This window comes from Eupeodes corollae, chromosome 1 (genome assembly GCF_945859685.1).
Source record: "Eupeodes corollae chromosome 1, idEupCoro1.1, whole genome shotgun sequence".
In the NCBI taxonomy this organism is placed as follows: Eukaryota; Metazoa; Arthropoda; class Insecta; order Diptera; family Syrphidae; genus Eupeodes; species Eupeodes corollae.
In genome coordinates, this window is record NC_079147.1 from 298085930 (window position 1) to 298158018 (window position 72089).

At 40.6% G+C, this 72089-nt stretch overlaps 6 protein-coding genes across 6 annotated transcripts; 3 read left to right on the forward strand and 3 right to left on the reverse strand.

The window, feature by feature from the left end:
- Positions 1-11437: 11437 nt before the first annotated feature.
- On the reverse strand, positions 11438-12888 carry LOC129941222 (uncharacterized). The gene is made up of 2 exons (XM_056049808.1): positions 12722-12888; positions 11438-12649 (listed from the first exon to the last, which is right to left on the reverse strand). The coding sequence occupies exons 1-2, from the start codon at positions 12854-12856 to the stop codon at positions 11507-11509; spliced, it is 1278 nt and encodes a 425-aa protein (XP_055905783.1). The 5' UTR covers positions 12857-12888; the 3' UTR covers positions 11438-11506.
- Positions 12889-16443: 3555 nt separating this feature from the next.
- Positions 16444-40477, forward strand: LOC129951747 (mucin-16-like). Its single transcript, XM_056064068.1, has 3 exons — positions 16444-16635; positions 16732-38131; positions 38192-40477. Exons 1-3 carry the CDS (start codon positions 16444-16446, stop codon positions 40321-40323), a joined length of 23724 nt encoding a protein of 7907 aa, XP_055920043.1. The 3' UTR covers positions 40324-40477.
- Positions 40478-45586: 5109 nt separating this feature from the next.
- LOC129941880 (mucin-2-like) lies at positions 45587-47128 on the reverse strand. Its single transcript, XM_056050646.1, has one exon. The coding sequence runs from the start codon at positions 47093-47095 to the stop codon at positions 45620-45622; it is 1476 nt and encodes a 491-aa protein (XP_055906621.1). The 5' UTR covers positions 47096-47128; the 3' UTR covers positions 45587-45619.
- A 1350-nt stretch (positions 47129-48478) lies between these two features.
- Positions 48479-54581, forward strand: LOC129951754 (serine-rich adhesin for platelets-like). Its single transcript, XM_056064078.1, has 3 exons — positions 48479-53231; positions 53293-53623; positions 53682-54581. The coding sequence occupies exons 1-3, from the start codon at positions 48502-48504 to the stop codon at positions 54579-54581; spliced, it is 5961 nt and encodes a 1986-aa protein (XP_055920053.1). The 5' UTR covers positions 48479-48501.
- A 4465-nt stretch (positions 54582-59046) lies between these two features.
- On the forward strand, positions 59047-60785 carry LOC129943203 (alpha-amylase-related protein-like). Its single transcript, XM_056052487.1, has 3 exons — positions 59047-59432; positions 59496-59826; positions 59889-60785. The coding sequence occupies exons 1-3, from the start codon at positions 59077-59079 to the stop codon at positions 60708-60710; spliced, it is 1509 nt and encodes a 502-aa protein (XP_055908462.1). The 5' UTR covers positions 59047-59076; the 3' UTR covers positions 60711-60785.
- Positions 60786-66771: 5986 nt separating this feature from the next.
- LOC129942307 (allatotropins-like) lies at positions 66772-67499 on the reverse strand. The gene is made up of 2 exons (XM_056051176.1): positions 67292-67499; positions 66772-67230 (listed from the first exon to the last, which is right to left on the reverse strand). The coding sequence occupies exons 1-2, from the start codon at positions 67432-67434 to the stop codon at positions 67077-67079; spliced, it is 297 nt and encodes a 98-aa protein (XP_055907151.1). The 5' UTR covers positions 67435-67499; the 3' UTR covers positions 66772-67076.
- Positions 67500-72089: the final 4590 nt, after the last annotated feature.

The window sequence follows — 72089 nt, forward strand, 5'->3', positions numbered from 1 at the left end:
TTACTACCTGATGGCAAGCTGCCGAAAAATCCAATTCCAATCAATGAAAGTTCACTTAAAAGTCAGTCAAGTAAAAATCTCCCTTACTGTCAAGAGTGTCAAGTCAAGCCTACTTATGTCAAAATGTCAGCTGATCATGTTTTTTTTTTCATTTAACTTAAAGCTGAACTTTATAACACTGTGAGTTATTTGTTAAGGGCACAATTTTATTTAAACTTTAAAATGAAAGGCTTCCTTGTCATATTAGAAGAGGAATAAGGACTTTTCCTTTACAATAAGAAAACAAAACTTATGACTTACTTGCAATCTATAAATAGTGAAGTAAGATTCCAAACGAATGACATTTGAAAAATCAACTTTGGTCGTATTTTATATTCAAATTATGCAGTTGACTGCAAATGAAGTGGCCTATGTTTTCTAAACATTCCAACTTTCAATGGGATGCAAGTCTGGAAAGTTTCTGTCTATTTCAAAACATACAGACTATTCTCCCACAAAAAGGCTTACACTCTTTTGCCAAACCCATAGTCACCGTTTGAAAACCATTGCGCAGTTACTAGTAAAGTTCTCAGAACTTAAATACTGTTTCTTTAAAAATAAATAAATTATAGATGTAGTCGACCTACAGTTTTAAGCTTTATTTGAACGGCTAATTTGAGAAAGCACTTTTCATGCAAAGAATTACTCTTTGAGGATTTGTCAACTTAAGACATCTGGCATGGCAGACCCACGCACTAGCCATCACACCGCGGGTACCGCTGTTTCTTTAAAAAAATGAAAAAAATGAATAATTTGATGGCACAGTTATTTTATTATAATCAGATTAATTAGTGAATAAAAATAAAAATCTCTTTTTGTTATGGCATAATAATTTGACAGTTTTATTTTAACTTAAAAAAACACAATTTAAAGAACTTAAAACTGAATTATTGATAAATTAGTAGAAAATGTAGCCTCCTTTAGCAGATATGACTTTTTTAAGTCGTCTTGGAACTGATTCTACAAGTTTCTGGAGCATTTCTTGAGGTATCTCTTCCCAAAGAGTTGTCACCTCAAAAAAAGTCTCATCCCTCCTGCGACTTAGTGATGAATTCCTCTTTCCTTTTATAAAAGCCCATACATTTTGTATGACATTTAAGTCAAGGATTTGAGGTGGCTAGTTGAGGGTTTCCAACCCAATGTCATTCAGAAACTTGGTGGTCATTTTGCTTTTGTGGCAAGGGGCACTATCTTGTTGAAAAATGGAAGAGTTTCCTATAAGTCTATCGCCAGATAGAAATGCGTTCTCATTTAACACATATTTGCTTTGGTTCATGGAGCCATCGATTGGGACTAGGTCCCCAGGACCGCTTTCAATAATGCATCGCCAAAACATTACTGATCCACCACCATGGGACATGGTCTGCAAGACTGGAGAAAACTTTGTATGCATTTCTTTCCCCATTCGAACAGATTTCTTCTTAGGTGATCCATGAAACTCAAAGGAACTTTCATCAGTCCATAAAACTTTGTTTCAGAAGCTAAGAGGCTTTTTTACATATTCCCTTGCGAATTTCAATCTTTTTAATTTGTTCTTAGGAGTTACAAATGGTATCTTTCTTACGGTGTACCTCCCAAGATTATATTCTTTGAGACGTCTGCGAATTGTTCTTTCACTAACGGAACTTTTTTGGAGGGATTTAACTTCAAGCTCCAAGATTTTAGGGGTTAATGATGGATATTTGGTGAATTCTCTCAAAATGTGACTGTCTTCTTTTAGAGTAGTTTTTCGTTTTCTACCCTTCCGTGGTAGATTTTGTACAGAATTCGTTCTTTTATGTTTATTTATTTGGTAGTACGCGGAGCCTTAATAAATTCAACTTTTTGATATTGATTTTGAAATTTGTAAACAAAATTATTTAAACTTACCAAGCATACAGAAGAACATCCGTCAAAATAGTTTTGTCACTCAGAAAATATCACTTTAAATACAAAAAGAGCAGCCTTGCAGCAGAACACCATACAAATGACTGAGTTTGACCATCACGTGATCTATTTTATAACATACTCATTATCGATTTGCTCTCTTCAAACTTTAACCGTTATAAATTATTATCACAAGAGCGAGAGATGTACACCTGTCAAAATAGTTATGCCAACCACTGTAAGTTTTTAGTATTTAGACGCATTGTTCAGTTTAGGCCTCAATCGATTTATGTTGAAATATCAAACTAAATTATGTATCACTTGACAGCTAACAAAATGACCGCTACTTGAAAAAGTGTTGCCAACTTAAGGTTAGCTTACAATATACCATAGTTATTTGTTATGAAAGCGACAAAATATATTCTATTATTGTTTTGGTCCAAGAAAAGTTAAATTTACACGAAAATCCATAAAGTTAACAGTTTCCTTATTATTTTAAAGATTATATGGTGTTGAGGCTTAGGTAAAGTAAAGGGTGATTTTTTTGAGGTTAGGATTTTAATGCATTAGTATTTGACAGATCACGCGGGATTTCAGACATGGTGTCAAAGAGAAAGATGCTCAGTATGCTTTGACATTTCATCATGAATAGACTTACTAATGAGCAACGCTTGCAAATCATTGAATTTTATTACCAAAATCAGTGTTTGGTTCGAAATGTGTTTCGCGCTTTACGTCCGATTTATGGTCTACATAATCGACCAAGTGAGGAAACAATTAATGCGATTGTGACCAAGTTTCGCACTCAGTTTACTTTATTGGACATTAAACCAAATACACGAATGCGTACAGTGCGTACAGAAGAGAATATTGCGTCTGTTTCTGAGAGTGTTGCTGAAGACCGTGAAATGTTGATTCGTCGCCGTTCGCAGCAATTGGGTTTGTGTTATTCGACCACATGGAAGATTTTACGCAAAGATCTTGGTGTAAAACCGTATAAAATACAGCTCGTGCAAGAACTGAAGCCGAACGATCTGCCACAACGTCGAATTTTCAGTGAATGGGCCCTAGAAAAGTTGGCAGAAAATCCGCTTTTTTATCGACAAATTTTGTTCAGCAGTTCAAGAACTGCCAATGCATCCCGAAAAATGCACTGTTTGGTGTGGTTTGTACGCTGGTGGAATCATTGGACCGTATTTTTTCAAAGATGCTGTTGGACGCAACGTTACGGTGAATAGCGTTCGCTATCGTTCAATGCTAACAAGTTTTTTGTTGCCAAAAATGGAAGAACTGAACTTGGTTGACATGTGATTTCAACAAGATGGCGCTACATGCCACACAGCTCGCGATTCTATGGCCATTTTGAGGGAAAACTTCGGAGAACAATTCATCTCAAGGAATGGACCGGTAAGTTGGCCACCAAGATCATGCGATTTGACGCCCTTAGACTATTTTTTGTGGGGCTACGTCAAGTCTAAAGTCTACACAAATAAGCCAGCAACTATTCCAGCTTTGGAAGACAACATTTCGGAAGAAATTCGGGCTATTCCGGCCGAAATGCTCGAAAAAGTTACCCAAAATTGGACTTTCCGAATGGACCACCTAAGAGGCAGCCGAGGTCAACATTTAAATGAAATTATCTTCAAAAATAATAATAATAAATATGTGATTAAACAGATTGGAAAGATTCTGTGCTAAAGAATGTACCAAACTCAAGTCCACAGACAGGCAAACAGATTATAACTTAATTTTATGTTTAAAGAATTTGATTGCGAGAAAAGGAGATGAGGCTTGGGCGAAGAGCGTTATCCTAAGAAAAGTGACAATTAAAAAATATTTTTTTTTTAAATATTTTGAAAATCGTGTGGGAATTCAGAAATTATTGCGTTTGAAGAAAATAAATATGATATAACTTAATTTATTTACTTAATATCAGTTAATTTATGAAAAAGTACTTAATTATTTTAGCAGACTAAATTATGACGTTTGACTTAAGTATCGTAAATGTTAACAGACATACAGAAAGAAAAGAATTAAGGCAAAAAATACTACAATATCCCAAAGGTAGTAAAAAAGTCTGGTCATTTGTAAAAAACGTACGAAACACCACGTCATCCTCGGTTCCAACGCTCGTCCACAATGACACTCCCTATGTAAGCTCGATTGATAAAGCCAATTTGCTTGCAGCACAGTTTGCTGTTAATTCGACGCTACCGGAAAGTGTCAGGAGTCCTTCCATCTTTTCTTCTCTACAGGTCTCTTTTCGAGCGGATGGAAAACTGCATTTGTCCAGCCCATCCCCAAAAAAGGCGAATCTTCCTCACCCTCTAATTACTGACCGATTGCACTTACGTCCCTTCTTTCCAAGGTCATGGTAACGCTGATTAATTATCATATCTTGATGATCGAAAGCTTCTTAATGACCGGCAGTACGGCTTCCGAATCAATAGGTCCACTGTTGATCTCATAGTTCATCTCACCGAACAGTCTAGCAAATCTTTACATCGTTTTGGAGAAAGTAAGATTATTGCACTTGATATTTCAAAAGCATTTAATAGGGTTCGGTATAAGGCTCTCTTATCGAAAATACGTGCTTTAGGTTTGAACGAATCCCTGCTTCATTGAATTAGTAATCACCTTTCGGATCGTTAAATACAAATAGTATTGGATGGATTCAAGTCTGAAAACCATATAATAAATGCTGGTGTGCCCCAGGGCTCTCTTCTATCTCCAACACTCTTTTTCGTTTTTATTAATGATCTCCTGTCTGCATTAGCTAATCCAATACATTGTATCGATGACGATAGTGCTCTTAGCTTTTCATATTCGTTTTCAGACTGAAATCCCTCTTCTTCGGATGTGGAACGGCAACGACAAAATATTAAAAACTCATTAAATTCCGACCTTAACAGCATTGCTCAATGGATATTAAAAAAACCGCGTGGAATTTAATGCTTCGAAAACACATTGTTGTCTTGTATCCTTAAAGCGAGATATACACCCCTTGACATTATCCATGGATGGCTCTTGCATTGAGGAGAATAAACATCTCGATATTCTCGGTATGTGTATCACTAACCACCTCTTGTAGAACGATTACATACGCGATGTCGCCAAAAATGCTGCAAGATGTTTAGGTTTCCTTAATCGATGCAAGAAATGTTTCACACCTTCTGATCTGGCTGTTATTTACAAGACTAATATACGTCCGAAGCTTGAGTATAACTCCCTTCTCTGAGGTGGTGCTCCTGCAACTTACTCAAGCCTTTTGGATAGTATTGAACGTAGAACTTAAATTAATAGGTGATAATGTCATCATAAGTTCCTTTACTTCGCTGGAACATCGTCTTTTGTTTGACCCTTTTTTACCGTTATTTTAACGGATTATGCTCTAGTGAAATAGCCAGTTGCATTCCTCCCCTTAAACAGTTCAACCATAATACTCGCGCTTCTAAGAATGCTCATCAGTATACCCTCGAGCCAATTTCGTCAAATACAAAGATTCGTTCTTTAGCCGTACAACGCGAATGTGGAATGCCTTACCATACTCTGTCGTTTGTAGTCATTGCAATATTCAGGAATTCAAAACCGACATCTTCTTTTAAACCCTCTCTCCTCTTCCAAGTGCTCACACTGTGCTTCTGCATAATAAGGGTAGTAATATCCCCGTGCTTATTATAAAAATAGAAAAAAAAATTAAACCAAAATGGTTGCGTTAGTTGAAAAAATATTTAATTTTACGTCTTGAATGTTTTTCTTTATCACTTTATTAACTTCAATTAATTTTTTAATTCAGAAACAGTTAATCTGTGACAAACAGAATTAAAAATAAGATTCTTCGAAAAATTAAAATTTAGTCTGGTCACACTAAATCAAAATAAGTTAAATTTCAGTACATTTTCTGCAATGAATATTTTTCATTCGAATCTCGTTCTTAGCACTTGAATATAGTTTTCTTTAAAAACAATTGTTTTACATTTGTCCGCGCTTTATTTGCAACAGAAATTAAAAATCTGTACCGCTTATTTCGTGTTTCGGACAGATTCATGAATTTCAAAATAAGTTTTCAGAATTTGGTAGCATTGTTCAGTTCAGGCCTCAATCGATTTATGTTGAAATGTCAAACTAAATTATATATCACTTGACAGCTGACAAAATGGCCGCCACTTAAAATAGTATTGCCAACTTAAGGTTCTATTCCTCTAAAGGCACTATTAAATTAAAATATAACATAATTATTTGAAATTTTTTAATATATTCTATTTTTGTTTTGGTTATCCTGGATTGAAATGTTCTGCTGGCTTGTCCCCAAGAAAAGTCTTACTTCCGAAAAATCTAATCTAATCTAAAATCTAGGAGCACGAAAGCTCCTTAAAGTTATAGTTTCTGATATAAATGTTTTATAAGACGTTATTCTGACATTTGACTCGAGAATTGAATAATTTAACAAGCATACAGAAGTCTCCATTTAATTTAACGTTCCAAACATATTTCTGATGGAAATATATTGACAGGTGGCGAATCCAAAACAAGCATTAAAAAATAAATTTAATTTATCTCTCTAACTTCAAAAATTGTGCAAGTGTTTTTGAAGTTTGTGTAGAAAAAACAATTATTTTACCCATAAAATTAAATTTTTCGCAATATGCTTGCTAGACCTAAAAGTTAACTTTTTCAACATTACTTAAATGTTTAATAAGCATAACTTTATTGACACTTGAAAGTCGAGTCTTAATAAACAATAAAATTCCTATTGTTTATGCTTAGACAAAGAATAATTTCGCAAAAATAAAATGTTGCCAAATGTGCGTGAAGTTAAGTTAAATAATGGCGTAATGATTAATCAATTAATACATACATAGGTAGTCTTGTATTTCTTTTTGCATTTGTTCAATTTGAAAAAAAAGTGGTGAACATATGTTTTTATGACGTTCATTACTTTGTTTGATTAATGAGAATAATCAAACACGCTTATGGTCGGTAAATGATCAATAGAATTAAAGAAACAAAAAAAGCGTAAATATATAAAATTTGTTCATATTCAATGACGTTAATGTAAGGTCTACCTTAGTAACCAGCAAAATGAGATCAAATTAAGTTTAAACTTTCTCAAAACGTTGACAATAATAGTATAATTATTATAGGCACAGTTTTGAATAGGACCTTGAGAAGCATCTGTCATATAGAGCTTCAAATGGTCCATCGGTGTCTATTCCTACTCGTAATAAATAAATTAACAATGACAATGCGATGATTAGTAAAAGGGTGCGTTCACCATTTGAATTTAAAGCTGAAAGGTTCCTATTACAAAACCCGATAGAACAACTTAACGGGGATAGGATTAAGGTGTAAAAATTGAACGAATTATTTGATCTGTCTCACAAACAAAACAGTACCTTTTTTAAAGGCGAAGTTTTCTGAATTCGAGTTTCGACTCATTATTTTTTATCACATCAGGTTTGTAAAGTATGAGTTTTTCAAAATGTTAAAGGCAATCAAAAACGTTGTTTTTTTTAGGGCTAATGTAAGACACAACATTAAATTGTACGATGATTCTGCAAATTACAAATCTTTTTCTTCTTAGTTTCTGAAAATCCATATGAGCTTTCATTTTCAATTCGACTCTCTATGAAGTTTTTAAGAACCTTGAATTCAATAATCTTATGGTCTTGAAAACAATAGGTTTTGAAACCGAACTTTGATTTTAACTATTTGTTCAAATTCTAAAAATACTTGTTTATAACATTATTTTCATAAAATATTTCAACAACTTAATGTTATAGCCTTATTTGAAGAAAACTGGTATGATCTGAGAGTTGAATTAAGGCTATTAACGTTGATGATTAAGGACATATTACTTACCTACTTACTTAAGGTGGCGCTACAGTCTGGGGCGGACTTGGGCCTCAGCCAACAGACGCCAACAGTCCGCTCGGTCCCTAGCTAGCTGTCTCCAGTTTCGCACGCCAAGTTGGTTGAGGTCTTCACCCACCTGAGTGCGCCACCTCTGTCATGCTCTTCCTCCACTGCGCCGCCGTCCCTCAGGATTGGTTTCGAAGATCTACCGGATTGCAGAGTTGATGTCCATCCGCTCTACATGACCTAGCCATCTAAGCCGTTGGACGTTAATTCTGTTAACTAGGTGAGTGTCGCTGTACAGCCCGTGCAATTCGTCGTTATATCTTCTCCTCCATTCTCTATCTATGCATACGGGACCACAAATCACCCAAAGAATTTTTTTCTCGAAGCATCCTAAACTCTCTTATCTTTCTTTGACAGGATCCAGGCCTTAGCGCCATAAATGAGAACCAGGATGATGCGTGTCTTATAGATGGTGATTTAAGATACCCGAGAGAGGACTTTACTTTTCATTTGCCTTCTAAGTCCAAAGAAACAGCGACTTGCAAGAGTTAATCTTCGTTTGATTTCAGCGCTGGTGTCGTTGTAGGTCTTTATAGCGGTGCATAGGTCCTTTTTGATGACAGCATATACTTGGTCTTCCGCTCATTGACCACTAAACCCATCTTCTTCCTTCGCAATGCTCAAAAACCCTCTACTGACATCACGCTTTGATCTTCCAATTATGTTAATATCATCTGAGTATCCGAGTAATTGGATGGACCTTTGTAAGATTGTGCCTCTAGTGTTGACGTTTGAGTTTTGCACAATTCTTTAAAGAACGATGTTGTAACTTTTTTGACATCAAATGCATCGGTGAGATCTTTTCCGATCTTCATAGAGCAGTGTGCATTCTCCATCGTCATTCTGCCCAAACGGACAGGGATGCCAAAACTAGAGATTGCTCTGTAGTACTCTTCCCTATGGAAGCTGTCATACGCGTCTTGAAAATCGATGAAGAGATGATATGTATCGATTTGAAGCTCCTGGATTTTTTTCCAAGATCTGCCGTAGTGTGAATATTTGGTCTATAGTGGACTTTCCTGGTCTGAAGCCACACTGATAAGGACCTATCAAGTTGTTGACGAACGACTTTAGACGTTCACATAATACGGCAGAGAGGATCTTATACTCAATGTCAAGGAGACTAATGCCTTTGTAGTTGGCGCAATTAAGAGGCTCTTCTTTTTTATGTATTGGGCAAACTATACTGAGATTCCACTTAACGGGCATTGTATGCTTTCTTTCGACCATATTTTGCAGATGAGTTGGTGCATGACCCTACCAAGTCCTACCAGCTGCTTTAAATAGTTCGACAGCGATGTCATCAGCTTCAGCAGCTTTGTTTGACTTCAGTCTAGATATTTCTACCTTCACTTCGTCGCAGTCGGGTAGGCGGAATTGTTGATCTGCGACGCCGAGGTTGAATGGTTCTATCTTCCTTAAAGCCGAATTTGGTTCGTCATCGCCGTTATATAATTTGGAGAAGTGGTCTTTCCATATTCGCAACATAGACTGCGAATCTACTACGATGTTCTCCTGATCGTCTTTGCAGGCTCCGGATCGTGGCATCCCTCTATCTCCTCGATCGCGCGCTTCTAGTGCTCTCTTTTTTTTCATCTTAGAAGCCGGTGTTTCTCTCTCTCTTTTTCTGCTCGTAGAGCTCGCGAACAGCTCTGGTCATTTTGTGCAGCGCCGTTTTGTATGCTTCTTGTTTCGCTGCGTGCGCTTGCCGGCATTCGTCGTCAAACCAGGGGTTACACTATTGTGGCCGTGTGAAATCTAGCACTTCAGAGGCGGCATATCTGATGGCTGCAAGGCAATGTTGCCACTGGTTTTCAATGCTTAATGCAGAAAGCATAGGACTCCTTAAGAGGTTATTAGAGATTCGATCGGAAAAGAACATGGCAGTCTCTTGCGATTGTAGCCGTCTAACGTCGAATCTTTTCACAGTAGTCCCTTGTTTTGGCTTGGACCGGGATATCCGTAGCCGTACCTTATCTACAACGAGGTAGTGGTCTGTGTCAATGTAGGCTCCTCGGAAAGTTCGGATATCTTGTATACTGGAGAAGTGTCGTGCGTCGATCGCAATGTGGTCAATCTGGTTGACTGTTGATTGATCAGGAGATTCCCGTGTCCCCTTCTAGATATTAAGACGTGTGAACTGCGTACTAGCTACCAGAACGTCTCTCCAACCAGCGAAATCGACCAGCCTGAATCCGTTGTCGTAGGTGGTGTCGTGCAGACTGTATCTCCCGATTGTCCCTCCAAAGATGTCTTCTCTTCATAGCTTGGCGTTAAGATCTGCTAAGATAATTTTACTGTCATAGCTAGGGCTCTTTTAATAAGTCTTGTCCAAGAGGTCGAAGAATATGTCTTTGGTGTCTTCATCTTTCTCCTGGGGCATGTGCACATATTAAGCTTATGTTGGCGAATTTAGCCTTGATGCGGATTGTCGTGATGCGCTCGCTTACACTGTTGAAACTCAAGACTTTTTGCCGCAGTAAACATCGCAGTCTTTAAGTTTTCGTTTGTCCGGTCCATGCCATCGCACTTCTTGGATGGCGGTAAAATGTCCCTTGTAGCAGTTTAGGGCTTCCGCTAATTGTTCGGCTGCACGTGGTCTGTTAAGGGACCTAACATTCCACGTACAGATCACCTCTCTCTATTGCTGCCCCCAACAACTTTCCACTACCCAATCTCCAGTTGAGGTCTAGCCACCCGATGTTCACCGCGGGGAGGTGAGAGTAGGAGTTGATAGACAGAGATGGGTTTTGAGAAAAACCTCTGGACGGTTGTGTCCTCTTGAATGCACATGTCTACCATTTAAAACTTTTTAAAAGCTATTTTAAAGTCCTTAAGACGTCAAATATTGGTAAGTTATTTCAAAAATCTAAAAAAAATTTTTTTTTTTGATAATTTGAGAATGTATTTCAAATACACAAACTTCTTCGAATAAAAAATAAACTAAACATAATTATGCATAAGATTTATTTTCCAGCTGTATATACATAAATACATAAGTTGGGGCACTCATGATAAGCAATATAAAAAAATTGACTGTTGAACCATTAAAAACAGTTTTAATCATAATTAGAGAAAACACATTTGTATGTTCAATAAAAGTCTACATACATACATACATACACATGTATGTATATAAACACAGGTATTTGTTTCAGACAAATTAATTAAAAATTATTTATTCACAACATTTTTGGAAGTATAAGTTGAAAAAAATGGTTCCGATACCAATTTTATTTTTTTAAAACAACCGAATTTTTTTTGCTATTTGAATTCAAAAATTCATAAAAACACTTTCATTTTATTTCAATGAAATTTAGATACCAAATTCATAATTAAGGTTAAAAAGTTTCGAGTTCTATGTGCTGCAAATGTATGCTTGAGCTTTTTAAAAATGTTTCAGGTTTTCTTATATGGATTTGACAACTTAAAGTTAAATTTGTGAACGCACCCTTTCACTATTTGATGAACTGTCATTCTCATATAATTCAGTAAACTCACCAACTTGCGGTTAGTGTGACCTTACTCAAAATACGTTTTATGCGTTTTACCTTTATGTTTTTTCAATTTAAAACTTGATACTGTTTTGATTAAAATTATTCAACATGAGTTTTAAAATTTTCCACTAGCTTTTTATTTCAAAACAAAATTAAAACTTAACATGCAAATTTAATTGTATTCAAAAATGCTTCTTGATCGAATGATTCACGCATCCAGCTTTCCTTGGGACATCACAAATCTTAGATTTGGCATTGAAGTGCTTACCCTTGGGACATGACTCAACTTCAGCAACACGCCTCGAAAACCAATCCCACTTGCAACGAATATATTTATTACAATGTTTTGGCAATGCCAAGAGTGCTCCAACTGATTGCTCATCACAGAGTCCAGCATATTCCTTAGGATCGATGATTTCTTCAACGTCGGGAAGGACAACCACTGGAGGTACTGGAACAGGGTCAACAACTGGAGGTTTTGGGACACCATCAGGACCTTGTTCGGGTTTTCCTACAACTGGTGGATGGGATGGAAGTTCTTCTTGGGGAAATGGCTGTCCAGGTACTCTGTGTGGTGGCTGTGGGACTTCAGGAACTGCTGGAATTTCCGGCCTCAACCATGGTCTTGGTATTTCATCGCTATCCACAATCACAAAATTATCCTCATTTTGTGGGCAGTAAATACGGGTCCTTGAATCACAATAATGAGTTGCCGAATTAAATTGCATGTGACCACAAGATTTTAAATAACCCTTGCCATTTGCGCACAAATAGAACTTATTGCAGCTACCCGCAACACCGACAGTATAGCCATTCGATCTATTAAGGCACACCTTATGTGATACCAAATAAAGAGGAGTTTTTGAGCTTTCTGTTTCAATTTTTCGTTCGATATAAGTATTATTATTTGACATATCGGAACACCGGGCACGTTGTGGAATATCACACGAAAGTTGTTCAGAGTTGAATTTAAAATAGCTTCCACAACTCTGTCTATGGGCTTTTCCTCCCGAACAAACAATAAAGTTCGAACAGTTGGTTAAATCCGGATAAAGTCCATCCTCTTTGTTGCAACACTCACATTTGACAGAACAATTTGACAGTTTAACATCGATACATGTCAGACCAAAAGTACTGAAATGTTTTTCTCTCATGCAGGTCATTAGTTTTGCTTTTCCTTGTTGGCACTCCAGATATTGCGTGCAACTTCCTTCAATTGGCAAACGCAGACCATTTTGTTTCCCCTGACAGGCATACTTCATATAGAGGGCGTTGTCAACTATTGAAGGCCTCACAGTGGTTGTGGCGATATAGCGATGGGTTTTCTAGAAAATGAAACTTGTCAGAACGAAAAAAAATAACCTTTAGGTTTTTGGTTATCATCGGCGATAGCTTACATTCCCTGGCCTGCTGTATTTTGTAGAGTTCTTGGCTTTTAAGTGAAAGAATTTACTGTCGGCTTCAGCATTTTGAAAAGGCCCAGCCACAACGAGTCCCAGAATTATCGGAAGTATTGTCTTAACCCAAATCATATCGAACTTGGTTTTATTTTTGACTAAATTTACTCCAGTTACATCTTCTTTTATATCACAGTTTGTTTTTTCTTCTTTGTTTTGTTTATAGAAAAAACTAAATAAAAAAGAAAATCAATCAAGATAGAACATTCATTAGGTTAATTAGAATGTTTTTTTTTTCTATTAATCGATATTGATTGAAAGTCACATAAATATTTGGAAAAAAACATTGGAAAGGTTTATCAACCTACGTACCAATGCCTATGATCTAATGCGCAATGGTTTTGGATCTTGTTAACAAAATCAATAACATGCGCGCTGTGTCAAACAGCTGTACTTATCGGCAATAATTTAATGATGGCGGTGACGATTTAGCAGCTCTGTATTTCCGATCTGGCCTTGACAGTATAACCTAACGATTTTTGTTTGCTATAGTTTGAATCAAATAATTCCGACTGAATGTTTGTTCAGAAGGAATGGCGACGAACGACATCGATGAAAACACACAAACAAGAGAAAAATATGGCTTCAAAATGGTTTTAAGTAAAAAGAATATTTTTGATTTGTAATTTATTTAAATAAAATGAACCCATTAAGCTTGTGAAACCTTTGTAAAGGACGCTGCAAGTTAAATTTGTTATTAAAAATGATACAATCAATGGACAGCAGATTCTTAACCAGTTCTGATCCGGGATGAAAAAGGTCCCAGATGCTAAGTTCTAGACATCAAATTTGATGTTAGACTCAGTCAAAGTGAGCATTAATGAAGGACATCACATTGGAGGGCAAAGCTATTAAAGGTAGAGTAAACTGTATTCACAGAAAGGAATGACTTCGAAGAAAGACAAAATCTAATTAAGATCGTAAATTGAACAGACATTTCAAAAATTACTTTACGATCAAGATGAATTGTTCTTTGTTTGAAATGGCAACACTATTTTAACTAGCAGTGGCAGCCATTTTTGTCAGCTGTCATTTCGATTTATTTTAAGGTTGGTTTGACATCTGAACAACGCTTCCAAATTGTAAACACTTATTTTGAAAATTATGGTTCTATTTGAAATACGTAGGTAGGTCGGTAGAAATGGCGATCTCAAGGCAGCCTAGCCTAAGATCCAACTAGCGCTGTAGTGCGCCGTTTTGATACCAAAAACTCGTTTGACCTGTGATTGAAAGGGACAGATTCATAGAGAAGCTTCATAGCGATTATGTTAGAGCCATTTTGTTGCATTGAGAAAAAAGATTAGGTCTCAGATAGCTCATCAAGTTCAAGAATGCTTTACTAAAGTATTTCATTCTAGTGTTTGCCAAAACAGGACATTTGCAGAGAAATTGGATTATCGTTTCACTTTATCTTTGGTCACTACAGCTACGGCAAAAGGTGTTGTAAGAGATACCCAAGTTCTCTACATGAACTCCTATAGGTCAATGTCCGGCATAAACCGCAACAATCCTGTCTATGTCTTGCCTTGGCCTGCATAGAAGATCGTTTGTACGGGTTTTATTATAGGTGGGCCATATCTTCCTAGATATAATGCAGTTGGGTAAATTGCTCCACCTTCGGTTTGATTCAGTTTGCAGATAGAAAAGATTTTACCCTTCATAACCCCAAGAGGAATGTTAACCATTTCAGCAAGTGAGCTATGAAGGGTCGATCTTTGCCTGGCTAGCTCGTCAGCCCGTTCATTTTCCACGAAACCACTATGGCCAGGAACCCAGATCAGGGTGACACCGAGGTTAATATTCAGGTTCGCAAGCTCATCGCGACATTGCTGGACCAATTAAGATGAGGATGTGGCCGAGTTAATGGTTTTGACAGCTGCCTGACTGTCTGTAAAGATAGCCGCATTTCGGTTTTGCTTTGGGCTTTGTTTAAGTATCTTACATGCCTCCCTTATTGCCAGCGGTTCAGCCTGAAAAACGCTAGCAAAGTCATGAAGCCTAAATGATTTGGCTACATTTAGGAACTCAGAAAAGATCCCAGAACCAACTCCGCACTCCATCTTTGAGCCGTCAGTAAAGATGGTTGTGTCGAAACCTATCGACACGATGTCATCCTCCCAATTTTCTCTCGATGGGAAAATAACCTTAAAACCCTTACTAAGGTTCAAAGTAGGAGTGCAGTAGTCAGTGTCTACCGAGATAATATCTGAGGGAATCAATTTTGTTGTGTTCCTGTGACCATAAGGTTTTGATAATTAGCTGTTTGATTCCTTCAGCCTAATAGCGCTGCAGGAAACTATGTATTTAATAAAAAGGTCGATTGGTAGAAGATAGAAATAACGTTTACGCATGGCCCCTGTGGTGCCCACGCAAGCTTTTCTCTAAACCTTCTTCAGCTAAAGATTGGACGTACTACGGCTGTGTACGTCCATAAAATCATCTTCGACTGAAGTCCCCACTTTTTGCCGAAAGTTTTGCTGCAGGCGTAGAAGGCAACACAGGCCTTCCTAACCCGTACTTCAATATTTAGTTTCCAGTTTAGCTTAGGGTCGAGTATAACTCCAAAATATTTTGAACTGGAAGACAATGATAGAATTTGACCGCTGAGTCACGTAACGTGAAGGGCGGTACTCTAGTTTTGGTGGTAAAAAGCAACAGTTCAGTTTTACTTTGGTTAACTCCTAGTCCACAACTCGTGGCCCAGCTGCTAACTTTCTTCAAAGCTGACTCCGTGATTTCAGTAATCACAGAGGTGTACTTTCCTGACACCAATAGCACCAAATCATCCGCGTAGGCTACCGCCTTCACTCCACATCTCTCTACATTAACGAGAATTGTATCCATGACCAGGAGCCATAGAAGAGGCGAAAGAACACCACCCTGGGGTGTTCCCCTACTCACGTGTTTTGTTGCGATTGTATTGCCTAGAGTGGCTCGAATCTTCCTACCACTGATCCTCGAAATAATCCATTCTCGAGTGAAGTCTTCTACACCGAACTTAACGAGCTATTCCTCTATGGATTCGGTAAGGACGTTGTAAAAAGCACCTTCTTAAAAGCACCTTCTTGAAATACGTAGCGAGCGGAATTTATTAAGCAATGATGATCTCTTTTGGTTGAATGGATACGTAAGACTATACATCTGAGCTTGCAGTTCAAGCCGAAATTAAAAATTACCCTGTTAAAACCTTTTTTATGACAATTTTAAACATACCTACAAGCATTTTTAAACCCAGTCGGGACAGTTATGCAATAAAAGACTAACCTTAGTCAAGGTAGGCATTTTTCGAATTGAAAAACATTTTAAACTTTACACTGATATACAGTAAAACGTGTCAAAAACGTTAATATTATATTAAAAAATCGGCTAATCGGGATATGAGTACTTATATTTTGTTCATTAAAGAAATGAAAAATAATAAAAACAACCATCATCTGTTCCAATAAAAAATTCAAATGTAAATATTCAAATGCTAAATAAACAATATCTTAAAAGAAATAAGTCAAAATACATAAGCTCAATTTTGATGGTTTTTGGCACATGATATTTATTCAGATTGTTCAAAGCTAATATTTGGTAAAGTTTTTCGGAGGCAGTTTGGCTTTATAAAGGCTTCACAAGCAGCGATTCAGCATCATTTTTGTTCTAAATCATTTTCGAATATGAGGCTCGCGTTTGTGCAAATTTTTGCACTGAGCGTTGTTGGTCTCCTGGCTAACGTGAGTGCGAAAGTTCCGAAAAATAGAATCGTGAATGAAAATAAAAATAGTGATTTATCGCCGGCACCGATAAATATTAACTCAGTGAATATATTCTTCCCCCAAAGTGATATAAGCTCTTATTTTAAGCAATTGGTATTAGGGGAAAATTCCAGTAGTGCCAAAATAAGTAGAACCAAGAGTTCAAAGTTAAAAAATAAACCGAAACGAAAACCAAAAAAAAAATCTAAGCCAAAACCGATCGCAAAAGTCTTACCGTCGACGCCAGAATTAAGTGTTACAAATTTAGATATTCAGTTATCAAAAGTGCGGTATCCGATCGAAAACCAAAATCTACCGGAACAATACGGCGAAATAAATGAACCCCTTTATAATGCGCAGCCATTAAGAAAACCCTTCAATAACTTCCCACCCTTTAATCAGCCCCTTAGAAATAGTCCCCCTCGTGGATCCTTTCCTGAATCCTTTATTTCTCCCGGTATCAAACAATATCCCTTTAACCAAAAACCCGAATATGGAAACAATCAGTATCCCCCGAATATCCAGCCAATACAGCAGAACCCCCAATATTACATTGAATGGATTATTAACCAAATACAAGAAGGATTATTGCAACCCTCTATTGGGATGCCAGTAGCTCCACCAGAATGGATAACCATAATAATCTCTCAAATCACCGACGGGTTATTGTATCCCGAAAAACCAAGGCCTCGCTGGCCATGGATAAATGATATAATAACAAAAATCCGAGTTAACTTGCTGAGACCAAAATGGTCGCAATCACAAAGTATTTGGATAGTAATACAAAATATTGTCAGTGAAATACTAGATCATGCTCCACAAATACCACCGAGTCCACAAAATCAACTCCCGGAATACGGTTTTCCACCAACATCGCAGAACTACCAAATTACCATCAATTTGATAATTGATCAGATACAAAACGAATTATTGCAACAATTACCTAATAAGCCAGATATTCCGCAACAATGGATTAGCATAATTATAACTCAAATCACAGACGGTTTATTGAACCCCGATGAACCAAGTCCCCGATCTCCATGGATCAATGAAATAATATTCGAAATCAGAGACATTATCCTTAGGCAAAATTGGCTTCAACCACAAGACATCTTTATAATAATAAGACGCATAGTGAATCAAATTTTTGAAAATGCGCCACAGCTTAACCCAAATGAACCTTACCAACAAGGGTGGATGAATCAATATTTTAATTTCTTTCAAAATACGAGACAACCAACTACCCCAAAACCAGAGGATCCACAGGGAATGGAACTGGTTAGTTGGATAACTCAATTATTTAACCCGTCCCAACAAGATAGCCCAATTCCAACGCCCGAAGAAAAAAAACAAGAACCTTCTGATGGTGGGATGCAGATATCCTGGTCAGAATTTCCAAAGGAAGAACAATTACAAACAACATCACCAATACCTTTCGGAAACTCAAAGGAACCAGAAACTCCTTCGCCCTTGGACGAACTTTTGGAAGGTAGTTATGGTGTAAGCTTCTGGCCACAGTCTTCCGGCGATCCAACAAATTTACAAGAACAACCAATACCAGAGGGTAAGCTGCAGGAAAAACCTACGACAATAACACCTTTACCATACGGAGACTTAATGGAACCACCAACCAGTGCGCCCTTGAGAGAATCCGAAAGTAGTTTAAGTGTTAGTTACTGGCCACTGCCTTCAGGCGACCTCCCACAGCAACAACCAACGCCAGAAGGAAAAGTTCAAGAACAACCTACGACAACAACACCTTCACTATATTCAGATCTATTAGCTTCAACAACTCCTTCACCTTTGGGAGAATCTTTCGATGATAGTTTAAGTGTTAGTTACTGGCCACTGCCTTCAGGTGACCAACCACAACCACAGCAACAACCAACGCCAGAAGGAAAACTACAAGAACAACCTACGACAACAACACCTTCACCATACGGAGATTTATTAGCATCGACAACTCCTTCGGCTTTGGGAGAATCTTCCGACCAAAGTTTAAGTGTTAGTTTCTGGCCACAGTATTTAGGCGACCTACCAAATCCACAAGAACAATCAACTCCAGAAGAAAAATTGCAAGAACACCCTACAACAACAACACCTTTACCATTCGGAGACTTAATGCAACCAACAACAAGCGCACCCATTGGAGAATCCGAAAGTAGTTTAAGTGTTAGTTACTGGCCACTGCCTTCAGGCGACCTCCCACAGCAACAACCAACGCCAGAAGGAAAAGTTCAAGAACAACCTACGACAACAACACCTTCACTATATTCAGATCTATTAGCTTCAACAACTCCTTCACCTTTGGGAGAATCTTTCGATGATAGTTTAAGTGTTAGTTACTGGCCACTGCCTTCAGGTGACCTACCACAACCACAAGAACAATCAACGCCAGAAGGAAAACTGCAAGAACAACCTACGACAACAACACCCACACAATATGGAGACTTAGCTGATTTAACAACTCCCTTGCCCTTAGGAGAACCTTACGAACTCAATTTAAGTGTGAGTTACTTTGCACATCCACAAGAACAATCAACGCCAGAAGGAAAACTACAAGAACAACCTACGACAACAACACCTTCACCATACGGTGATTTATTAGCATCAACAACTCCTTTACCTTTGGGAGAATCTTCCGACGAAAGTTTAAGTGTTAGTTTCTGGCCACAGTATTTAGGCGACCTACCAAATCCACAAGAACAATCAACTCCAGAAGAAAAATTGCAAGAACATTCTACAACAACAACACCTTTACCATTCGGAGACTTAATGCAACCAACAACAAGTGCACCCATTGGAGAATACGGAAATAGTTTAAGTGTAAGTTACTTTCCACATCCACAAGAACAATCAACGCCAGAAGGAAAACTACAAGAACAACCTACGACGACAACACCTTTACCATACGGAGGTTTATTAGCATCGACAACTCCTTCGGCTTTGGGAGAATCTTCCGACGAAAGTTTAAGTGTTAGTTTCTGGGCACAGTATTTAGGCGACCCACCAAATTCACAAGAACAATCAACGCCAGAAGAAAAACTGCAAGAAAACCCTACAACAACAACACCTTTACCATTCGGAGACTTAATGCAACCAACAGAAAGTGCACCCATTGGAGAATACGAAGGTAGTTTAAGTTTAAGTTACTGGCCCCTGCCTTCAGGCGACCTACCACAACCACAGCAACAACCAACGCCAGAAGGAAAACTGCAAGAACAACCTACGACAACAACACATACACCATATGGAGACTTAGCTGATTTAACAACTCCCGTGCCATTGGGAGAACCTTCCGAAGACAGTCTTAGTGTAAGTTACTGGCCATTGCCTTCAGGCGACATACCACAACCACAACAACAACCAACGCCAGAAGGAAAACTGCCAGAACAATCTAAAACAACAACACCCACACCATATGGAGACTTAGCTGATTTAACAACTCCCTTGCCCTTAGGAGAACCTTACGAACTCAATTTAAGTGTGAGTTACTTTGCACATCCACAAGAACAATCAACGCCAGAAGGAAAACTACAAGAACAACCTACGACGACAACACCTTCACCATACGGAGATTTATTAGCATCGACAACTCCTTCGGCTTTGGGAGAATCTTCCCACGAAAGTTTAAGTGTTAGTTTCTGGCCACAGTATTTAGGCGACCCACCAAATTCACAAGAACAATCAACGCCAGAAGAAAAACTGCAAGAAAACCCTACAACAACAACACCTTTACCATTCGGAGACTTAATGCAACCAACAGAAAGTGCACCCATTGGAGAATACGAAGGTAGTTTAAGTTTAAGTTACTGGCCCCTGCCTTCAGGCGACGTACCACAACCACAGCAACAACCAACGCCAGAAGGAAAACTACAAGAACAACCTACGACAACAACACATACACCATATGGAGACATGGCTGATTTAACAACTCCCGTGCCATTGGGAGAACCTTCCGAAGACAGTCTTAGTGTAAGTTACTGGCCATTGCCTTCAGGCGACATACCACAACCACAACAACAACCAACGCCAGAAGGAAAACTGCCAGAACAATCTAAAACAACAACACCCACACCATATGGAGACTTAGCTGATTTAACAACTCCCTTGCCCTTAGGAGAACCTTACGAACTCAATTTAAGTGTGAGTTACTTTGCACATCCACAAGAACAATCAACGCCAGAAGGAAAACTACAAGAACAACCTACGACGACAACACCTTCACCATACGGAGATTTATTAGCATCGACAACTCCTTCGGCTTTGGGAGAATCTTCCCACGAAAGTTTAAGTGTTAGTTTCTGGCCACAGTATTTAGGCGACCCACCAAATTCACAAGAACAATCAACGCCAGAAGAAAAACTGCAAGAAAACCCTACAACAACAACACCTTTACCATTCGGAGACTTAATGCAACCAACAGAAAGTGCACCCATTGGAGAATACGAAGGTAGTTTAAGTTTAAGTTACTGGCCCCTGCCTTCAGGCGACGTACCACAACCACAGCAACAACCAACGCCAGAAGGAAAACTACAAGAACAACCTACGACAACAACACATACACCATATGGAGACATGGCTGATTTAACAACTCCCGTGCCATTGGGAGAACCTTCCGAAGACAGTCTAAGTGTAAGTTACTGGCCACTGCCTTCAGGCGACATACCACAACCACAACAACAACCAACGCCAGAAGGAAAACTGCCAGAGCAATCTAAAACCACAACACCCACACCATATGGAGACTTAGCTGATTTAACAACTCCCTTGCCCTTAGGAGAACCTTACGAACTCAATTTAAGTGTGAGTTACTTTGCACATCCACAAGAACAATCAACGCCAGAAGGAAAACTACAAGAACAACCTACGACGACAACACCTTCACCATACGGAGATTTATTAGCATCGACAAATCCTTCGGCTTTGGGAGAATCATCCCACGAAAGTTTAAGTGTTAGTTTCTGGCCACAGTATTTAGGCGATCCACCAAATCCACAAGAACAATCAACGCCAGAAGAAAAACTGCAAGAAAAACCTACAACAACAACACCTTTACCATTCGGAGACTTAATGCAACCAACAGAAAGTGCACCCATTGGAGAATACGATGATAGTTTAAGTGTTAGTTACTGGCCACTGCCTTCAGGTGACCTACCGCAACCACATCAACAACCAACGCCAGAAGGAAAACTACAAGAACAACCTACGACAACAACACTTTCACCATATGAAGACAAAAAAAGATCTACGACCATAAGACCCTATACTTCAGATTATTCTGATAATTGGTTTACAATCTCACAATACCCTAGCGAACAGATTGTTGACGATGAAAATGAAGACTTTGGTGAACTTCCACTCGATACTTCTACAGGTGGTTTCACCATTAATTGGATAGGGCTACCCGAAGGACAAGTCAAACAGCCAAGTGGCGAAGTTTTGTTACAAACTACAACCACAAGCTCTTCAAGTTCTTCAACGACAACACCATCAACTGTGGACTTTGGTGAAGTTCCCCACGAAACTTCTGAAGGTGGTTTCACCATTAAATGGATAGGGCACCCCGAAGGACAAGTGACACATCCAAGTGGCGAAGTTATATTGCAAACTTCGACAACACCATCAACTGTAGGTGAAGTTCCCCAAGAGACTACTCAAGGTGGCTTCACCATTAACTGGACTGGGCTACCCAATGGACAAGTAAACCAGCCAAGTGGCGAAGTTTTGTTACAAACTACAACCACAAGCTCTTTAAGTTCTTCAACGACAACACCATCAACTATAGACTTTGGTGAAGTTCCCCATGAGACTTCTGAAGGTGGATTCACAATTAACTGGATAGGGCACCCCGAAGGACAAGTGAAACATCCAAGTGGCGAAGTTGTATTGCAAACTTCGACAACACCATCAACTGTAGGTGAAGTTCCCCAAGAGACTACTCAAGGTGGTTTCACCATTAACTGGACTGGGCTACCCAATGGACAAGTAAACCAGCCAAGTGGCGAAGTTTTGTTACAAACTACAACCACAAGCTCTTCAAGTTCTTCAACGACAACACCATCAACTATAGACTTTGGTGAAGTTCCCCATGAGACTTCTGAAGGTGGATTCACAATTAACTGGATAGGGCACCCCGAAGGACAAGTGAAACATCCAAGTGGCCAAGTTGTATTGCAAACTTCGACAACACCATCAACTGTAGGTGAAGTTCCCCAAGAGACTACTCAAGGTGGCTTCACCATTAACTGGACTGGGCTACCCAATGGACAAGTGAACGAGCCAAGTGGCGAAGTTTTGTTACAAACTACAACCACAAGCTCTTCAAGTTCTTCAACGACAACACCATCAACTGTGGACTTTGGTGAAGTTCCCCATGAGACTTCTGAAGGTGGATTCACAATTAACTGGATAGGGCACCCCGAAGGACAAGTGAAACATCCAAGTGGCGAAGTTGTATTGCAAACTTCGACAACACCATCAACTGTAGGTGAAGTTCCCCAAGAGACTACTCAAGGTGGTTTCACCATTAACTGGACTGGGCTACCCAATGGACAAGTAAACCAGCCAAGTGGCGAAGCTTTGTTACAAACTACAACCACAACCTCTTCAAGTTCTTCAACGACAACACCATCAACTGTGGACTTTGTTGAAGTTCCACAAGAGACTTCTGAAGGTGGTTTCACCATTAACTGGATAGGGCACCCCGAAGGACAAGTGAAACAGCCAAGTGGCGAAGTTATATTGCAAACTTCGACAACACCGTCAACTGTAGGTGAAGTTCCCCAAGAGACTACTCAAGGTGGTTTCACCATTAACTGGACTGGGCTACCCAATGGACAAGTAAGCCAGCCAAGTGGCGAAGTTTTGTTACAAACTACAACCACAAGCTCTTCAAGTTCTTCAACGACAACACCATCAACTGTGGACTTTGGTGAAGTTCCACAAGAGACTTCTGAAGGTGGTTTCACCATTAACTGGATAGGGCACCCCGAAGGACAAGTGAAACAGCCAAGTGGCGAAGTTATATTGCAAACTTCGACAACACCGTCAACTGTAGGTGAAGTTCCCCAAGAGACTACTCAAGGTGGCTTCACCATTAACTGGACTGGGCTACCCAATGGACAAGTAAACCAGCCAAGTGGCGAAGTTTTGTTACAAACTACAACCACAAGCTCTTTAAGTTCTTCAACGACAACACCATCAACTATGGACTTTGGTGAAGTTCCCCATAAGACTTCTGAAGGTGGATTCACAATTAACTGGATAGGGCACCCCGAAGGACAAGTGAAACATCCAAGTGGCGAAGTTGTATTGCAAACTTCGACAACACCATCAACTGTAGGTGAAGTTCCCCAAGAGACTACTCAAGGTGGTTTCACCATTAACTGGACTGGGCAACCCAATGGACAAGTAAACCAGCCAAGTGGCGAAGTTTTGTTACAAACTACAACCACAAGCTCTTCAAGTTCTTCAACGACAACACCATCAACTGTGGACTTTGGTGAAGTTCCACAAGAGACTTCTGAAGGTGGTTTCACCATTAACTGGATAGGGCACCCCGAAGGACAAGTGAAACAGCCAAGTGGCGAAGTTATATTGCAAACTTCGACAACACCGTCAACTGTAGGTGAAATTCCCCAGGAGACTACTCAAGGTGGCTTCACCATTAACTGGACTGGGCTACCCAATGGACAAGTAAACCAGCCAAGTGGCGAAGTTTTGTTACAAACTACAACCACAAGCTCTTTAAGTTCTTCAACGACAACACCATCAACTATGGACTTTGGTGAAGTTCCCCATAAGACTTCTGAAGGTGGATTCACAATTAACTGGATAGGGCACCCCGAAGGACAAGTGAAACATCCAAGTGGCGAAGTTGTATTGCAAACTTCGACAACACCATCAACTGTAGGTGAAGTTCCCCAAGAGACTACTCAAGGTGGTTTCACCATTAACTGGACTGGGCTACCCAATGGACAAGTAAACGAGCCAAGTGGCGAAGTTTTGTTACAAACTACCACCAGAAGCTCTTTAAGTTCTTCAACCACAACACCATCAACTGTGGACTTTGGTGAAGTTCCCCACGAGACTTCTGAAGGTGGTTTCACCATTAACTGGATAGAGCACCCCGAAGGACCTGTGACACATCCAAGTGGCGAAGTTATATTGCAAACTTCGACAACACCATCAACTGTAGGTGAAGTTCCCCAAGAGACTACTCAAGGTGGTTTCACCATTAACTGGACTGGGCTACCCAATGGACAAGTAAGCCAGCCAAGTGGCGAAGTTTTGTTACAAACTACAACCACAAGCTCTTCAAGTTCTTCAACGACAACACCATCAACTGTGGACTTTGGTGAAGTTCCCCACGAAACTTCTGAAGGTGGTTTCACCATTAACTGGATAGGGCACCCCGAAGGACAAGTGACACATCCAAGTGGCGAAGTTATATTGCAAACTTCGACAACACCATCAACTGTAGGTGAAGTTCCCCAAGAGACTACTCAAGGTGGTTTCACCATTAACTGGACTGGGCTACCCAATGGACAAGTAAACCAGCCAAGTGGCGAAGTTTTGTTACAAACTACAACCACAAGCTCTTTAAGTTCTTCAACGACAACACCATCAACTATGGACTTTGGTGAAGTTCCCCATGAGACTTCTGAAGGTGGATTCACAATTAACTGGATAGGGCACCCCGAAGGACAAGTGAAACATCCAAGTGGCGAAGTTGTATTGCAAACTTCGACAACACCATCAACTGTAGGTGAAGTTCCCCAAGAGACTACTCAAGGTGGTTTCACCATTAACTGGACTGGGCTACCCAATGGACAAGTGAACGAGCCAAGTGGCGAAGTTTTGTTACAAACTACAACCACAAGCTCTTCAAGTTCTTCAACGACAACACCATCAACTGTGGACTTTGGTGAAGTTCCCCACGAAACTTCTGAAGGTGGTTTCACCATTAACTGGATAGGGCACCCCGAAGGACAAGTGACACATCCAAGTGGCGAAGTTACATTGCAAACTTCGACAACACCGTCAACTGTAGGTGAAGTTCCCCAAGAGACTACTCAAGGTGGTTTCACCATTAACTGGACTGGGCTACCCAATGGACAAGTAAGCCAGCCAAGTGGCGAAGTTTTGTTACAAACTACAACCACAAGCTCTTCAAGTTCTTCAACGACAACACCATCAACTGTGGACTTTGGTGAAGTTCCACAAGAGACTTCTGAAGGTGGTTTCACCATTAACTGGATAGAGCACCCCGAAGGACCTGTGACACATCCAAATGGCGAAGTTATATTGCAAACTTCGACAACACCATCAACTGTAGGTGAAGTTCCCCAAGAGACTACTCAAGGTGGTTTCACCATTAACTGGACTGGGCTACCCAATGGACAAGTAAGCCAGCCAAGTGGCGAAGTTTTGTTACAAACTACAACCACAAGCTCTTCAAGTTCTTCAACGACAACACCATCAACTGTGGACTTTGGTGAAGTTCCCCACGAAACTTCTGAAGGTGGTTTCACCATTAACTGGATAGGGCACCCCGAAGGACAAGTGACACATCCAAGTGGCGAAGTTATATTGCAAACTTCGACAACACCATCAACTGTAGGTGAAGTTCCCCAAGAGACTACTCAAGGTGGCTTCACCATTAACTGGACTGGGCTACCCAATGATCAAGTAAACCAGCCAAGTGGCGAAGTTTTGTTACAAACTACAACCACAAGCTCTTTAAGTTCTTCAACGACAACACCATCAACTATGGACTTTGGTGAAGTTCCCCATGAGACTTCTGAAGGTGGATTCACAATTAACTGGATAGGGCACCCCGAAGGACAAGTAAAACATCCAAGTGGCGAAATTGTATTGCAAACTTCGACAACACCATCAACTGTAGGTGAAGTTCCCCAAGAGACTACTCAAGGTGGCTTCACCATTAACTGGACTGGCCTACCCAATGTTCAAGTGAACGAGCCAAGTGGCGAAGTTTTGTTACAAACTACAACCACAAGCTCTTCAAGTTCTTCAACGACAACACCATCAACTGTTGACTTTGGTGAAGTTCCCTACGAGACTTCTGAAGGTGGTTTCACCATTAACTGGATGGGGCACCCCGAAGGACAAGTGACACATCCAAGGGGCGAAGTTATATTGCAAACTTCGACAACACCATCAACTGTAGGTGAAATTCTCCAAGAGACTACTCAAGGTGGTTTCACCATTAACTGGACTGGGCTACCCAATGGACAAGCAAACCAGCCAAGTGGCGAAGTTTTGTTACAAACAACCACCACAAGCTCTTCAAGTTCTTCAACGACAACACCATCAACTGTGGACTTTGGTGAAGTTCCCCACGAGACTTCTGAAGGTGGTTTCACCATTAACTGGATAGGGCACCCCGAAGGACAAGTGACACATCCAAGTGGCGAAGTTATATTGCAAACTTCGACAACACCATCAACTGTAGGTGAAGTTCCCCAAGAGACTACTCAAGGTGGTTTCACCATTAACTGGACTGGGCTACCCAATGGACAAGTAAACCAGCCAAGTGGCGAAGTTTTGTTACAAACTACAACCACAAGCTCTTCAAGTTCTTCAACGACAACACCATCAACTGTGGCCTTTGGTGAAGTTCCCCACGAAACTTCTGAAGGTGGTTTCACCATTAACTGGATAGGGCACCCCGAAGGACAAGTGACACATCCAAGTGGCGAAGTTATATTGCAAACTTCGACAACACCATCAACTGTAGGTGAAATTCTCCAAGAGACTACTCAAGGTGGTTTCACCATTAACTGGACTGGGCTACCCAATGGACAAGCAAACCAGCCAAGTGGCGAAGTTTTGTTACAAACAACCACCACAAGCTCTTCAAGTTCTTCAACGACAACACCATCAACTGTGGCCTTTGGTGAAGTTCCCCACGAAACTTCTGAAGGTGGTTTCACCATTAACTGGATAGGGCACCCCGAAGGACAAGTGACACATCCAAGTGGCGAAGTTACATTGCAAACTTCGACAACACCGTCAACTGTAGGTGAAGTTCCCCAAGAGACTACTCAAGGTGGTTTCACCATTAACTGGACTGGGCTACCCAATGGACAAGTAAGCCAGCCAAGTGGCGAAGTTTTGTTACAAACTACAACCACAAGCTCTTCAAGTTCTTCAACGACAACACCATCAACTGTGGAATTTGGTGAAGTTCCCCACGAAACTTCTGAAGGTGGTTTCACCATTAACTGGATAGGGCACCCCGAAGGACAAGTGACACATCCAAGTGGCGAAGTTATATTGCAAACTTCGACAACACCATCAACTGTAGGTGAAGTTCCCCAAGAGACTACTCAAGGTGGTTTCACCATTAACTGGACTGGGCTACCCAATGGACAAGTAAACCAGCCAAGTGGCGAAGTTTTGTTACAAACTACAACCACAAGCTCTTTAAGTTCTTCAACGACAACACCATCAACTGTGGACTTTGGTGAAGTTCCCCATGAGACTTCTGAAGGTGGATTCACAATTAACTGGATAGGGCACCCCGAAGGACAAGTGAAACATCCAAGTGGCGAAGTTGTATTGCAAACTTCGACAACACCATCAACTGTAGGTGAGGTTCCCCAAGAGACTACTCAAGGTGGTTTCACCATTAACTGGACTGGGCTACCCAATGGACAAGTAAACCAGCCAAGTGGTGAAGTTTTGTTACAAACTACAACCACAACCTCTTCAAGTTCTTCAACGACAACACCATCAACTGTGGACTTTGGTGAAGTTCCCCACACGACTTCTGAAGGTGGTTTCACCATTAACTGGATAGGGCACCCCGAAGGACAAGTGAAACCGCCAAGTGGCGAAGTTATATTGCAAACTTTGACAACACCGTCAACTGTAGGTGAAGTTCCCCAAGAGACTACTCAAGGTGGTTTCACCATTAACTGGACTGGGCTACCCAATGGACAAGTAAGCCAGCCAAGTGGCGAAGTTTTGTTACAAACTACAACCACAAGCTCTTCAAGTTCTTCAACGACAACACCATCAACTGTGGACTTTGGTGAAGTTCCACAAGAGACTTCTGAAGGTGGTTTCACCATTAACTGGATAGGGCACCCCGAAGGACAAGTGAAACAGCCAAGTGGCGAAGTTATATTGCAAACTTCGACAACACCGTCAACTGTAGGTGAATTTCCCCAAGAGACTAATCAAGGTGGTTTCAGTATTAACTGGACTGGGCTACCCAATGGACAAGTAAACCAGCCAAGTGGCGAAGTTTTGTTACAAACTACAACCACAAGCTCTTCAAGTTCTTCAACGACAACACCATCAACTGTGGACTTTGGTGAAGTTCCACAAGAGACTTCTGAAGGTGGTTTCACCATTAACTGGATAGGGTACCCCGAAGGACAAGTGAAACAGCCAAGTGGCGAAGTTGTATTGCAAACTTCGACAACACCGTCAACTGTAGGTGAAGTTCCCCAAGAGACTACTCAAGGTGGTTTCACCATTAACTGGACTGGGCTACCCAATGGACAAGAAAACCAGCCAAGTGGCGAAGTTTTGTTACAAACTACAACCACAAGCTCTTCAAGTTCTTCAACGACAACACCATCAACTGTGGACTTTGGTGAAGTTCCACAAGAGACTTCTGAAGGTGGTTTCACCATTAACTGGATAGGGCACCCCGAAGGACAAGTGACACATCCAAGGGGCGAAGTTATATTGCAAACTTCGACAACACCATCAACTGTAGGTGCAATTCCCCAAGAGACTACTCAAGGTGGTTTCACCATTAACTGGACCGGGCTACCCAATGGACAAGTAAACGAGCCAAGTGGCGAAGTTTTGTTACAGACTACCACCACAAGCTCTTCAAGTTCTTCAACCACAACACCATCAACTGTGGACTTTGGTGAAGTTCCCTACGAGACTTCTGAAGCTGGTTTCACCATTAACTGGATAGAGCACCCCGAAGGACCTGTGACACATCCAAGTGGCGAAGTTATATTGCAAACTTCGACAACACCATCAACTGTAGGTGAAGTTCCCCAAGAGACTACTCAAGGTGGTTTCACCATTAACTGGACTGGGCTACCCAATGGACAAGTAAGCCAGCCAAGTGGCGAAGTTTTGTTACAAACTACAACCACAAGCTCTTCAAGTTCTTCAACGACAACACCATCAACTGTGGACTTTGGTGAAGTTCCCCACGAAACTTCTGAAGGTGGTTTCACCATTAACTGGATAGGGCACCCCGAAGGACAAGTGACACATCCAAGTGGCGAAGTTATATTGCAAACTTCGACAACACCATCAACTGTAGGTGAAGTTCCCCAAGAGACTACTCAAGGTGGTTTCACCATTAACTGGACTGGGCTACCCAATGGACAAGTAAACCAGCCAAGTGGCGAAGTTTTGTTACAAACTACAACCACAAGCTCTTTAAGTTCTTCAACGACAACACCATCAACTATGGACTTTGGTGAAGTTCCCCATAAGACTTCTGAAGGTGGATTCACAATTAACTGGATAGGGCACCCCGAAGGACAAGTGAAACATCCAAGTGGCGAAGTTGTATTGCAAACTTCGACAACACCATCAACTGTAGGTGAAGTTCCCCAAGAGACTACTCAAGGTGGTTTCACCATTAACTGGACTGGGCTACCCAATGGACAAGTGAACGAGCCAAGTGGCGAAGTTTTGTTACAAACTATAACCACAAGCTCTTCAAGTTCTTCAACGACAACACCATCAACTGTGGACTTTGGTGAAGTTCCCCACGAAACTTCTGAAGGTGGTTTCACCATTAACTGGATAGGGCACCCCGAAGGACAAGTGACACATCCAAGTGGCGAAGTTATATTGCAAACTTCGACAACACCATCAACTGTAGGTGAAGTTCCCCAAGAGACTACTCAAGGTGGTTTCACCATTAACTGGACTGGGCTACCCAATGGACAAGTAAACCAGCCAAGTGGCGAAGTTTTGTTACAAACTACAACCACAAGCTCTTTAAGTTCTTCAACGACAACACCATCAACTATGGACTTTGGTGAAGTTCCCCATGAGACTTCTGAAGGTGGATTCACAATTAACTGGATAGGGCACCCCGAAGGACAAGTGAAACATCCAAGTGGCGAAGTTGTATTGCAAACTTCGACAACACAATCAACTGTAGGTGAAGTTCCCCAAGAGACTACTCAAGGTGGTTTCACCATTAACTGGACTGGGCTACCCAATGGACAAGTAAGCCAGCCAAGTGGCGAAGTTTTGTTACAAACTACAACCACAAGCTCTTCAAGTTCTTCAACGACAACACCATCAACTGTGGACTTTGGTGAAGTTCCACAAGAGACTTCTGAAGGTGGTTTCACCATTAACTGGATAGGGCACCCCGAAGGACAAGTGAAACAGCCAAGTGGCGAAGTTATATTGCAAACTTCGACAACACCGTCAACTGTAGGTGAAGTTCCCCAAGAGACTACTCAAGGTGGTTTCACCATTAACTGGACTGGGCTACCCAATGGACAAGTAAACCAGCCAAGTGGCGAGGTTTTGTTACAAACTACAACCACAAGCTCTTCAAGTTCTTCAACGACAACACCATCAACTGTGGACTTTGGTGAAGTTCCACAAGAGACTTCTGAAGGTGGTTTCACCATTAACTGGATAGGGCACCCCGAAGGACAAGTGAAACAGCCAAGTGGCGAAGTTATATTGCAAACTTCGACAACACCGTCAACTGTAGGTGAAGTTCCCCAAGAGACTACTCAAGGTGGTTTCACCATTAACTGGACTGGGCTACCCAATGGACAAGTAAGCCAGCCAAGTGGCGAAGTTTTGTTACAAACTACAACCACAAGCTCTTCAAGTTCTTCAACGACAACACCATCAACTGAGGACTTTAGTGAAGTTCCCCACGAAACTTCTGAAGGTGGTTTCACAATAAACTGGATAGGGCACCCCGAAGGACAAGTGAAACATCCAAGTGGCGAAGTTATATTGCAAACTTCGACAACACCGTCAACTGTAGGTGAAGTTCCCCAAAAGACTACTCAAGGTGGTTTCACCATTAACTGGACTGGGCTACCCAATGGACAAGTAAGCCAACCAAGTGGCGAAGTTTTGTTACAAACTACAACCACAAGCTCTTCAAGTTCTTCAACAACAACACCATCAACTGTGGCCTTTGGTGAAGTTCCCCACGAAACTTCTGAAGGTGGTTTCACCATTAACTGGATAGGGCACCCCGAAGGACAAGTGACACATCCAAGTGGCGAAGTTATATTGCAAACTTCGACAACACCATCAACTGTTGGTGAAGTTCCCCAAGAGACTACTCAAGGTGGTTTCACCATTAACTGGACTGGGCTACCCAATGGACAAGTAAACCAGCCAAGTGGCGAAGTTTTGTTACAAACTACAACCACAAGCTCTTTAAGTTCTTCAACGACAACACCATCAACTGCGGACTTTGGTGAAGTTCCCCACGAGACTTCTGAAGGTGGTTTCACAATTAACTGGATAGGGCACCCCGAAGGACAAGTGAAACATCCAAGTGGCGAAGTTATATTGCAAACTTCGACAACACCATCAACTGTAGGTGAAGTTCCCCAAGAGACTACTCAAGGTGGTTTCACCATTAACTGGACTGGGCTACCTAATGGACAAGTGAACGAGCCAAGTGGCGAAGTTTTGTTACAAACTACAACCACAAGCTCTTTAAGTTCTTCAACGACAACACCATCAACTGTGGACATTGGTGAAGTTCCCCACGAAACTTCTGAAGGTATTTTCACCATTAACTGGATAGGGCATCCCGAAGGACAAGTGAAACATCCAAGTGGCGAAGTTATATTGCAAACTTCAACAACACCATCAACTGTAGGTGAAGTTCCCCAAGAGACTACTCAAGGTGGTTTCACCATTAACTGGACTGGGCTACCCAATGGACAAGGAAACCAGCCAAGTGGCGAATTTTTGTTACAAACTACAACCACAAGCTCTCCAAGTTCTTCAACGACAACACCATCAACTGTGGACTTTGGTGAATTTCCCCACGAGACTTCTGAAGGAGGTTTCACCATTAACTGGATGGGGCACCCCGAAGGACAAGTGAAACAGCCAAGTGGCGAAGTTATATTGCAAACTTCGACAACACCGTCAACTGTAGGTGAAGTTCCCCAAGAGACTACTCAAGGTGGTTTCACCATTAACTGGACTGGGCTACCCAATGGACAAGTGAACGAGCCAAGTGGCGAAGTTTTGTTACAAACTACAACCACAAGCTCTTCAAGTTCTTCAACGACAACACCATCAACTGTGGACTTTGATGAAGTTCCCCACGAAACTTCTGAAGGTGGTTTCACAATAAACTGGATAGGGCACCCCGAAGGACAAGTGAAACAGCCAAGTGGCGAAGTTATATTGCAAACTTCGACAACACCGTCAACTGTAGGTGAAGTTCCCCAAGAGACTACTCAAGGTGGTTTCACCATTAACTGGACTGGGCTACCCAATGCACAAGTAAACCAGCCAAGTGGCGAAGTTTTGTTACAAACTACAACCACAAGCTCTTCAAGTTCTTCAACGACAACACCATCAACTGTGGACTTTGGTGAAGTTCCCCACGAGACTTCTGAAGGTGGTTTCACCATTAACTGGATAGGGCAAGCCGAAGGACAAGTGAAACAGCCAAGTGGCGAAGTCATATTACAAACTTCAACAACACCATCAACTGTAGGTGAAGTTCCCCAAGAGACTACTCAAGGTGGTTTCACCATTAACTGGACTGGGCCACCCAATGGACAGGTGAACGAGCCAAGTGGCGAAGTTTTGTTACAAACTACAACCACAAGCTCTTTAAGTTCTTCAACGACAACACCATCAACTGTGGACATTGGTGATGTTCCCCACGAAACTTCTGAAGGTGGTTTCACCATTAACTGGATAGGGCATCCCGAAGGACAAGTGAAACATCCAAATGGCGAAGTTATATTGCAAACTTCAACAACACCATCAACTGTAGGTGAAGTTCCCCAAGAGACTACTCAAGGTGGTTTCACCATTAACTGGACTGGGCTACCCAATGGACAAGTGAACGAGCCAAGTGGCGAAGTCTTGTTACAAACTACAACCACAAGCTCTTCAAGTTCTTCAACGACAACACCATCAACTGTGGACTTTGGTGAAGTTCTCCATGAAACTTCTGAAGGTGGTTTCACAATAAACTGGATAGGGCACCCCGAAGGACAGGTGAAACATCCAAGTGGTGAAGTTATATTGCAAACTTCGACAACACCATCAACTGTAGGTGAAGTTCCCCAAGAGACTACTCAAGGTGGTTTCACCATTAACTGGACTGGGCTACCCAATGGACAAGTGAACGAGCCAAGTGGCGAAGTTTTGTTACAAACTACAACCACAAGCTCTTCAAGTTCTTCAACGACAACACCATCAACTGTGGACTTTGATGAAGTTCCCCACGAAACTTCTGAAGGTGGTTTCACAATAAACTGGATAGGGCACCCCGAAGGACAAGTGAAACATCCAAGTGGCGAAGTTATATTGCAAACTTCGACAACACCGTCAACTGTAGGTGAAGTTCCCCAGGAGACTACTCAAGGTGGTTTCACCATTAACTGGACTGGGCTACCCAATGGACAAGTAAACCAGCCAAGTGGCGAAGTTTTGTTACAAACTACAACCACAAGCTCTTTAAGTTCTTCAACGACAACACCATCAACTGTGGACTTTGGTGAAGTTCCCCACGAGACTTCTGAAGGTGGTTTCACCATTAACTGGATAGGGCAAGCCGAAGGACAAGTGAAACAGCCAAGTGGCGAAGTCATATTACAAACTTCAACAACACCATCAACTGTAGGTGAAGTTCCCCAAGAGACTACTCAAGGTGGTTTCACCATTAACTGGACTGGGCCACCCAATGGACAGGTGAACGAGCCAAGTGGCGAAGTTTTGTTACAAACTACAACCACAAGCTCTTTAAGTTCTTCAACGACAACACCATCAACTGTGGACATTGGTGATGTTCCCCACGAAACTTCTGAAGGTGGTTTCACCATTAACTGGATAGGGCACCCCGAAGGACAAGTGAAACATCCAAGTGGCGAAGTCATATTACAAACTTCAACAACACCATCAACTGTTGGTGGAAATCCCCAAGAGACTACTCAAGGTGGTTTCGCCATTAACTGGACAGGGCACCCCGAAGGACAATTGAAACATCCAAGTGGCGAAGTTATATTACAAACTTCAACAACACCATCAACTTTAGGTGAAGTTCCCCAAGAGACTACTCAAGGTGGTTTCACCATTAACTGGACTGGGCTACCCAATGGACAAGTAAACCAGCCAAGTGGCGAAGTTTTGTTACAAACTACAACCACAAGCTCTTCAAGTTCTTCAACGACAACACCATCAACTGTGGACTTTGGTGAAGTTCCCCATGAGACTTCTGAAGGTGGTTTCACCATTAACTGGATAGGGCATCCCGAAGGACAAGTGAAACATCCAAGTGGCGAAGTCATATTACAAACTTCAACAACACCATCAACTGTTGGTGGAAATCCCCAAGAGACTACTCAAGGTGGTTTCGCCATTAACTGGACAGGGCACCCCGAAGGACAATTGAAACATCCAAGTGGCGAAGTTATATTACAAACTTCAACAACACCATCAACTTTAGGTGAAGTTCCCCAAGAGACTACTCAAGGTGGTTTCACCATTAACTGGACTGGGCTACCCAATGGACAAGGAAACCAGCCAAGTGGCGAATTTTTGTTACAAACTACAACCACAAGCTCTCCAAGTTCTTCAACGACAACACCATCAACTGTGGACTTTGGTGAAGTTCCCCACGAGACTTCTGAAGGAGGTTTCACCATTAACTGGATGGGGCACCTCGAAGGACAAGTGAAACAGCCAAGTGTCGAAGTTATATTGCAAACTTCGACAACACCGTCAACTGTAGGTGAAGTTCCCCAAGAGACTACTCAAGGCGGTTTCACCATTAACTGGACTGGGCTACCCAATGCACAAGTAAACCAGCCAAGTGGCGAAGTTATACCGCAAACTTCAACAACACCATCAACTGTAGGTGAAGTTCCCCACGAGATATCTGAAGGTGGTTTCACCATTAACTGGATAGGGCACCCCGAAGGACAAGTGAAACATCCAAGTGGCGAAGTTATATTGCAAACTTCGACAACACCATCAACTGTAGGTGAAGTTCCCCAAGAGACTACTCAAGGTGGTTTCACCATTAACTGGACTGGGCTACCCAATGGACAAGTAAACCAGCCAAGTGGCGAAGCTTTGTTACAAACTTCAACAACGCCATCAACTGTAGGTGAAATTCCACAAGAGATTACTCAAGGTGGTTTTACCATTAACTGGACTGGGCTACCCAATGGACAAGGAAACCAGCCAAGTGGCGAATTTTTGTTACAAACTACAACCACAAGCTCTCCAAGTTCTTCAACGACAACACCATCAACTGTGGACTTTGGTGAAGTGCCCCACGAGACTTCTGAAGGTGGTTTCACCATTAACTGGATAGGGCACCCCGAAGGACAAGTGACACAGCCAAGTGGCGAAGTCATATTACAAACTTCAACAACACCATCAACTGTAGGTGGAAATCTCCAAGAGACTACTCAAGGTGGTTTCACCATTAACTGGACTGGGCTACCCAATGCACAAGTAAACCAGCCAAGTGGCGAAGTTATACCGCAAACTTCAACAACACCATCAACTGTAGGTGAAGTTCCCCACGAGATTTCTGAAGGTGGTTTCACCATTAACTGGATAGGGCACCCCGAAGGACAAGTGACACAGCCAAGTGGCGAAGTCATATTACAAACTTCAACAACACCATCAACTGTAGGTGGAAATCTCCAAGAGACTACTCAAGGTGGTTTCACCATTAACTGGACTGGGCTACCCAATGCACAAGTAAACCAGCCAAGTGGCGAAGTTATACCGCAAACTTCAACAACACCATCAACTGTAGGTGAAGTTCCCCAAAAGACTACTCAAAGTGGTTTCACAATTAATTGGACTGGGCTACCCAATGGACAAGATCAGACTACAACTTCTCGTCCTTATGAATCTAATGAATCTATCTCGTATAGTGGAGTTTTTAGTGAAGAGAATATTGAAACACAATCAACAACAGAAGTTCCTGAAGAATCGTTTGAATACAACTCTATTAGTGGGACATATAACGAAGAATATGGTCAGATCAACGCAACAACTGGAAATCCTGAGGAATCAAATGAATCCAGCTTGAGTGAAGAATCTGGGGAATTTGGCTGGATAAGTGGAGCTTTTAATGAAACATCCTCTCAAAACCAGTCAAAGACAGAAGATTCGGATTATTCAGATGAATCTGGTTGGATAAGCGATGCATCGAATGAAGAAGATGGCCAAGGTTTTTCAACCACTGAAGGGCCTGAAGAATCGTATGAATCCGGGTGGATGAGTGGAACATATAATGAACAACAGACTGACATATCATCAACAACAACTGAAAGTCCAGAAGAATCTGATGAATCTGGTTGGATGAGTGGAACATATATTGGGGAACGTATTGAAAATACTTCAACAACAACTGAAAGTCCAGAAGAATCTGATGAATCTCGTTGGATGAGTGGAACATATATTGGGGAACGTATTGAAAATACTTCAACAACAACTGAAAGTCCAGAAGAATCTGATGAATCGGGTTGGATGAGTGGAACATACATTGGGGAACGTATTGAAAATACTTCAACAACTACTGAAAGTCCAGAAGAATCTGATGAATCGGGTTGGATGAGTGGAACATATATTGGGGAACGTATTGAAAATACTTCAACAACAACTGAAAGTCCAGAAGAATCTGATGAATCTGGTTGGATGAGTGGAACATATATTGGGGAACGTATTGAAAATACTTCAACAACAACTGAAAGTCCAGAAGAATCTGATGAATCTGGTTGGATGAGTGGAACATATATTGGGGAACGTATTGAAAATACTTCAACAACAACTAAAAGTCCAGAAGAATCTGATGAATCTGGTTGGATGAGTGGAACATATATTGGGGAACGTATTGAAAATACTTCAACAACAACTGAAAGTCCAGAAGCGGGAACATATAATGCAGAATATACTGAAAATAAGTCAGCAGCTGAACGTCCTGATGAGTCTGATGAATCTGGGTGGATGAGTGGCACATACAGCCAAAACTATGGAAGGGAAACAACAACTGAAATTTCTCCAAGTATGTCAGGTTCGATAAGAGGCGAAATTAATATAGATGAAGACAGTGAATTTGAAGAAAACGTCGTGGAGACAGAAAAAATCATTGAACCATCTGGAGTTGTAGACGATATAACAATAAACGAATCAGATAAAAATACAGTTGTAAGAAACCCCGATGGTAGCATAACTAAGACCTTTAGTGAAACATGGTCCGAAACAATTAAACCAGATTCAAGCGAGGAAAACGTACCTTCGGATGAGCCAGCAAATTCCGATGAGCAAACTGATGAACAAAACCTCACAATTGAAGCAACAACTCCACTCAGCACTGAAATTGGTAATATTTGAATTAAATATTTATATTAAAATAAAACTAATCGATATTCATCACTTTTAGGTAATGCTGGGGAAGTTAAGGGCCACGCACCCAACAGTATTGGTTACCCAAGCAATCCATCAATGGGCTACTTGAATGGCCAGTGGTGGGGCGGACAACAGCAGGGGCATAGTCCAGTTCAAAATCCAACCCAAATCCCAGCACATCCACCAATTAATAACCCGGCTTGGATGAGCGGTTCTTTAACAATCAATGGGATCAGAGGTGGTCACGCACCTGCCTACCAACCTCCACCTCCTCCACAACATCCACAATATAATTATGGATATACCCAGGGTTATGGATATGGCTATGGACCCATGCACGGCCTCCCTCATGGACCTGTGCACGGATCTCTTCATGGATCTCCGCATCTAGGTCCACACGGTTCTACTCAAGGACAACTTCATGTAGGTCCTCAAGGTGCTCTTCAAAAGCCTCCCCACGCATCACCCCATGGACCACCCCAAGGACCTCTACATGGATCTATACATGGAACAATACATGCACCCCCACATGGACCTTCTTATGGAGCTCCTCATGTACCTCCTCATGGATCTCCACATGGACTTCCTCATGCATCTCCTCATGGACTTCCTCATGAATCTCCACATGGACTTCCCCATGGATCTCCACATGGACTTCCCCATGGATCTCCCCACGGATCTCCACATGGACTTCCCCATGGATCTCCACATGGACTTCCCCATGGTTCTCCACATGGACCTTCTTATGGACCTCCTCAAGGACCAATCCACGGGCCTCCTTACGGACCACACACTGGACAAGGACCACTTCAAAGACCTCCTCAAGGACCACTTCAAGGACTTCCTCATGGTCCACATGGAACTATTCAAGGATCTTCGCATGTATCTGCACATGGATCTCTTACCCACGCACCAATACAAAGTTCTCCTCACGGAACAATGAATGCAGCTTCTCATGGATCAATACATGGAGCAATACACGGACCACCTCATGCACCTCCTCATGGCCTTGTTCATGGAGCTGCTTTTGGAATGAATCATGGGCCACAATACAGTCACGGAATGGGACATGGTCCTCAATATGGACCAAGTCACGGTCATGGACATGGATACATGTACGGGCATAATTTGATGCATGGCCATGGGCACGGTCACGGACACATGCATGGACATGATCATGGTCATGGACATGGACACGGACATATGCATGGACATGGTCATATGCGTGGACATGGGCATGGACGAAGACGTGGACATGGACACGGACACGGACATGGACATTTGCATATGCATGGTCATGGACACGGCCATGGACACGGACATCACCATCACCACGATCATCACCACCATGATGATCACCACCACGACCATCATGACCATCACGATGATCATCACCATGATCACCATGATGACCATCACGATGTAAAACCCTCAATAACCTTAACAATTGGTGAACACGATCATGATCATGACCATGATCATTTGGAACCTCAAGTTAATGGTCAATTGCAACTTAACGCAAGCAGTCACATTGTTGCAAAAACTCACCAAAATAATGTCCAAATTCAACTTCCCGTTTCACAAGAACCCTCCAACTCAAATCAACGAACACCTTCAGGAAAGAAGAAACCCAAAACAATGAGCACAATTACGATTAATCTTGACAAGGGAAGAAAACCAAAAAGGCCAATTGGAAGGCCAATTGGAAGGCCACTATCTCCAAAAGCAGTAGATATTAAACCAGTTCAGGGCAGATTACCAATGCTTGGTAGTCCCCCATCTACCGGTAGCATAAATCCTCCAAATTTTAATTCCATGAATATGAATGGAAATACTAACCAATATTCATCAGCGAGCTTCACCTATGGAATGAATGGAGGCCAAGCCCCACTGAATAATTTCAACTACCCACCCCATCAGCAACCACCAAACTTTGGTCATGGTCAAGTCGGTAGCCCTCCACAAATGTATTCACCTATGAATCCTGCTCAAATTCCACCACCACCATTTCCAGCTGGAAATGGATTTCAACAGAGTGGTTTATACGGAGTAAATCAATATTCACCAAATGTTCCAACAGGAGACATTGGAGGAGGAATGTCGATGAATGTAAATTCAAATGGAAACCGAATGAAGAGAAGGGGACAATTTGGACCTAGATTGTAGAATTTGTGATCCACAATTAATAAACTGCTAGCTGTATAAATACTTTATGATTAGTTCCTCCATTATGGAGTGTTATTATAATTTTATGATAAAACGATTCGATGTAATTTATTTTGGTTTTGAAAGAGAAATAAAACGAAACAAAAAATGTTAATTTATATAAATATATTTGAAAATCGATCTCAGAAACGTAAGGACCGATTTGCGTTGATTACGTAAGTAGTGCCATCCTGATGTCTTCGATGTCCATATCATCTAATTGGGTCACAAGAAGCTGGCGATTATCGACCTATATTGATCGTCGTTGACGGTGATGGCCTTGCCAGCACCAATTTCGTAAAACAACGGACCGATGATGGTGAATGTATTTGGATGCATCTTGAATTCTTCGTGGATAAGTGTTGCCCCAAATCCGGGCTTATTGAATAACCCATTCATCCAAAAATTGGCCTCATCGGTATAAAGATGATTTTTCGAAAAAACTAATCTTCCACTGCTTCAAAATCGAACAAGCGAATACTCGAAGCTTCGTATGGTCGTTTGGTTACAACTATTTTAAGTCAGGTTTTTTTGGATGGCTGGAGGTCGAAATTATGATGCAAAATTTACCATGCTTTTATCTATGACAGTCGAAGTTCATGTAAGCAACACGGCGAAGTTTTCGGCAGATCTTGCGTTTGGTTGACGTACGGAAGGTTGTTCAATTAGCCAGTGGACATTTGGTAACCAAACATTGAGAACATTGAAAATAAAGTCGATGTATTGATTTGTTTTTAGTGACTTATTAAAAGAAGACATTTTTAAAGAAAGTAAAAGAAACAATATGGCCGCCGCAAGCTGTCAAAATAAACTCATTAATTTGAGAAAGCACTTCATTAACTTCCCATAGGAAGTTATTGTAATGTGTCCGATTTGACAATTTGAAAATTATGAAATTTCTCAACGTTTCAAGGTCCCTAGAGTCGATATAAAATATTTTTAGAAAAATGTCTGTACGTGTGTACGTACGTCCGTAAGTTCTTCGAACCAGAAGATATACTTGCTTACTCATTTAAGGTGGCGCTACAGTCCAAAGCGGATCTGGGCCTCAACCAACATGCGTCTCCAGCCAGCTCGGTACCTAGCTAGCTGTCTCTAGTTTCACACGACAAGTTGGTTGAGATCCTCTCCCACCTGGGGGCGCCGTCTTCCTCTACTGCGCCGTCCCGCGGGATTTGAAGACACTCCGGGCTGGAGCGTTGATGTTCATTCGCTCTACATGACCTAGCCATCTAAGCCGTTGGACCTTAATTCTGCTAACTAGGTCAGCATCACTGTACAGCCCGTACAGTTCGTCGTTATATCTCCTCCTCCATTCTCCATCTATGCGTACGGGACCAAAAATCCCCCAAAGAATTTTTCCCTCGAAGCATCCTAAGACGCTCTCATATTTCTTTGACAGGGTCCAGGCCTCAGCGCCATAAATGAGAACCGGGATGATGAGTGTCTTATAGATGGTGATTTTAGATGCTCGAGAGAGAACTTTACTTCTTAATTGCCTTCTAAGTCCAAAGAAGCATCGATTTGCAAGAGTTATTCTTCTTTTGATTTCAGTGTGCTGGTGTCGATTTCTGTATTAGTAGCGGTGCCTAGGTGGACAAAGTCCTTAACTACATCAAAGTTATAGCTGTCCATGGTGTCGTTTTGTCCAAGACGTCGTCGTTCAGTGTCCTATTTTGATGACAGCATATACTTGGTCTTGCCCTCATTGACCACTTAACCCATCTTCTTCGCTTCCGTCGCAATGCTCAAAAACGCCCCACTGACATCACGCTATGATCTTCCAATTATGTAAATATCATCTGCGTATCCAAGTAATTGGATGGACCTTTGGAAGATTGTGCCTCTAGTGTTGACGGTTGAGTTTTGCACAATTCCTTCCAGAACGATGTTGAAGAGGTCGTATGACAGTGCATCGCCTTGTCTTAAATCTTTTTTGACATAAAATGCATCGCTGAGATCTTTTCCGGTCTTGACAGAGCAGCTTGCATACTCCATCGTCATTCTGCACAAATGAATAAATTTGACATTGATGCTAAAACTAGACATTTCTCTGTGGAGCTTTTCGCTATAAGCGGCTTTGAAATCGATAAAGAGATGGTGGGTATCGATTTGAAGCTCTTGGTTTTTTTTTTCCAAGATCTGCCGTAGTACTAATATTTTGTAGATAGTAGGCTTTCCTGTTTAGATATAGCTATCTTAACTTCGCCGAGGTCGGGTAGGCGGAATCGTTGATCTGCGTCGCCTAGGTTGAGTCGTTCTATCTCCCTTACAGCGGAATTCGGTTCGTCATCGCCGTTATATAATTTGGAAAAATGGTCTTTCCATATTCGCAACATAGACTGCGGTTCCACTACGATGTTCCCCTGATTGTCCTTAGAGGCTTCGGTTCGTGGCTTGTACCCTTGGAAGGTTTTTTTACCTCTTGGTCAAATATACGCGCCTCATTCCTGTTGTGACATCCCTCTATCTTCTTGATCAAGCTCTTCTCATGCTCTCTGTTTTTCCATCTGAGTTGCCGGATTTGCTCTCTTCTCTTCTGCTCGTAGAGCTCGTGAGCAGCTCAAGTATTCCTGTGCAGTGCCGTTTTGTATGCTTGTTGTTTTGCTGCGTGCGCTTGCTGGCATTCGTCGTCAAACCAGGGGTTTCGCTGTGGTGGCCGTGTAAGACCTAGAACTTTAGATGGCTGCAAGGCAATGTTGCCACTGGTTTTCAATGCTTAATGTAGGCTGCATAGGACTCCTTAAGTGGTAATTGGCTGGGACCGGGATAACCGTAGTCGTATACCTTGGCTTAAGCGAGGTAGTGGTCGGAGTCAATCTTGGCCCCTCGGAATTTTCGGACATCCTGTATACTGGAGAAGTGTCGTGCGTCGATCGCAATGTGGTCAATCTGGTTGACTGTTGATTGATCATGAGATTTCCATGTCCCCTTGTAGATTGATTATGTGTGAACTGTGTACTAGCTACCAGAACGTCTGGCCCCGCAGCGAAATCAATCAGCCTGAATCCGTTGTCGGAGGTGGTGTCGTGCAGGCTTTATCTCCCGATTGTCCCACCAAAGATGTCATATCTTCCTAGCTTGGCGTTAAAATCTCTCACGATAATTTTAATGTCACAGCCAGGGCGCTGTTCATAAGTCTGGTCCAAGAGCTCGAAGAATATGTCTTTGGTGTCTTCATCTTTCTCCCCTGTTGGGGCATGTGCGCATATTAGGCTAATGTTGGCGAATTTAGCCTTGATGCGGATTGGTGTGATGCGCTCGCTTACACTGTTGAAACTCAAGACTTTTTGCCTGAGTCTAGTTCCAAAAACAAATCTCGGTAGCAGTTGCCGTAGTAACCAGAAGATATATCGACTACAAATAAATTTTGTTATACAGATAATAAGGCAGAAAGATGCAGAAAGGGCTTTCAAGAAAATTGAGTGGTTTAAAGAGGTTAAAAGATTTGTTAACCCTAAATATCTGATGAACAAAAAACGATAGAGAATTGAATTAAATTGTATTAAATATATTGTAACGTTATACCAAACAAATCTATTTTTTGAAAAAAATCCAATTAATGGCTGAATCACAAACACGCTTCAGCTTCGGCATCGTATGCGTTACAGTGGGCCTGCTTAGAAGTTGCTTTGAATGACATTTATATTATTTCATCCCTCCGATGAGCAAAGACATTTGTTTACAGCTGTTGAGCTGTCAGACAAAGCAATTGTTCACATAATTGAACTAGAGCTTCGTTTGGAGTCACATTACGTTCTTTTCTTTACGATTGTCAAACGAAACGTGAGGTCGAAGGTCCATTGTGATAGCATGCATTGAATTCCTATGGCTGAACTCGTAAGCGTCAGGTGAAGCCGAAGCTGAAGCGTGCTTGTGATTCAGCCATAACGGTCATTTTTATAAATCAAAACAAAATTATCAATATTATGTCAAAGCTACCTGCTTGTAGTTGCCCATGTTCAGAGCTACATAGCTATATTGAATTAATTAGAGATCTTTTGATTCCTTATAGGCTTTGCACACCAAACCTTTAATCGGTTTACTATAAACTATCGTTTTTGACCGAATACCCACGTACATCAAAAATTTATACTACATAAGTTACAAGTTTTCGTAAATAACCAGATTTATATAAAATATACTGAAACTAGTAGCAATTTAAATATGAACTAAACAAACAAACCTTTCGAAGCATTCAGCACTCAATTAAATGTAAACAAAACAGCTGATGGTTGCTGTCAAATCAATTATTTTACTTTGATATTTTGAAATTTTGTTCAAAACCAAGGTTTCTCTCATAATAATTAAAAAATATAATATATTTTGAAGTGCTTCTTTTTTGAACATTGAAAATGTGTTCAGCTTTCTTTTTATATACTAAAATCAATTTGAACACTCGGTCTTTTGTTTGGCCTATTAAGAATAATTTAAGGGTACAGAAAACAGAAATGTCAGAAATTATTCTCGAGCTGTCATAATATTTTTCATTTATCGTTTTGACAATCAATACTTTTAAAATTTCAAATTGTATCGAAGTTTTTCAATTAACCAAGCAAAACAAATGATCATCTAAAAAATACAGTGATGTGTAACAAATGTCAACCTGCTTTTCCAGGTACTAAAAGTTTTGTATCCGAACCTGGCCAGTTTATTAATAGATTCAAAAGTTTCTCCGATAGAATATTAAACTCTGCTTCTAGCTATTATGTACTTGATATTTGTAATGGACCTACTCAAAAGCTCACTCAATTGATATTTTGGCCATATCTGACAACTGTGGGTGTTTCTTTTTAGATAAGGAACAGTTGTCAAAACAAACAATTCTAAAGTTCTAAGAAAATCTTAAATTCTGCTTCCTTCTTTATTAATTTGTGTTCTCTATTGTGTAATAAGTTTGAAAATGGACTTAAACTAATGTTAACGCATTATTAAAATAATTGTCAAAAATATTGGATGGATGCCATGCTGATTTGACAAGTCTATTTGAAAATATGAACGCGTTCTTGGAAATCCTGAAAGAAGAGAAAGATTTCGAGAACAGAACATTAAGATAAAATTTATATTGTAGACTTCTGATAGATGAGATGAATTACAACTTTCTGTCAGAATTTTGATATATGGAAACAAAATACCAGTATTTTTCTAACACTTCTATCTGTCATTTCACGTTGACAGATGACTCTCTGCTTTTAGCCTAACGATTAATACAAACAAACACAAATACTGCAAGATTATGTTTTCATTTTAATCTCAATTATTGTTGACAACAAAATGGCCAGAAAGTAATGTAAATATATGAGAAGATTGGATAACCACATGGGGGAGGTGAAGATGGCTTTGACGTTGTTGATTCTGTTACTCCTGTTGGTTGAACGCCCTCTGTTGTCGATCGCTGTGTACTACTATTGGTCTGTGTTGTTTCCGTGGATTGCTGACTTTCACTAGATATTGGGTCCTCCGTGGATGGTTGTTGTGCTTCTGTGGTTACTTTTTGGGTGGTTGAGCTTTGGCTTTCAGTAGGAGTTGATTTTTCCGTCGTTGATGGTGATGGTTCATTTTCCACTGTTATTGATTCAGACGTTTCTGGTTCTTCGGTCGATGTTGGTTGCTGCTCTTCACTTTCGGTTGATGGTACATTTTCTGATGTAGATGCTTCTGACGTTGGCTCTGAAGCTGTTGTTGATTCTTGCTCTTCCGTTGATTCATCATTTCCAGTGGTTTTTGAATCTTCAGTTACTTCCTGGCTTTCAGTAGTTTCAGGTTCTGTTGTTTCCTCAGTCGTAGGCTCTTCACTCGTTATTTCTGTTTCTGTTGTACTCTCAGAAGTGTTTGGCTCGTCTGCTGACGGTGTTTCCGTATCCTGCGCTTCTGTTGTAGAGATTTCTGTAGATTCATTTTCTGCAGTTGTTACTGGGGTATCTTCAGTAGTAAGACATGGTGTAGTTGAGCTAGGTATTACGGAAGTAGTTGAAACCGGTTGAACGCTTGATGTTGCTGGTTTTGCAGTACTTGGTGTTGGTCCAATTGGTGGTGGATTAGGTTTAACTGTCGGATTTTTTGTAGTTGTTGTAATTGGTCCTGAAGTAATTGGTGGTTTCTTGGTTGTCGTTTTTATGGTCGGTTTTGGCTTAGTAGTTGGTCCAGTAGTAGTTGGTTTTGGCTTAAGCGTTGTAGTTGCAGGCCTTGATGTGGTTGTTGTTTTCTTGGGAGTCGTTCCAATGGTAGGCTTTGGTCTAGAAGTAGTTGGTTTTGGTTTAGGTGTTGTAGTTGGGGGCCTTGAAGTGGTTGTTGTTTTCTTGGGAGTTGGTTTTATAGTCGGCTTGGGTCTTGCGGTAGTTGGTTTCGGCTTATGCGTTGTGGGTTTCGGTTTTGATGTTGTTGCTGGTTTTTTCGGGGTTGTCCTGGTCGGTTTTGGCTTAGCAGTTGTAGGTTTAGGCTTAGTCGTTGTAGTTTTTCGCTTTGTAGTCTTAGGTTTACGTGTTGTAGTTGTTGTCCATATTGGTAATGGAGGTCTTGGCCAAAATGGTGGCGGAATTATTGGCGGACGATATGGAGGAAGAATTGGTCTATGGGGCAATACAGGTCTCAAAATATGCCTCTTCTCACGAATATTTCCATTTAATGTTCTAATAAGTTCTGGCAAGGAGTTTGAATTTCCAAACTCGGGCGATTGATTTGCTTCAGCATCAATAAAGCTCAACAGCAGGATAACTGCCGCAACCAACTTCATTTTGTGAACTTTAAGACAAAACTATAATATAAATGTCCACTGCCTTAATTTATATGTTTCAGCAGTAGTCAGAGAATCACTATTTACTAACCTGAAATGTGTTGCTTATTATTATTTTTACAGACCACAGAAAATGGTAAATATTTGACTTGTGTCAGACTGGACTGTCGTGCATTTTTTATTGGTAACACTTGTATTTACAATTAACATGCGCAGAGATGAATGATTATTAAATGTTTAACAAAATACAAATCTACCACACTATCTGTAAATGAGGGTGGTTCAATTAGATGAGCGTACCTGTTTAACTTTTTTTTAAATCTAGAGGGCCAATATTGTCCTCCAAGTAGTCAATTGTTGCGGCTTATCAGTACGGCGGAGACTAGTGACTTAACAGATCTCTGCAGAAAATAGTCAAGCTGCGCTTTTTTATACAAAATTGGGTCATCGGTAATATTATTTTGTGACCGTTTACCGAAAATGAACGTCGCTATTCTGCAATAAATTAGTTGACAGCTGACATTTAAAATAGTGTTACCATCCTAAATTCCATACCTCTAAAAAGACACCCTATTCATAAAGTTTTGTGCTTATAAAAATGATAAAATATATATTTTTTTATTTTACCCAGTCTTATGATGGCAAACATTTTTATAACACACAATAGAGAAGTACATAATATAACACACGTTGATCTTACGTAAGCTTTCAATTCTGGTGTTTTGACTTACAATGAATTGATATAAAGGTGTCTTATCCGCTTTAGTTGTTAAACCTTTTCTTATGAACTTTCATAGACTGTGCGGATTATGAACAGTCTATAACTATTTTTCAAAAGTATCTTCTTAAAAATATGGTGTGGTAACATTACGTGTTTGTTAGTACTCCACTCCATTTGTCAGTTGGTACGACACCTAAGAGATTTGTTCTTCTTTTATGAATTTCATACATTCAATCTCATTTCCTTCGCCATCTTAAACCTCTTAACCTAATTAGACATGAGATACAAGATCAGGCATAGTTCGGTGCATATCATTGATCTAATTTATTTTGACAGAAACTCGTAATTAGCCTTTACCTTCACATTGGTTATGAAAACTAAATGCTAATAGACACATTATCTTCGAAAGTTGGTATTACGTAAAGAAATAGATAAACGATCATGATCTGTAAGCTATTGTAGCAAAAACAGAACAGGATGTACGTCAATAGTATACATCAACTGCGCAAATTATGAGTGCAAAAATAACAGCTGTGTTGAAACAGACTTGAATTATTACAAACAAAAGCAAACACAATATTGTTATGTCAATATTAGATAAAGTTCTAAGAATAAATATACATGAATGTCAATAAGTAGGGTCATTTATAAGAAGCTGCATTTCGAATGCACTTTCCAGTTAAGAATGGACCGATTGGTTGTGAGTATTCTGACAGTGATTGGCTTAGGGCCACCTCCACCAGGACTTCCGGGTAATGGAATATACGTATTCCCACCATGTGGACAGTTGCCTCCACTTTGTAATGGATCATTACCGATGATTCCACCGTGGAAACCTGGATGCAATGGAACGATTCCATTTCCACCACCATGGATACCAAAGCCACCTTGTCAACCACCCTATCCAAGACCACCACCATGTAATACGAGTACGGACACAACAACAGAGTTAACTCCAACGACATCATCTCTTCCAAACACAACTTTGTCACCAACAACAGGTTCAAGTGACTCGACGACCATTTCGCAATCGACAACAGTGGTTGATTCAACTACAATCGACTCCACAGGTCCAACAGCAAACGAAACAACAGAGAGACCAGGAGACAATGAAACAACCACTGAAGAAAATTCAACGGCAACAGTTGTTACAAATGGGGATGAAACTTCCATTTCTTCTGATTCATCTTCAGGACCGCAAGAAGAATCAACAACAAACGAATCATCAAGCTCGCAATCTAGTGAGACAACTGAAGGAACAGTGATGACTGAAACAACCACTGAAGGTGGTTCAGCAACAACAGTTTCAACAAATGAAAGTGAATCTTCAACAATATCAGAAGGTTCTACCACTAATGATTCATCAGCTAATGAGACAACTGAGGGACCAGCGGAGAATGCAACAACCGCTGAAGATAGTTCAACAGAAATAGGTGTGACAAATGAAGAAGAAACCTCAACGTCTACTGATTCATCCTCAACCACAGCAGGAGATTCCACAAGTTCACCAACAAGTGATGCAACTGAGAGACCAGCAGAGAATGAAACAACCATTGAAGATAGTTCAACAGAAACAAGTGTGACAAATGGGGAAGAAACCTCAACGCCTCCTGATTCGTCCTCAACAGCTGGAGATTCTACGACAAACGATTCATCAAGTTCGCCAGGAAGTGATACAACTGAGAGACCAGCGGAGAATGAAACAACCATTGAAGATAGTTCAACAGAAACAGGTGTGACAAACGGGGAAGAAACCTCAACGTCTATTGATACATCTTCAACAGCAGTGAATGAAACAACCATTGAAGATAGTTCAACGGAAACAAGTGTGACAAATGGGGAAGAAACCTCAACGCCTGCTGATTCGTCCTCAACAGCTGTAGATTCTACAACAAACGATTCAGCAAGTTCAACAACTATTGAAGATAATTCAACAGAATCAGTTGTGACAAATGGGGAAGAAACCTCAACGTCCACTGATTTATCCTCAACCACAGCAGGAGATTCCACAAGTTCACCAACAAGTGATACAACTGAGATGCCAGCGGAGAATGAAACAACCATTGATGATAGTTCAACAGAAACAGGTGAGACAAACGGGGAAGAAACCTCAACGTCTATTGATTCATCTTCAACAACAGTAGGAGATTCTACAACAAGCGATTCAGCAAGTTCACCAGTAAGTGGTACAACTGAGGGACCAGCGGAGAACGGAACAACCACTGAAGATAGTTCAACAGAAATAGGTGTGACAAATGGAGAAGAAACCTCAACGCCTGTTGATTCGTCCTCAAATGCAGCTGGAGATTTTACAACAAACGATTCAACAAGTTCAACAACTACTGAAGATAATTCAACAGAAACAAGTGTGACAAATGGGGAAGAAACCTCAACGTCTACTGATTCATCCTCGACCACAGCAAGAGATTCCACAAGTTCACCAACAAGTGATGCAACTGAGAGACCAGCGGAGAATGAAACAACCATTGAAGATAGTTCAACAGAAACAAGTGTGACAAATGGGGAAGAAACCTCAACGTCTAGTGATTCATCTTCAACAACAGCAGGAGATTCCACAAGTTCACCAACTAGTGATACAACTGAGAGACCAGCGGAGAATGAAACAACAACTGAAGATAATTCAACGGAAACAAGTGTGACAAATGTTGAAGGAACCTCAACGTCTATTGATTCATCTTCAACAACAGAAGGAGATTCTACAACAAACGATTCAGCAAGCTCACCAGTAAGTGGTACAACTGAGGGACCAGCGGAGAACGGAACAACCGCTGAAGATAGTTCAACAGAAACAGGTGTGACAAACGGGCAAGAAATCTCAACGTCTCCTGATTCATCTTCAACAACAGTAGGAGATTCTACAACAAACGATTCAGAAAGTTCACCAGCAAGTGGTATAACTGGGGGACCAGAGGAGAATAAAACAACTACTGATGACAATTCAACAGAAACAGGTGTGACAAACGGGGAAGAAACCTCAACATCTATTGATTCATCTTCAACAATAGCAGGAGATTCCACAAGTTCAACAACAAGTGATACAACTGAGAGACCAGCGGAGAATGAAACAACCATTGAAGATAGTTCAACAGAAACAAGTGTAACAAATGGGGAAGAAATCTCAACGCCTGCTGATTCATCTTCAACAACAGTAGAAGATTCTACAACCGGCGATTCAGAAAGTTCACCAGCGAGTGGTATAACTGGGGGACCAGAGGAGAATGAAACAACTACTGATGCCAATTCAACAGAAACAGGTGTGACAAATGGGGAAGAAATCTCAACGCCTGCTGATTCACCTTCAACCACAGATGGAGATTCCACAAGTCCACCAACAAGTGATACAACTGAGAGACCAGCAGAGAATGAAACAACCATTGAAGATAGTTCAACAGAAACAGGTGTGACAAACGGGGAAGAAACCTCAACGTCTATTGATTTATCTTCAACAACAGCAGGAGATTCCACAAGTTCACCAACAACCATTGAAGATAGTTCAACGGAAACAGGGGTGACAAACGGGGAAGAAACCTTAACGTCTATTGATTCATCTTCAACAACAGTAGGAGATTCTACAACAAACGATTCAGCAAGTGGTATAACTGGGGGACCAGAGGAAAATGAAACAACTACTGAAGACAATTCAACAGAAACAAGTGTGACAAACGAAGAAGGTACCTCAACGTCTATTGATTCATCTCCAACAACAGCAGGAGATTCCACAAGTTCACCAACAACCGTTGAAGATAGTTCAACGGAAACAGGGGTGACAAACGGGGAAGAAACCTCAACGTCTATTGATTCATCTTCAACAATAGCAGGAGATTCCTCAAGTTCAACAACAAGTGATACAACTGAGAGACCAGCGGAGAATGAAACAACCATTGAAGATATTTCAACAGAAACAGGTGTGTCAAACGGGGAAGAAACCTCAACGTCTATTGATTCATCTTCAACAACAGCAGGAGATTCCACAAGTTCACCAACAAGTGATACAACTGAGAGACCAGTGGAAAATGAAACAACCATTGAAGATAGTTCAACAGAAACAGGTGTGACAAACGGGGAAGAAACCTCAACGTCTATGGAGAATGAAACAACCATTGAAGATAGTTCAACAGAAACAGGTGTGTCAAACGGGGAAGAAACCTCAACGTCTATTGATTCATCTTCAACAACAGTACGAGATTCTACGACAAACGATTCAGCAAGTTCAACAACTACTGAAGATAATTCAACAGAAACAAGTGTGACAAATGTTGAAGACACCTCAACGTCTATTGATTTATCCTCAACCACAGCAGGAGAGACTACGACAAGCGATTCAGGAAGTTCACCAACAAGTGATACAACTGAGAGACCAGCGGAGAATGAAACAACCATTGAAGATAGTTCAACAGAAACAAGTGTGACAAACGAAGAAGGTACCTCAACGTCTATTGATTCATCTCCAACAACAGCAGGAGATTCCACAAGTTCACCAACCAGTGATACAACTGAGAGACCAGCGGAGAATGAAACAACAACTGAAGATTATTCAACGGAAACAAGTGTGACAAATGTTGAAGGAACCTCAACGTCTATTGATTCATCTTCAACAACAGCAGGAGATTCTACAACAAACGATTCAGCAAGCTCACCAGTAAGTGGTACAACTGAGGGACCAGCGGAGAACGGAACAACAGCTGAAGATAGTTCAACAGAAACAGGTGTAACAAACGGGGAAGAAACCTCAACGTCTACTGATTCATCTTCAACAACAGTAGGAGATTCTACAACAAACGATTCAGAAAGTTCACCAGCAAGTGGTTCAACTGAGGGACCAGCGGAGAACGGAACAACAGCTGAAGATAGTTCAACAGAAACAGGTGTGACAAACGGGGAAGAAACCTCAACGTCTTTTGATTCATCCTCAACCACAGCAGAAGATTCAACCACAAACGATTCAACAAGTACACCAGTTAGTGATACAACAGAGGGATCTGGAGATAGTGAAACAACCACTAAAATTGATTCAACTACAACAGATGAGACAAGTGAAGAAGCTTCCAGCAGTACTTCAACATCAACTACAACAACAGTTCCATCGACAACTCCTGAATTCGAAGGCAATGCGGATAGTCTGCCCTTTGACAATCCACATTTCGTGTCCCAACGAAGTGGTATTGTACAATTGCAAGAATGGAAGTTCCTTGATATTGCCAAAGAATGTGAAGACTACCTGGGTCCAAATGGCTTTGCTGCTGTTCAAACGTCTCCTGTCAACGAAAACCTCATCATTAAAGGCCGGCCATGGTACGAACGTTACCAACCGCTTTCGTACGAAGTGCGAACACGTTCGGGAGATGCCAAAGATTTCCTTGAAATGACACGCAGATGTCGGAAAGTTGGAGTAATGTATGTATATATCTTAATCATACCCTACATTGTTCTTGATTATCACAATCTTCCTTAACAGAGTTTATGTTGATGTGGTTACTAATCACATGACAACCAATGCCCCAGTTCCAGCTATGGGAACCGCTGGTTCAGTTGCTTATCCAAGCGCATTTTTCTACCCAGTTGTTCCCTACAATGTGACACATTTCCATCAGCCAACTTGTCAAATTAAAGACAATACCAATCCTATTGAGGCTCGCATCTGTGAACTCAATACTATGCACGATCTCAATCAAAGTAATTTACATGTCCAGGTAACTATTTCAAACTTCTTGAACTATTTAACGGCTATCGGTGCCGCTGGATTCAGAATTGATTCAGCCAAATACATCTACCCTAAGGATTTGAAGGTAAGATCAGTTATGTAAGATCTTGTAGAACTTACTAATTTTCCAATCGAACTTTTAGAAAATATACAGTCGTCTAAATCCACTGTCCTCTATGTTTGGATTTCCCGATAATTCCTTCCCATACATCTATCAAGAAGTCAATGACAGCTGGAAGTTCAACTACACCCACCTGGGAGCAGTCACAGAATTTTCACACGCCGCAAATATGGCAGACTTCTTCCAAAACAAACTAAAGCCATCAAGCCTTAAGAACTATGGTGCAGCAAGTATGGGAATGTTGCCCAGTAAGAGCGCACTAACCTTTTTAGACAACCCACAATTACAACGTTCAAATCAGAACACCTTATCCATCAATTCAGCCCGGGAACTTCGAGCAGCATACGTCTTCACCTTGGCTCATCCGTATGGTGTTCCACGGATAATGAGTTCCTTTGAGTTCAAATCGAATGAAGACGGGCCCCCTAAGGATAAATCTGAGAACATTGTCAGTCCAAGGTTTGATTCGAGTGGACAGTGCAGAAAGGGTTGGTCCTGTGAACATCGTTGGCCAGTAATTTCAAATATGATAGCCTTCAGTAACGTAGTAGATGGCACCGAATTGACCAACTTCAAGGCCGATGACACCAAGGGAATCGTTTCGTTCTGCCGAGGCAAGAAGGGTTTCGTTATAATAAGTTCAGGCATCAAGGACTTTAACGAAAGAGTCGCTACATGCCTCCCAGCAGGAACCTACTGTAATGCCGTAACACAAAGACGAGTTTCGAATGCTTGCGAAAAGGCAGCAAGAGTTGTTGTACGTTACGATGGAACTGCATTGATTAAGTTGACCAAGAAAGGCTCCGAGCTGGCTGTAGCTTTGCATATTGGAAATCTAGAAGCTGAAATTAGGGAAACAGAAACGACAACACCCAAGAGTTCAGGATTACTTGATCCACTTTGGGATCTGCTGGGAAAATAAATAAACCTGCATATTGAACATAATGTTAGATGATAATAAAACTAAGTAATTTATGTCTTATAACTTAATTATTCAATTTCGAAAGTGTAATGTCAGCTTAATAAATGTATTTTATATAAACAATAGATTAAAAAACAACAATTGTTTTATGGTGATATTGTTCACTCAAAGTTGAACTTAGCTTTGGAATTTTTCTTATCAACTTTAGAATTTATTTTTGTTCAGTCAAAGTCTTAGTTGTCAACTTTCAGTTTTCAACTTTAGAGTTAATCAAATTTAGGTTTTCTCAACTTCCAAAAATAGTAGAAGTTGGGTCCCAACAACTTGGATTTTTCTCTAGTTTGTGTATTTTTGGAAAGATTGGTGGTGTTCTAGTAACGAAGAAGAAGAATAAAATTATATACATAGGTACATGTTCAGAGATGCGTCTTGACTTAAAAAATGAGACGACCAAGATTTTGTCTACCCTTTCGTCTCTCAAAACGAACGACGATTACTAAGTTCTCGAAGAAATACAAAATTTATTGCCTTACGACCAGAGGAGGTAATGATTCGAATTTGATGCAGATATGCAAACGTGTTTCCTCAACTTTTTAAAGAACTATTTATCGTGCTTCGGTGATGTTCAAATGGTAGACATGTGCATTCGAGAAGACACAAGCGTCCACAGGTTTTTCTCAAAACCCACCTCTGTCTATCAACTCTTACTTTCACCTTCCTGTGGTGAACAGTACCCCAACTGGAGATTGACTTCTAACCCCAGTGGAAAGTTGTTGGGGCAGCAAACAAGAGAGGGGGGAGATGTGTTTAAACTAAGGCACCTCTCTTTATCCAGACGGCAGCGGAGAAATTCCCGAGATGGAATCAACGGTCGATGGCATCTACAGTTCCAGTAAGATTGAACAACTTAGTAAACACCTTATAGGGCACCTACTACTTATTCGGAGGCCAGGCCTATAAGGTAGCGGTTTTATCCGGATCCCCGTCCTTGGAGTTATACGAAGGATCTGGCCCTCCAGGTTGGGAGTGTGTTGTTATGGTGACTTCCTGACAACTTAAAAAATACATTAGTTGCGAAGCACCAACAAGCCTCGGATAAGGACGGATTAACGGTTGACAACCAAAGCAAACGGTATAAGGACAACGCACTTCGGATCTGTACGTGGAATGTTAGGTTCCTTAACAGAACACGTACAGTGCACACGAACAATTAGCGGAAGCCCTAAACAGCTGCAAGGGAGATATAACCGCCATCCAAGAAATGCGATGGCATGGACCGGGTAAACGCAAACTTAAAGACTGCGATGTAACCTACGGCGACCCCTCCCGAGAACAAAGACAGCGTCTATTTTGGGTGTTGGAACTAGACCCAGCCAAAAAGTCTTGAGTTTCAACAGTGTAAGCGAGCGCATCACGACCATCCGCATCAAAGCCAAATTCACCAACATTAGCCTAATATGCGCGCTTGCCCTAACAGGGGAGAAAGATGAAGACACCAAAGACATATTCTTCGAGCTCTTGGACAAGACTTATGAGCAGTGCCCTGCCTATGACATTAAAATTATCTTAGAAGATTTAAACACTAAGCTAGGAAGAGAAGACATCTTTGGTGGGACAATCGGGAGATACAGCCTGCACGGCACCACCTCCAACAACGGCTTCAGGATGATCGACTTCGCTGCGGGGAGAGACGTTCTAGTAGCTAGTACGCAGTTCACACATCTCAATATCCACAAGGGAACATGGAAATCTCCTGATCAATCAACCGTTAACCAGATTGACCACATTGCGATCGATGCACGACCCTTCTCCAGTATACAGCATATTCGAACATTCCGACCTTACAACATTGACTCGGACCACTACCTCGTTGTAGCCAAGGTACGGCTACGGATATCCCGGTCCAAGCTTAAACAAGGAAGTACTGTGAGTGGTTTCGACTTTAGACGGCTACAATCGCAAGAGACTGCCATATCCTTTTCCGATCGAGTCTCTAATAACCTCTTAAGTAGTCCTATGCTTCCTGCATTAAGCATTGAAAACCAGTGGCAACATTGCCTTGCAGCCATCAGAGATGCCGCCTCTGAAGTGTAGGTTTCACACGGCCACCACAGCGAAACCCCTGGTTTGACGACGAATGCCGGCAAGCGCACGCAGCGAAACAAAAGGCATACAAAACGGCGCTGCACAAAAGGACTAGAGCTGCTCGCGAGCTCTACGAGCAGAAGAGGAGAGAGGAACACCGGCCTCTTAGGTGGAAAAAAAGAGAGCATGAGAAGCGAGCGATCGAGGAGATAGAAGGATGTCACAACAGGAATGAGGTTCGTAAATTTTAATGAGGTTCGTAAATTTTACCGAAAGGTAAAAAAACCTCCCAAGGGTACCACCCACGAACCGAAGCCTGTAAGGACGATCAGGGGAACATCGTAGTAGAACCACAGTCGATGCTGAGAATATGGAAAGATCACTTCTCCAAATTATATAACGGCGATGAAGAACCGAATTCCGCTTTAAGGGAGATAGAACCACTCAACCTTGGCGACGCAGATCAACAATTCCGCCTACCCGACCTTGACGAAGTGAAGATAGCTATATCTAAACTTAAGTCGAACAAAGCTGCTGGAGCTGACGGCATCGCTGCGGAACTATTCAAAGCAGCAGGCTATGACTTGGTAGAGACCATGCACCAACTCATCTGCAAAATATGGTCGGACGAAAGCATGCCATACCCGTTGAGTGGAATCTCAGCATAGTTTGCCCGATACATAAGAAAAGAGACCCTCTAAACTGCGCCAACTACAGAGGCATCAGTCTCCTTAACATTGCGTATAAGATCCTCTCTGCCGTATTATGTGAACATCTGAAGCCATTCGTCAACAACCTGGTTGGTCCTTATCAGTGTGGCTTCAGACCAGGAAAGTCCACTATCGACCAAATATTCACACTACGGCAGATCTTGGAAAAAACCCAGGAGATTCAAATCGATACCCACCATCTCTTTATCGATTTTAAAGCAACGTATGACAGCATCTATAGGGAAGAGCTCTACCGAGCAATGTTTATTTTTGGCATCCCTGTCAAACTTATCCGTTTGTGCAGAATGACGATGGAGAATGCACGCTGCTCTATCAAGGTCGGAAAAGATCTTACCGATGCATTTGATGTCAAAAAAGGTTTTAGACAAGGCGATGCACTGTCATGCCACTTCTTCAACATCGTTCTGGAAAGAATTGTGCAAAACTCAACCGTCAACACTAGAGGCACAATCTTCCAAAAATCCATCCAATTACTCGGATACGCAGATGATATTGACATAATTGGAAGATCAAAGCGTGATGTCAGTGGAGCGTTTTTGAGCATTGCGACGGAAGCGAAGAAGATGGGTTTAGTGGTCAATGAGGGCAAGACCAAGTATATGCTGTCATCAAAAAAGGACACTCAAAGACGACGTCTTGGACAAAACGTCACCATGGACAGCTATAACTTTGAGGTAGTTAAGGACTTTGTCTACCTAGGCACCGCTATTAATGCAGACAACGACACCAGCGCTGAAATCAAACGAAGAATAACTCTTGCAAATCGCTGCTTCTTTGGACTTAGAAGGCAATTGAGAAGTAAAGTCCTCTCTCGAGCATGTAAAATCACCATCTATAAGGCACTCATCATCCCGGTTCTCATTTATGGTGCTGAGGCCTGGACCCTGTCAAAGAAAGATGAGAGCGTCTTAGGATGCTTCGAGAGAAAAATTCTTCGGGTGATTTTTGGTCCCGTACGCATAGATGGAGAATGGAGAAGATATAACGACGAACTGTACGGGCTGTACAGCGACACGGACCAATTTAGCAGAATTAAAGTCCAACGGCTTAGATGGCTAGGTCATGTAGAGCGGGTGGACATCAACGCTCCAGCCCGGAAGGTCTTCGAATCCAATTCCGAGGGACGGCGCAGTAGAGGAAGACCGCGACTCAGGTGGCGCACCCAGGTGGGAGAGGACCTCAACCAACTTGGCGTGCGAAACTGGAGACAGCTAGCTAGGAGACGCTTGTTGGTTGAGGCCCAGGTCCGCCCTGGACTGTAGCGCCACCTTAAGTAAGGAAGTAAGTACTTAAATTTTTCAGATCTTAGAAATGTTTATGAGGTGGAAGAGAAATTCTCTAAAATTGTTAAATTTAAAAAATTTAGCAGTAGACTAATGAAGTTTGTAATACCCCATGCATTTACTACACATCCGTCAAAAAAACACGTTTGAAGTCTTCTCAATTGTCACCAATGGAGTGGTCACCAAGGAATTTAAGTTTACATTAGCAGTTACAAAAAAAATATTCATCTAGTTAAATATTTACATTGTCATTATGAAAAGAAGCCTCTAATGAGGTACACCTGTGCAATTTAAAATCCCTCAGTTAACAGATAATTAAGAAAAAATGACAAGATAATGTAAACAAGGGCTAAACTATAAGAAGGCGTCTGGATCTGCAAAAAGCTTTAGTTCATAATGAAACTATCTGCAAGTTTTGTAAGCCTTCTTTTGGTAGCTTTATTGCTACCGGAAAATGTCAAATCGAGTTCGTTGAAACTTCCTCTCGATAAGACTCATTTCCTGCCTAATCGTAGTGGAATTGTACATTTACACGAATGGAAATTCCTTGATATTGCCAAGGAATGTGAAGAATTCTTGGGACCACATGGATATGCAGCTGTCCAGACATCACCAGCAAACGAATACCTGATAATTCCAGGTCGTCCCTGGTATGAACGTTATCAGCCAATATCCTACAGAATTAAGTCAAGATCTGGGGATGCTAGAGACTTCTTAGAAATGACACGTAGGTGTCGCAAGGCCGGAGTATTGTGAGTATAATTTACACACATCTTTTACCGAGCTTTGGCTAAGGCATATCCAAATCTTTGTAGGATTCATGTTGATGTTGTTCCAAATCATATGTCTGGAAATACAAATGGTGTAGCTAGAGGAACAGATGGGACACCTGCTGCTCCACACAATTTCGCCTATCCCGGAGTGCCTTACAATTCTTCTCATTTCAACCACCCAACCTGTGGAATCAACAACTACGATGATCTTAGGGAAGCCCGGGTGTGCGAAATGGTCGGTCTACACGATCTCAATCAAACTATTCCATACGTTCAGGAAAAAATCGCAAAGTTCCTTAATTCCTTGACAGCTATCGGAGCTGCTGGATTTAGAGTCGATGCTGCCAAGCACATGTATCCCGAGGATCTGAAGGTAGATAGAGTTTTTTTTTCGAACCACAACTCTAGGTTTATTTCTTTCCTCTCATAATATAGAAAATCTACAGCCTATTGTATCCATTGTCCAAGGAGCTTGGTCTTGGAGCCAATGCCTACCCTTTCATCTATCAAGAAGTTGGTGATTATTGGAAATTCAAGTACAATTTCTTAGGAGCCGTAACTGAATTCGCCCATCCAACGAACATGGCCAAGTTCTTCAAACATGACTCCCAAGCCAATGCCCTAAAGAACTACGGTGGACCACACATGGGCATGTTACCCCACGAGAGTGCACTTATTTTCGTCGACAACCACGACTTGCAACGTCAGAATTCCTACACTTTGAACTATAAGAGTCCACGTGAATTCACAGCAGCATATGTCTTCACTCTGGCCCATCCCTACGGTATTCCACGTGTGATGAGCTCATTCGACTTTAAGTCCGACCAAGATGGTCCACCACATGATGCATCTTTCAATATTGAAAGTCCACAATTCGATTCGAACGATCAATGCCGTAATGGTTGGGTTTGTGAACATCGTTGGCCCGCTATTGCAAATATGATTGCCTTCAGAAATGCAGTTGGCAATAGTCCATTGACCAACTTTAAGGCAGACGATAAGAAGGGTTTGGTTTCATTCTGCCGTGGAAATAAGGGTTTTGTTGCAGTTAGTGCTGGAATCGAGGATATCAATGAAAAAGTAGCAACTTGTCTACCAGCCGGAACCTATTGTGATGCAGTTTCACAGAATCGTGTAAATAAGAAATGTGATCGTTCGGCACAAGTTGTTGTAGGAAATGATGGAACAGCACATATCAGGATTCCTAAAAACGGAAAGCATTTGGCTGTTGCTTTGCATACCGGAAACAAGGCATAGACATATTTAAGCAATTAAGAAGAAATGTTGTATTGCTAACTTTTCCAAAAGTAAAGATAAATTTATTTTAAAGCAGCTCAAAATATTGTATATTTCCCAAGTATAAGTTGGTCCAAAGAGCAAGAGTAGTTTAAATTATATAAAGGGTATTTATTTTAGAGATATGGAACTTTGAAATTTCGTAAAACAAAGATCTTTTTCAAGTGGCATAAGATTTACTTTACTTACTTACTTAAGGTGGCGCTACAGTCCAAGGCGGACCTGGGCCTCAACCAACATGCGTATCCGGCCAGCTCAGCCCCTAGCTAGCTGTCTCCAGTTTCGCACGCCAACTTGGTTGAGGTCTTCACCCCACCTGAGTGCGGCCTTCCTCTACTGCGCCGTCCCTCGGGATTGGATTCGAAGACCTTCCACTGACATCACGCTTTGATCATCCAATTATGTGAATTTCATCTGCGTATCCGAGTAATTGGATGGACCTTTGGAAGATTATGCCTCTAGTGCTGACGGTTGAGTTTTGCACAATTCTTCCAAGAACGATATTAAAGAAGTCGCATGACAGTGCGACATCAAATGCATCGGAGTGATCTTTTCCGACCTTGATAGAGCAGCGTGCATTCTCCATCGTCATTCTGCTCAAACGGATAAGTTTGACAGGGATGCCAAAACTAGACATTGCTCTGTAGAGCTCTTCCATATGGATGCTGCCATACGCGGCTTTAAAATCGATAAAGAGATGGTGGGTATCGATTTGAAGCTCCTGGGTTTTTTCCAAGATCTGCCGTAGTGTGAATATTTTGTCGATAGTGAACTTTCCTGGTCTGAAGCCACACTGATAAGGACCTATCAGGTTGTTGACGAACGGCTTCAGACGCTCACATAATACGGCAGAGAGGATCTTATATGCAATGTAAGGGGGCTGATGCCTCTGTAGTTGGCGCAGTTACGAGGATCTCCTTTTTTATGTTCCGAGCAAACTATGCTAAGATTCCACTCAACGGGTATGGCATGCTTTCGTCCGACCATATTTTGCAGATGAGTTGGTGCATGGTCTCTACCAAGTCATAGCCTGCTGCTTTGAATAGTTCCGCAGCGATGCCGTCAGCTCCAGCAGCTTTGTTTGACTTCAGTTTAGATATAGCTACCTTCACTTCGTCGAGGTCAGGTAGTCGGAATTGTTGATCTGCGTCGCCTAGGTTGATTGGTTCTATCTTCCATACAGCAGAATTCGGTTCGTCATCGCCATTATATAATTTTGGGAAGTGGCCTTTCCATATTCTCCACATAGACTTTGGTTCTACTACGATGTTCTTTTGATCGTCTTTACAGGCTTAGGATCGTTGCTGGTACCCTTGGGAAGTTTATTTTTACCTTTTGGAAAAACGTGCGCACCTCATTGCTGTTGTGACATCCATTCATCTTCTTTTCTTTTTTCCATCTGAGAAGACGGACTTCCTCTCCTCTTTTCTCTTCTGCTCGTAGAGCTTGCGACCTACTCTGGTTCTTCTGTGCAAAGCCGTTTTGTATGCTTCTTGATTCGCTGCGTGCGCTTGCCGGCATTCGTCGTCAAACCAGGGGTTTCGCTGTTGTAGCCGTGTGAAACCTAGAACTTCAGATCACTGATGGCTGCGAGGCAATGTTGACACTGGTTTTCAATACTTAATGGAGGCAGCGTAGGACTTCTTAAGAGGTTATCAGAGACTCGATCGGAAAAGGATATGGCAGTCTCTTGCGATTGTAGCCGTCTAACTTCGAATCTTCTCACAGTACTTCCTTGTTTTGGCTTGGATCGGGATATCCGTAGCCGTACCTTGGCTACAACGAGGTAGTGGTCCGAGTCAATGTTGGCCTCTCGGAATGTTCGGATATCCTGGATACTGGAGAAGTGTCGTGCGTCGATCGCAATGTGGTCAATCTGGTTGACGGTTGATTGATCAGGAGATTTCCATGTCCCCTTGTGGATATTGAGATGCGTGAGGTAGTTGCTGGCGTTGTAAAGAATCAAGATATTCGGGGGTGGAATCGGCTAAGGTGATAGTTGACTATCATTTTTTTGATAGTCAAATTGGGATGAGAGTGATGATGCAGCACGAAGTAAGATTGGTCTGTCGGTCTGTCTGTCGAAGACGACCAACTTCCTCACTTTCGTTCTACGAAAACTGCAAAAGATACTTGGGATGCCCTCAGGACATATCACGAAAAGAACACCCTTGCGAACAAAGTGTATCTGATGCGATCAATTTGTTCACTTAAGCTTGAAGAAGGTGTCGATGCTAAAGCACATATCAATTGCATGCAAGATTTGTTCACGAAACTGAGAGATATTGGGGAAGAGACTTTGACCGACAGCTGGAGCTCTGCGATGTTGTTGAGCAGTCTACCAGAAAGTTATGGCACGTTGATAACTGCTTTAAAGTCGCGTAAGGAGGAAGAAATAACATTTGCTTTAGTACAGCAGCGTGTTATTGCGGAATACGAGCGGCGTAACCATGTGATTGGAGTATCTAACGATACTATTTTGTTGACGAGTTCAGGAAATGTTACTTGTTTCTTCTGCACAAACTGACAAATGCATCTATCAATGGCATAAGAGGATGGGTCATCGTCATCCAAGCGTAATCCGTCAAATGCTTGCAGAAAATCTGACTGAAGATTTAGAGCTCATCGATTGTGGGATAAAAAAGTCGTGTGAAGCATGTATGAAAGGAAAAATGACCAGAATTCCTTTCCCAAAGCAATCTAACAGCGTATCATTTGCTCCGCTGGAATTAATTCATACTGATGTATGCGGTCCGATGCAAACCAGGACACCAGGTGGTAAAAGATATTTTGTATCGTATATTGATGACTACTCCAGATTCAAAATATTTGTTTCATGAGACTTTGATGCAGTTCATCGAGTTTTGTAAAAATAGATTTGGTACGAATCCAAAGACAATACGCTCAGATCGTGGAGGTGAATATACTGGGAAAGATATCAGCTGTTTTCTCAAGAACGAAGGAATAGAAGTTCAACTCACCGCGGCCTATAGTCCAGAGCAGAACGGCACTGCAAAGCGAAAGAATCGCACGTTAATGGAAATGATATGCTCGTCGATGCTAATTTGCCAAATTCTTTTTGGGGTGAGGCAGTCACCACAGCAAATTATGTCCAAAATCGTGTTGTAACCAGAGCAACGAATACAACCCCTTATGAACGATGGTACGGTCGCAAGCCAAGTGCAGAAGCGTTTCATATATTCGGATCCAAATATTTCGTTCATGTTCCAGTTGAGAAAAGAAGAAAGTTAGACAATACAGCACTTGAAATGATATTTTTGGGATACGATGAAAAATCAAAAGCATATTGTTGCTACGATCCAAATACAAAACGAGTTGTGATTAGTCGTGATGTCAGGTTTACTGAATTTAAAGGCAAAGGCGATAATGAAAGCACAATCAAAGTGGATTATTCTGAGAGCAACAAGGGTCCTAAGGAATCATCGACATCTAAGGATGGGGGGGAAGTTTTTCAGGAGGAGATTTCCAAAGGGAATAATGTGAAGAAGATTGCAAAAATACACAGGCGTATAAATAAGGGATTGCCACCAAGACGTCTGATTGGAGAAATATTTGTTGCACAAGAGTGTACCGAACCTAAGAAATATGCCGAAGCTATAACTTGTGATGAAAGGGAAAATTGGTTATGTGCTATGCAAGATAAGATCGAATCGTTACGGAAAAATAAGACCTGGAATTTAGTTGACCTGATGCCTGAAGGAAAAACGGCAATCGGAGGCAAATGGGTTTTCAAAGTAAAAACTAATGCAGATGGTGGAGTTCAAAGGTATAAAGGAAGACTCGTGGCACAAGGTTTCTTACAAAAATATGGTACGGACTACAATGAAGTTTTTGCACCCGTTGTACTTCAAACCACCTTCAGGACGTTATTGTCAGTTATTGCAGCTCGTAAGATTTTAGTTCATCATTTTGATGCAAAAACCGTATTTCTGAATGCAGGGTTAAAAGAGACCATTTATATGAAGCAGCCTCCAGGTTATGACACTGGGAATGAAAACAAGGTTTGTTTGCTCAATAAAAACTTATATGGCTTGAAACAAGCTGCTAAATCGTGGAACGTAGCTTTCATGATGTACTTACTAAGGCCGGTTTTGAGCGAAGTTACAACGATCCATGTCTTTATTCAGGAAAACTTAAAAATATTTTCTGTTACATAGTAATTTACGTCGACGACATAGTCGTGGCTTGTCCTACAACTAGTATGGGGAAAGAAATTGAAACATTACTGTCAACAAATTTTGAAATCAAAGACCTTGGACCAATCAAACACTACCTAGGTATGCAAGTGACACAGGACGAGAACGGTTACTATGAGTTGTGCCAGGAGACGTATATAATGAAGACTGCATTGGATTTCGGCTAACAGGATGCAAAATCAGCAAAAACTCCAATGGATGTCAACTATGGTAGAACAAATTCTTTAGATACCTTGGAAAACAACATAAAGTACAAGCAGTTAATTGGATGCTTACTATATCTATCCGTGAACACAAAACCTGATATCTCTGCCTGTGTTAGTATATTGGCTCAAAAGGTATCAGGGCCAACAAACGAAGATTTAATTCAATTAAAGCGAGTCGTAAAGTACCTTAAGGGTACGTCAAAAATGAAATTAAAATTAAGTAACCTACAACAGCAAGATTCATCATTAATTGGGTATGTAGATGCAACGTGGGAGGACGAGAGAATTGAAAGGAAGTCGAACAGGGGACGAATATTTTTTCTTAATGGAGGAACTATTAGTTGGACCTGTCATAAGCAGAATCTAGTGGCATCTTCTTCGTGTGAAGAGGAGTTTATGTCATTGGCTGAAGCAGCAACAGAGGCGGCATGGTTGCGGCAGTTACTAAATGATCTTCATGTTAAAATCGATGAACCAACAGTGATTTTTGAGGATAACCAAAGTTATTTGAAGATGGTGAGTGACGAAAACTTTTCTTATAAGACAAAGCATATCGATATCAAATACAAAATGGTCAAAGATTTGTTCAAGAAGAAAATTATTAAATGCGAATATTGTCCCACCGAGGAAATGATAGCGGACTTATTGACGAAGCCTCTAACACCGGTAAAGCACCATATTCTTCGAAAACAATCCAATGTTGATTGATGAGTGATCGAGGAGGAGTATTGAATACGCAAATAACTAGAACGCTCACACATCAAACTAATTTGGCAGCACCAAACAAAAAGTATCTACATCTAAATCTTTATCTTTTTGTTGTACTTGAATTCATTCGTCCTGTATCTATCTTTCTAGAAAGTTCTCTTGTAATTCAACAAGCGAACTTAATAATCAATTTGGTGACAACTTTGTTTCCAGAAGAGGTGTCCTTAACTAGACCCTAGAAGTTGAATGGACAATGTAACTCGTAGCCGGAAATCATATTCAAAAAATAAATACCATGAAATTATCATGGTACCATATTACCAGATAAATTTGATTCCGCAATATTTCTCAATCCATATTTCTATTTAAAGTTCTCAAGCTCTAAGAAAAACAACCGTTATCCATTTTAAAAACTTGAGAGCATAGTGGCGTTTAGTAAGGTTCGGCTTTAAGGCCAGTGCTTTTTATCATCATTAAGTTATTGTTCAAATAGGGTTGCCAATTGTTTCGATGATTTGCAAAGTGTACCAAGAAAGCTAACTTTTTGATTTAGATTAGAATTGATCTTGGTTCATATAATTTTTCTAATTCAATTTCTCGATCTTGCGTTAGACAAAAGCATCATTTGTTTAGCTATTTCTAAGACACTTTATTTTATAATCTAATAATAAATATACAATTTGTGCCAGTTCATTTGTTTTCGAATTTTACAAAATCTTTTCAATATCATTTCGTGTGAAGTATTTTTTTTTATTTAATTGTGTCATTTTCTTTTTGGTTCTATAAATAATTCCATTATTTAAGTATTAAAAACATATTTTGTTTAGTTTTAATAATTTTTACAATTCTATTCTCTGATAGTTAATTATAATACACATAATTTTTATTTAGAGGCTTTTTTCTTATAAAAACAAATTTTATAAACTTTTTAAGATGAAGATGAAAAACTTTGTTTTTGTTCATAGAAATTAAAAAAAAGTAAATGTTGCCATTAAAAATATTCTTCCAGCCTTAAATAGAATATTTTTAGTGGTTTAATTTCTGTCTTTGGTTTTTAAAGCATATTTTGTTTTTGAGTTATTAAGTAGGATTGTAAAATCATTTCGGAGGCCTTTGTTAATATAGATTTTTCTGTTTTTATAGATTTTTGTTAAGAATTATTTACTTATTTGTCTTATTTCATTTTTTGTTTTTATTTAGTAAATTTCAGTAGCGCCATCTTGTGAATTTCCTAGTAACTCCCTTGCACTTATTGCACCATCACGATTGACATCAACAAATCTATGCAAAAGCAGGCGAATTAGAGCTGGATTCGCTGTCAATTCATGAGCCATCCATTCAATTGGAATACTATTAAATACAAAAAGAAGAAAATGAATTTCAATTTTTAATAAATATAAACATTAGTTACCTTTCATCCTCTAAATCTTCCAAACCACTGTTTGACATCTTATCTCGACTTATAGGTGAATCTCTCTTTCCATAACCTCGAGCAACCATTATTTCTGGGTTTTTAAATGGTGCACGAATTTGCCGTCCATTACGTACTGACATTGGGAATGTCAATGTAAAGGGGCCAGCATCGACAAGACTGAGGACCAATAGTATTGAAATTGCAATCAAGAGAATTCTGCTGAATGTTGACATTCTGAAACTAGATAGTGGAATACAAAATGAAAATCGATTTAAAGTTTAACATAGTTTGAGGATTTTTGAAGTTTATTTTTAGTTTGGCATCACTTTTTCTAATGACAGCTGACAGCAAATAATTTTAAATACCTAATAAATGGAAGAAATTTTATCAGCGTAACTAATTCAAACTTAAACTGTAAACATTTGTGCATACTTATGTCAATCTAATAAACATTTGCAGAAACATGAACTGAAGAAAAGACAACCCTACTCACATAATTTGACATTTGAAATTATGCAGAACATGTTTGTCAGATTCGAGGCTTTTCTGTGTTCAGTTATAGACTTTTGCAACATCAACAATAATTTTACTGGCAAAAACTTCATCAAGTCCAATCAAGGAAGGATATTTGTTAAGTTCATTCGATAGAATATAGTAATTAAGACATTACCATCTATAAAGACAAACTATGTATGTATTCCGAATGAGCATTACATCCTTTTACATCCTTGTGTATTTCTTCCTGTATTTATGTAAGTTTACATAGGCAATAAACCTCACTCGTATCCTTTGGATAATGAGTTGGAAAATATTGTTTCCTTTATTAATTAATTAACCTTGTTTACACCAGAGTCTGAATATTCTTCTTTCTGTCCGCTGGCATAGCTTTTTGATGAGATTAAGAAAAATGACAATCACGTTACAGCTGTCAAAACAAATAAAAGTTTAACTTGACTTTTTTCATCGATCTTATGTTGGTCGTTGGGAAAGGTTTAATTTTTATAAACAATCTGTTGTCTGGAAATATGTTTAATCTTATTTATTTGTTCGTTGCTTAAAAACTTTTTTTCAACTAATCAATAATTAGGAATAGAAGAGTAGGAAAAATGAAAGGATTTTAACTTATTTTCTTAATTAACTGAAGAAATCAAAAAAGAATGATATTGTTATTGAAGGTTGAATGATTTTGACACTTTTAATTCGAGATATTACATTCCAATTAGGATTTAAGCTATTAATATGAACTTATTTTTCCAACTTGAAAATTTATAAAGCGAACAGAGCGAAGTTGTCACTTGTAATGTTTGTTCAACATTGTGTTTTTGAAGTTTGCCGAATAATTCAATATTTTAAGGAAAATTTGATATTACAAGAGATCAACTTTTCTTATAAACGTTAAAAAAGCTAACTTGAATCAGTTTTGGCAATATACTCTTACCCCTAGATTCACAGTAAAGGTATAAACTCAAGTTCATTTGAACCTTAAACTGAGTTAATTTTTTTTAGTTTAACTGGTCCGGTTTCACAGTGAAATCTGAACTTCAGCTGTTGAACTTCGTTCAATTAGATTTTATGACAAGTAGCTGGCAGCATTGTTCGTTGTTGTTGCTTAATGTGACGTAACGTGTCCAGATCGTCACATTTATGAAGTTTTTCAACTCTTTCTCCCTCTAAGGTAAAGAGCACAAGAAAAACAACAAATATTTTGTTTTGGTGACGAACTTGAGAGGTTTATTTTATTTTGTGTAATTTTTAAAAAAGAAATAAATTTAAAACAAAAGGCTGTGCCAAAAAAAGAATGAGAAATTTTACTTTTAGATTTGTTGATGGACTTAGTTTTAAAAAGAAAGAATATTCTGGAAAACAATAAAACTCACAAACTACATTGGAAAGAAAAAACCGAGGCAAAGGATTCCATTGCAAATCAGTTCAATTCGAAGAGTGGATCCCATTATCGGACAACGTAAGCGTTAAAAAACAAAACACGACAACTGAAGAAAAAGATCAAGAACAATTTCAGCTTTAGAAAAAAGAAAGACAAATTCAATTTCAAATTGAAATGTCACCGTGGGAAACGCTGAACTGAAGTTTAAACTGCATAATACTTTCGGTTAACTTAAACTGAAAATAAAATTGAATTCAAGTGTTAAACGAAACTGTGAAACCGAATAAAATTCTTGAAGTGAAGTTTAAACCGAAAGTAGAGTTTAAACTGCTACTGTGAAACTGGGGGTTATAGTAGTCCTATACCAATCTCATATTGCCGTGCAACTGTTTTCACATTCGTTCGTTCACATTCGTTTTATGGTTCAAAACTAAAGGGTAGTTTTTAGACTTATGGTTGTCGACTACTTTTTTCTGCATCCGGCCACTTTGAGGCCTTATATGTTTGCAATACCGTGCCGAATATATTCGTCTCATTTGTATCTATGTTCGTAGACAATCGACTTCATCTTCAATCTACACAAGCCCGCAACACTAGATAATGGGCTCACCAAAAGTTTGCTTCAATTTTGGTGATACATTTATTAAATACTAGCGGCCCGTCCCGGCTTCGCACTGGTAGACATAAATACGAGTATGTACAGATATTTAATTTGTAAGCATGATAATTAAAACGACCATGAATCACTTAATTAGAAATAAATTGTTTGCTTATCCTCCTTTTACACTCCCTTTACACTACGTTGGTTGTGGTATTTGTAGGTGCCAACAAAACGTTTTGACTTTCAGAAGATCCTACTCGAAAAACTGCCACATACAATCGCCCGTCGATTCCAACTATGGAAAAAGTTTGTCCCTGGATTTATTTATTGTTAGGCCAAACGATATTTTTAAAGTTAAATGTAACCTTTTAAAAGATATGGGCAAGACAGTTGGTATCATCGGGATCCGAGGAACATGTGCGAGCTGACCGGCCGCAGGACCCATAATGATAGTTGCTTCAATGACATTATTTCTTAAATCGTTGATCAATAGTCTTGTACCATTACACATACATATGTATGTATTGGGAGAGCTAAAATTTCTTAAAAGCATAACAGGCGTACCTATTTTTAATTTTAGTTCATAAGGTGTACCTTCGATATTACCTAGTTCATAATGGTGCACCCCCTTCTCCCGTACTGCCCCTTTCTCATCGAGTTAGTTACTCTATGCGTTGCGTGGCGGCTGCCACCGGCATGTATTTTTATTTAACTTTCATGATACCTTTTGAATGAATTGTCCGATTTCAATAATTGAAAAAGTAATCATCAGGTATTTTGACAGACTTGAATATTAAATTATTTATTTGGGTACAAATTTTATAAATGGTATGGATAACACGGTCTGATTTTGATCGGTATTTCTATCGATTTGTAAAATGTAAGAAATTAGTTATAGTGACGTAACTACAATAATTAGACATATGGTCTCGCGAAGTTCTTTGAAGATATTGATATATTCTATAATATTGTCGAACATTTTTTATCTTATCATTAATACTCTTCGCAGCGTATACGATGAAAGTCATTTTATGGTTATTTTTTTCGCAACTTCGCTTCGGTTGGTTTTAATAGGAATTTCTAAAGATTTCTATAGTAACCTAGTACTAAACATATCCTATGTTATTTAGTGATATTGTAGCTTTCTTATCAAAAAAGAATTATTAAAATCGGTCCAGTACTTATTAAGTTTATTCGTTACTGCCACATTTAAAACCACATGTCTAATCTAACAAGCGTCAGATAGTCCAGCAAACTGTAAGTAGAGTCATGAGAAATCTATTACAATTTAATTTCAAAACGAATTTGACACAAATTTTTTTTAGTTTAAGATTTACAAATATACCAACATAATCATAAAGCACAGTAGTGCCCAGCTAAGTTCTGGCACTATTATTTATTTACAGAAACAATATTAGGCCAAGAACTTCGAATTTGCAACACACGATATGCGCCTTACTAAATTTCAGCTCAATAGGTAAAGTAGTTTCTAGGGTACACCAATTGAGAAATCAAACAAAACCGTAGCGCTTCGAAACGTCGCAGGATCTTGAAATTCACCAAACAAACTTCTCCATCTACCTCGGTCCCTAGCTGGATGTCTACAATATCGCGCTCCAAGTTGGGTGAGGTCACCTTCCACTTGTGCGCTCCACCTGATCTGGGGTCTAACTCTACTGCGCTGTCCTGTGGGTGTGGATTCGAAGACTTTCCGGGTCGGAGTATTGGTTTCCATGCGCTCCTTCGATGCATACGGGACCGTGATCACAAGAAGAACTTGTCTCTCGAAACGACCCAAGGTGTTTTCATCCGCGACACTTTGGTCCCTCGGAAGAAGACTTCACCACTCAATTGCTTTCTTAGCCCAAAGAAACAGCGGTTAGCAAGAGTTATTTTGCGTTTGATCTCAGCACTGGTGTTGTTTTCTGCGTTTACAGCGGAGCCTAGGTAGACGAAGTTCTTGACTAACTCAAGGGTACGTCTAACGATGGTGACGTTTTGACCAAGACGTCGGTGTTGTATGTCCTTTCTTTACGACAGCATGTAATTTGTTTTGCCCTCATTAACCGTTAAACCAATTTTTGCCAGGGATGCCAAAACAAGACATAGCTCTATACAGCTCGTCTGTAGGTGCTGTCATATGCGGTGGGTGTCGATTTGGTGTTCTTGGGTTTTTTCCAGGATCTGTCGTAATGTGAATATTTGATCGGCTGTGGACTTTGCTGGTCTAAGACCACACTAATAAGGACCTACCAGATTGTTGACGATGGGGTTTAGACATTCACATATTTTGGCAGAGATGATTTTAT

Bases quoted from the DNA above. Each gene is read 5' to 3' on its own strand.
- LOC129951754 (XM_056064078.1), top strand. From the start codon at position 48,502: ATGGACCGATTGGTTGTGAGTATTCTGACAGTGATTGGCTTAGGGCCA. The intron at 53,232-53,292 runs GTATGTATATAT...CTTCCTTAACAG, and splicing joins TGTCGGAAAGTTGGAGTAAT to AGTTTATGTTGATGTGGTTA. The intron at 53,624-53,681 runs GTAAGATCAGTT...TCGAACTTTTAG, and splicing joins TCTACCCTAAGGATTTGAAG to AAAATATACAGTCGTCTAAA.
- LOC129943203 (XM_056052487.1), top strand. From the start codon at position 59,077: ATGAAACTATCTGCAAGTTTTGTAAGCCTTCTTTTGGTAGCTTTATTG. The intron at 59,433-59,495 runs GTGAGTATAATT...AAATCTTTGTAG, and splicing joins TGTCGCAAGGCCGGAGTATT to GATTCATGTTGATGTTGTTC. The intron at 59,827-59,888 runs GTAGATAGAGTT...CTCATAATATAG, and splicing joins TGTATCCCGAGGATCTGAAG to AAAATCTACAGCCTATTGTA.
- LOC129942307 (XM_056051176.1), bottom strand. From the start codon at position 67,434: ATGTCAGTACGTAATGGACGGCAAATTCGTGCACCATTTAAAAACCCA. The intron at 67,231-67,291 runs GTAACTAATGTT...TGTATTTAATAG, and splicing joins GAAGATTTAGAGGATGAAAG to TATTCCAATTGAATGGATGG.
- LOC129941222 (XM_056049808.1), bottom strand. From the start codon at position 12,856: ATGATTTGGGTTAAGACAATACTTCCGATAATTCTGGGACTCGTTGTG. The intron at 12,650-12,721 runs GTAAGCTATCGC...TTCATTTTCTAG, and splicing joins AATACAGCAGGCCAGGGAAT to AAAACCCATCGCTATATCGC.
- LOC129941880 (XM_056050646.1), bottom strand. From the start codon at position 47,095: ATGAAGTTGGTTGCGGCAGTTATCCTGCTGTTGAGCTTTATTGATGCT.
- LOC129951747 (XM_056064068.1), top strand. From the start codon at position 16,444: ATGAGGCTCGCGTTTGTGCAAATTTTTGCACTGAGCGTTGTTGGTCTC. The intron at 16,636-16,731 runs GTATTAGGGGAA...AAAAAATCTAAG, and splicing joins GCTCTTATTTTAAGCAATTG to CCAAAACCGATCGCAAAAGT. The intron at 38,132-38,191 runs GTAATATTTGAA...CATCACTTTTAG, and splicing joins TCCACTCAGCACTGAAATTG to GTAATGCTGGGGAAGTTAAG.